The sequence below is a fragment of the Triticum dicoccoides genome, chromosome 6A, assembly GCF_002162155.2.
Source record: "Triticum dicoccoides isolate Atlit2015 ecotype Zavitan chromosome 6A, WEW_v2.0, whole genome shotgun sequence".
Taxonomy (NCBI): domain Eukaryota; kingdom Viridiplantae; phylum Streptophyta; class Magnoliopsida; order Poales; family Poaceae; genus Triticum; species Triticum dicoccoides.
Genome location: NC_041390.1, coordinates 382,908,440 through 382,980,528, shown reverse-complemented (window position 1 = coordinate 382,980,528; position 72,089 = coordinate 382,908,440).

The following is a 72,089-nucleotide window of genomic DNA, read 5'->3' as shown; positions in this document are numbered from 1 at the left end:
GACTCATCGGCTGACATCGAGGCTTCGAAATCTTGGCTGGACCGGGGGCTTCGCCATCTCTTGATCAACCTACTCTGGACACTTCGGCGTCACTAGCCGACCAGCTCCGTCACGTTAGCTGGGCCGAGGGCTTTGCCTCGGCGAGTCAACCTTTACCAGCATTGCCATGCCGTCATTTTATCGCCCATCAGGCAATGGGTGTGCGGAGCGGGTCCCAATTTTAGGAATCACCTTCCTTCGGATTGCTACAACAAATAAACCAGGTGCTATTAATCCCAGTATTTTTTGCTTGTTTGGGTTCATTTTTCCCAAGGAATTATTACTCTGGTTTGTCCATGATATGTACACAGGTCTATCAAATGGTGACCGCATTAATGACGGTCGCGTGGTGGTTCGATCAGTTTCCGTACATAGTCCGACGAACGCCGCATCCGAAGCTCGGACCGACCTGTGAATTCAGGCTTTGCCACGCCTTTACTACATCACGCCGACGCCCTGCATCGACATTGACTGTGGCGCCAGGCCATATTTCTTCTATTCCTCACTTTGCATAAATTATTTATTATGCAACACATTTTTTTTAATTATCATTATTACTATTATCTCCGGTTTGCACTATTTTTTGTGTACAGGAAAATGATCCGGGGACTTTGGCGTCACTCTGCCGGTCTGCATTGATCGTGCTATGTCACCACTTCGGCGTATCAAGCTCTTCGCTCCGCCAACTCGGGACCGGCTTGAGGGATGGAACCTTGCCCCGCATCAAGCTCGGACCGCGTCATCAATACCGAACACATTAACCAGCTAAGTCGCTTTCATGCTCAAAGCTTTAATTTCTAACTTGCGTTCGGTTCGACCAAGCATTATACTTTTTTGGAAAAAAGTTGCTTCTAAAAAATTTCCTTGTCCAAACTTTGTTTGTGACGCATAAATTCAAATACCCCGTTTACTTGGGGGCTTCCTTTATGAAGCTTTTCCTGTTGCATATGATTATACTTGTACGGCTTTGTTCCTTGTTCGTGTATTACGACACAATATGCACCACATTGACTTAAGCGATTTGCACGCTGGGTTGCCTCGCTCCTATGTTTACCCCTACGTTCCCGATTGTTCGGCTAGGGAGTAAAGGGAGCACCTCTGCGATTGTCACGATCGGGTCACCCGAGCCATACCTCAGACTGGGTGAAGCCGAAAGCTAGCGCTTTTATAGTTATTCAATGATGGTCGACACACAACGGAACTCATGAGTACAAAAAATCTATTGCACAAGTCTCATAATAACAATGAGCACCGAAGAAAGGTATCGGTGGAGGTACTATTTCTTCGAAGATGCTTCTTACTCTTCGCAGTAATATAGCATAAGTTCTCTGAGTGCTCTTTGTCTGTTACAGCCTTATGGCCTGATTGCCTGGTTATTGGAAACACCGTCGATATTCTCGACCGATGGAGTACATAACACTTTTCGGTCCTTAACCGAAGAGGGAGAAGCCGATGGTCGGTTAAGACGCGTTTAAAGTTCGGTTGAACATAGATATGATATAAGTACTTCGGTACATGCAATCATTCTTCTACCCAAGTCACTTGGGGGCTCTTAAGTTTATTTGAGCCATTTTATAATAAGTGTTCTTCTTCTCAGTCGTTGCAAAGTTCTATTATTATTATTTATCACTCCTTTTTTCGACGCGAGTGTGCGGTCACTAGCCGGGGAGCCTAATTTCTCTCTCAAAGCCGCTAGAGTTTAGTTTGCTAAACTGGCCTAATGAGAAGTACTCCGCCCTCGGGATAGGAGGTTGAAGCCGTAGGCTGACCCGCTCGAAGTCTTGAGATAGGATGTGTCATGTTAAAGGACGATAGAAGCACTTCTTTTTTCTAAGACCAATTTTCGGATTGGCACCGAACACTTGATCTTGTTCGGACGTCATGTTTTTACTGACGTTTCTTGGTTTTCCAAGCTTTTTGGCACTTTTAAACTATTTGTGCTTTTCCAGCATTAGTCTCGCGGTGCAACGCCAGACACCTTTAGGGATTCGGCAAAAACATTCTCAGATATTGCTATATATGCATCGGTTTCGAATTGTGTCTTCGGTCAATAGTTGGGTTGCCTGGCTCCTGCACTTGCTTCCTACGTTCCGTTTTGTTCGGCTAGGCGTGCAAAGGGAGAACCACTGCGATTGTGCTTCTAGCTCACATGGTTAAGCACCTTAGTGGAGAAAGCCGAAAACTGACTGTCACAATAAGCGTAAACTGGTCAGGGATCCGATGACTATGACGGGCCATTCATAACATTGGCCGAAGTGTTTACGGCTTGACCTCGACGGTCGCCGAACACTACCGGGGGCTATTAACTGGCCTCCCAAACTAAATCCTCGATATTTTGCTCTTACATTCGAGCTGAGGTTTCATGATCATGCTTAGCATGACAACCCAAAGAAAGGAACCGATAGTGGGACTATTTTCTTTGGAATACATTTCTTCTGTTAAACAGTAATATAACATATCTCTCTGCGTACCTTTGTTTATAAAACCGTGTGGCCAAATTGCCTTGTTTGTCATAAATCTTTGCCCTCATAAAGGCTTTATAAAGTAGGAGAAACACTCCTCGGCTACTGGCCAAGGAGGTGGAAGCCGATGGTCGGTCAACAAAGTTTTGTACAATGCGGATCTGAGCATTAATGACGTAAAGTACTTGGATACATAGAGTCATTACACATAATTTGTGATTTTACTATGGATATTGATCCTTAATTCGGCCACCCGTGCCCGCATTAAGGCTCGGGGGCTACTGGGCTTCGGGCTTATTATTTAAAAATATTAAAGGGGCACATCAATCCCCTGATCTGGTGTTGCCACCCGACCAGTGTCTCAGGGGCTACTGCATTGCTTGTCCAATGCAGAAAATTTTATGTGCAATATAGTTTACGAGGAGATTTTGATCCTCAGGTTGGTCGGCCGCACCCAACCTGAGTCTTGAGGACTGAGCACGCCGCTTTTGTGTCCCAAAGTATTTTGCCGAGCTAGGACTTGATCCTCAGGCCGATTTTGCAAATCAACCTGAGTCTCAGCGGCTACTGGGATCAGCGGTCTTATGTCATCCTTCATGTGCATCTCGGGTTTTAGACCGATACACACCTTGGGGGCTACTGGCTATATATGTCGGCAGAGAATAAATTGCACCAATAAAAAATATTAACAAAAAATCGGCCCATAGTCTGGGTGATGCACCACCTCGGAAGCAGTCCGGCATAAAGCTCGGGCGCTAGTGGCTGGCTCCATAGAGGGCATTTCCGGCATTAAGCTCGGCTAAACTCCTTCAACTTTTTTGAACCAAGGTGATATGAGACCTCGGATATAGTCTGGCATTGGAGCCTGGACACAGTCCGGTGTTGGAGCTCGGATATATTTCGGCGTTGGAGCTCGGATATACAGTCCGGCGTTGGAGCTTGGATACATAGTCCGGCGTTGGAGCTCGGATACATTCCGGCGCTAGAGGTGGGAAGCGGTCCGGCGTTGGTGCTCGGCTGCAAAAGATACCTCGAATGCAGTCCGGCGTTGGAGCTCGGACGCAAGAAGACCCTGCCTCCCGGGAACAACTTCAAACCCGAGGTGTGGCATAAAAATAAACAAGGCATTGATAAAGGCCGGAAACTTAAAGGGGCTCCTCGGATACCCGACGTGTAAACTCGTCGAATGCATTTCTGCAATCCTCAAGATCGAAGATAAAGAAGATTTGTTGAACCCGTTTTCAAGACCGGCAACCGAAGATGCAGAACAGTTCGGAAGAATCAAGGAGCGTCCCTAACTTGAAGACCAGTTCAGGGGGCTACTGACGGTGTCCTGAACTAGGGGGTACTCACCATGTCATCTCCCGATCTATTAGATTGGGCCGAGGACCCCCGTGGCCGTATACTCATGGGCCAGTTCGGACGGCTACCGCATACAAGGAAGATTCCACGATACTTGGTGATCAAGACAAGGACTTCTCCCCACCGACGTATTCGGCTAGGACTCTTGTTATCCTAGGCCTCCGGTGCATTATATAAACCGAGGCCAGGCTAGTCGATAGATATACAATATATATACAACAATCATACCATAGGCTAGCTTTTAGGGTTTAGCCTCCTTGATCTCGTGGTAGATCTACTCTTGTACTACCCATATCATCAATATTAATCAAGCAGGACGTAGGGTTTTACCTCCATCAAGAGGGCCCGAACCTGGGTAAAACATTGTGTCCCTTGTCTCCTGTTACCCATCGATCCTAGACGCACAGTTCGGGACCCCCTACCCGAGATCCTCCGGTTTTGACACCGACATGAGGAGAGAGAGAGAGGCAATTTACATTAACCCTTTCGTAGGTTCCCGTAGATGTAGAAAGATGTGTCCGATCCTGCAATATAGGTCGTCCGATCTATATCTAATGGATAGGAAGGAAACTATGACAATTTACCTGCACTCCTCTCCACATTTGCAGATAAGGCTTTCCCTCGTTCATCCTTTTCTCCCACAAGATCTTGATCTTTCGTGCAACGCACAGGCATCTTGCTAGTACTCCTACAATATGTATATTATTGTGAAAGTTCATATACACCGGCCGATATTAATGCAAACACGGCAGATTTTCATTACATTTCGAACTTTTATAGGACAAAAAATAAAATAAACCCGACCTAAACCTATTCTACAGCGGCAACCGACGTCCTCCATCTGTGATCTCCATGTACGGGGGCGGGGTTCAAGACCCGTGAAGTGAAGGTGCGGTCTCCGGCGAGGAAAAGTAGAACACGGGAGATGGACCGGCTTGTTGGCACACCATGCCCTGCCGCCTCCCATGCCCTACTCATCCTCGGAGGAGTCCCCAACCTCAGCGGTGCCGGACGTTGGATGGCGGCAAGTAGGACGCGTGGCTGATGATGCTCCCGTCATCGGCTGCCAATGTGGCCACCGCTTGTGCGGCGACTTGAGTGAGGGCGGCGACCTCGAGCTCCATCCCCGAAGATAAGCTCTCCCGCAGACCGTTCGCGCTTGTGGTCATGGCGGATGTGGTTTCAGGTAGGAGGATGATGCGATATGGTGTGGAGGTTAGCTGGGCGTTGCCGCTTTAAGTAGCGCATTCCGGTGAGGCCAAGCGTCCGAGTGCGTCATTAAGTCGCCTGAGTTGGTTCCGCGGGCACCAAGCCTCTTAATGACGACATACGAACGGATGACATGAATGTGGGCAGCTGGTGCTAGTTGGGAACGCACCGCGCGACGGCGCGACGGACGAGGGTATTGGTGTGCCAGGGTAGTCAGCTGCGGCCGTGGCAATGTTGGAGATGCCCTTTGCTCACATGCGATCCCCGCATGTCATTAAAAAGCAAGACGACCCGGCATGGTCTCAGGTCCAGAGGATGCAGTTGGCCGTGCTACACCACTCCGCGGACGCATCGCGGCGCCCCGTGCATCCTCGACGAGCCGGGTGTTGGGGTGTGTTTGGATTGTGTCCAAAGTGCACCTTGCCAAAATTTTGGTCATGACCAAAAGATTGGTCTTTTTTTGGATGGTTGCCATTTTTTTGGCATGCCAATGAACTCTAGCCAACTCTAGTTCATTTTTCTTGCCAATGTCGGCCAAATCATGGGCAACCAATACCTCAACCAAAATTTTGGTCATGACCCAAAGATTGGTCTTTGTTTGGATGGTTGCCCTTTCTTTGGCATGCCAATCAACTCTAGCCAACTCAAATTCATTTTCTTGCCAATGTCAGCCAAATCATGGGCAACCAATACCTCAACCAAAATTTTGGCTACCCAATGCTTTGATGGGGCAACCTTGGGCACAAACCAAACACACCGTTGGTCGTGCCACAGCACTAACGCCACCCTCGGCAAACTGAAACCGACCGTGTCTAGTGACGATATGACTGTGTCGCTCATCGCGATCGCCATGTCCAGAGGTGGTGCTGGAGCTGCGCCCATTGTTGGCCCCAACGACCCACATCAACGGTTGTCGGTGGCGAGGAGGTCGTGGGCCAGCTCCTCCATTGGACTAGTCTGTGCTACATCGTCCCGACGGGTGTGCCCCACATGTCTGTTTCCCTGTTTTCCCGGCCATATTCGAGCATCAGTGCTCCGCGTTGTGCATTAGGCCTTTCACTATGTAGGCCAAGCGAGACAACTTATTGTTTATTTGAGCCATTCAAGTATAATCATGTGGCATTTGCTTATTTCTCATTCCTCTCCAACCCTCTTCTCCATCGATCATGTCGCCCTCCAGTCGAGTCCATCCTCCGTATCATTCGCATGTACCCACCCTAGTCCTCTTTCAATAGATCTCCGGACCCCGAGATGAAATCGAGAGGGAACGGGTGGGGGCACGTGATACCTAAGGCAGATTCAAAATTTTGAACCGGTGATCATAGCATCCGCAAATCATATATAAAGGGTATTCAATGTTCATTTCGTTTTTGAACGTACAATATACTCCCTCCTATCCTTTCTAGTTTACATATAAGTTTTATGTGTAGTCAAAGTATATCTACTTTGATCAAAAAGGTATCAACATTCAACAACGCCCAATCAATATTGTTAGATTTGTATGTACTCCTAGATTTGTACTCGAGATGGTTTGCAATTTGACTATTGACAAGATTAATAGTACATGAAATGTATAATGTGAAAATTATATCATTGGAAACTCCTTTCACATACGAATTTGACCATATGCTTTGTGTAAGTTGCATGTCATATATTATTACTCTAACATTTGGTCAAAGTTAGCCTAAAAAACGCATTAGACCCTGTATGCTTTGTGTAAGTTGCATGTCATATATTATTACTCTAACATTTGTGTAAGTTGCATGTCATATATTATTACTGTAACATTTGGTAAAAGTAGTATAGTGGAAGTGGATCCTCTGATGTAGGTATCCCTGCCTTACCCTCCCTTTCGGTCACTTACTGGCAGACCCCATGCTTGCTAGGCCCCGCATGTTAGTTACTCAATGGGTTCGGCCACGTCATGGGATCCTCATCCATAGTATACTCCCTCTGTTTTTATTTACTCCGCATAAAACGAAGGGAGTGGTGGTATAATAAATGACGTGGGCGGGGGAGGGGCAGGGACGTCGGTTTGCTCTCAACTGCGGTCCCACAAGCGAGCGAAAACACAAGACGAAGCGTGTTCCATTCGGTGAGCAACATGGAGGGTCCAGCGTGCCGGGCTGCAACACGAACGCGACAAGAGCGATGTACAGTCAAAACTGATTGAACGGTCGCCACGGGAACCACTATTCACACCAGAACCTTCGCTGCTCGGCCTACGCCAGCCACTGCCCTAAAACCACACCAAATCTCCAGCCCATTCCCCCACCTTTCGACCCCCTAGCCCGCATCAAGCGTCCCCTAGTTCGACGGAAAGCCATGGTGCGCCGCAAGATCACTGACTACAAGATGCTGACGTCGGAGAGCCACGCAAAAATCGCGGCGGCGGTCGGCGCCACAGACCTCCGTTCCCAAGCTCGCTTTGCGGCGGGCCAATCCCCGAGTTCTCTAGAGCCAAGCTACAAGGAGGAGGAAGCCGATCCAATGTTCATGGCAGAGGTCGTGGCGTAGAAGGCCCCCGATGGGTATGAGACGATGGAAGTCGACTTCGTGCTGGCGTCCGAGTTCCCCATGGTGCAGGCGGAGCAGTGGTTCAACATGGCGATACTAAAGGAGGACGGGAGGCAGAGGCTCAACTCGACGCGGAGCACGCGCATGCCGCTGCCATCGAGGCTCTCCTGTACGCGGAACCAGATGTCATGGATGTGAACCGGGTGGCGAAGGCTCAACTTGAGGCGGAGCGCGCGAATGTCGCTGCCATCGAGGCCCTCCTGCAGGCGGAACCGGACATCCTAGACTTGAACCGGGCGACAGAGGCTCGACTCGACGCAGAGCGCGCGGATGCCACTCTCATTGATGCCCTCTTGAAGGCGGAACCGGACGTCCTGGACTTGAACCGGGCGGCAGAGGCTCGACTCGACGCGGAGCGGGCGGATGCCGCTGCCATCGAGGCCCTCCTGCAGGCAGAACCGAACGTCCTCGACTTGAACCGCGCTGTGCTCTCGTCCGTGCAGAGCACCCGCATGCTCCTCTTGAACGAGTAGCTGGAGGCCGAGGACAACCACGGTGCGGAGACACATGTCGGCAGCGACGACTGGTTCGCGCCGGCAGCCAAAGACGACGAGGTCGTCTCTTTCAGCGAGTAGTGATAGTTTTTCTTTATGTTGTTGTTTTTATGGATCTTTTGCTGTGTAAAAACATATATTTGTTATGCAAGTTGTCTGACTTGGGTCAGTCTACCATTTCAGGCGGTTGGATGAATATCCTACGTCTCCTAACCCTTCTTTCCTTCTTCCTCACCTCTTCTTCTTCCCCAACAGACCACCGCACGGGCCGTACGGATACTCCCCAACATGCGGTTGGATAAACATACTCTATGAACAAAAATTATGTGTCAGCGGTAGGATGGCTGAGTTTAGTGTGTTCACATGCGATAGCACGTGTCAGTGAGGGTGCGTTCCCTTGGTTGGGTTTGTGGCGTGTAGGAGCGACCGTGTGAGGGTGCGGTGCGACCGCGATAGCCATGCGCAAGTGTACCTCCTTCTCATTTTGAAAACTTTAGGCAAGCTTGGCAAAAATGTGTGGCGAAGTTTGGCAATGCAAGGCCTAGACCCAATCAAGATAAGTATGTACGTACTAGGAGTACTAGTGTTAAAAAAGAAAGGGTGGGTTTTCCTTCGCGGGATTTAATCGATACAAATCCTTGTTTCACGTGTCAATTAATGCATATTTTTTTCTCCAAAGACAAAAGAGCTAACCATCTCACTCCTCATCGCTTGATTAATGCAGCGCCATGCAAACCAACCTTCTGACTTCCGCATGCATGCAGGGGATATTAATGTCCTTGGTTGCTAACCCCATCAATTTTGCCTCGATTAGTCTTAGTGGCCCTTTGCAAATTGTAATTTTGATATACTAGTCTTGTGTACAAAAAAATGGAGGTAGTAACTATATTTGACTTCCTTCCCCATTGCGGTGACGTCGACGATATTTTTTGGGTGATTTGGCGAAGTGCATTCGACGGAGAACACCATTGAGGGAGACCACGGTAAGTCGTTCGCAAGTGCCGTCTGCAAGCCGAGACAACCGCCTTATTTGCATCCAGGAAGTCCTTTACTAGTACTACTATAACTAATGCGGTGAGATGGCTTCTCGAAGAAGACGATGGAGAAGCGGAGTCAGCGAAGAGTGAAATCATGGTTGCTTCTTCCATGCTTTTGTGATTTGACGCCTCACTGCTTTGTGATTTGTGATAGAAGGGACAGGGGAGTAGACTCTGTGCTCTATACTATACTACATGCATCCAAGCATGGGAGAAAGAGGAGAGACGTTGCATTTTTCTATTCCTTCAATCAATCAATCAGGGAGCTTCGGTTCCATCTTTTTGGCTTTGGCAACACCGTCCACAATGGTTCCCACGATGCCAAAAGCTATTTTCACATTTGGCTACACATCGTGGATGCCCTTAACCGTACCACTTGGTTTTGCTCCTGTGTGCTATCTATACAAATCTCAATTATATTGATCTAAAAAATTATAGAATCGAGATTAGTAAAAAGGAGGTGATTTTGCCGCGCGGATGGCGGGGGAGGTTTCTTATTTGAGCAATGCTACATCCACGTAATGGTTTACGTAAAGTTATGAACTGATGTGATGTGGGACTATTTGATTGGATTACAGGAGAGGATTAGGCCCACCCCACCTGAAAATCAGGGGGCATATATAGATTAGATGGAAAGTATACATAGCAGCTACATAGCCCTTTGTAAGTATAGGATTAGGCTTCTTATTTTTGGATGACGTTGTCCTGGCAGTTTGCTAACATGCGGTCCCACGTGTCAGTGCTTTACCAAGCCGATCTGCGTCCCACATGAGGCAGAACAACGGCAGAAGCAACACGTGGTTAAGTTGAAGAAGATGAGGGAGAAGCAGATTCAACAATGAGTGAAATGATGGTTGCTTCGTCCCTCCAACTTAACTGCGGGAAAGGTGCAGCTTTGTGATTTGATGCCTCATTGCTCATTACTACGCCGGCGCCATGACTGGGGTGCTTCACCCCGGCTGCTCTGCACTGTCTTCCGGTATGGCACGTGGACCCGGTAGCTTGATGTCCCACATGTCGGTGAAAGGGACTAGAAGATTTATGAAAGCGAGCGCTCCACTCTTACGACGGAGGAGTAGACGACACGACGACCCAGTGAGCTGTCACTTGTACTGTACAGTACTATAGTTTTGCTGTTTCACATGATCCATCGATACAAACCCGATTAAACAGGAAAGGGCGGGATTTTTCCCGTGCGGTAGATGATACTGGCCATACATTTCAAAGGCAATTTTAATGTATGCAAACTGAATAATTATAAGTAACAATATGATATCTAGTAAAACTAAAAACACATATGATTTATTGTGTTAGAGTGTAGTAGTAGTGCTGTATTGCATAGTTGTTAGATGTAACATGCTAGAATGTGTAGAGATGTAGTTTTGGAGGGCCTATAGAGAGAAAAGCGTAATACGGTCACCGAACTTTAGAATAAGATGATTATGGTCACTATATACGTTTTGCGGTGATTATACGGTCACTTGCTCACAGCTCAGCATCGGATTGCACTCTATTGACCGGCCAAATAGTCTGCATGGCGCCATGTTGACTAGTTAAATTGACCATGTTTGTTGTGGGTCCCACCTGTCAGTTTGCATAGGCAAAAGGTCAGATAAACACAAATTTACGCAGGCGCGACAAGGCTACAACCCGTGCGGGGGAATCACCTGGTTGTGTATGTGTCTGTCAGGGCCTGATGTGTGCGCATGCACGTGTAGGTTGAGCACTTGAGCGTGAGAGTGTGTGTTGGTCGTGTGGTGTACTGGTGTGTGCATGCATGTGTGAGTGTGTGCGTGTGAGTGTTGCGTACGTGCGTGTGAGTGTTGCATGCGTGCGTGGCTGCGTGTGTATGTGTGAGTGTTGCGTGCGTGTGTGGGTGCATGTGTTTGTGTGAGTGTTGCGTGGATGCAGTTCGTGTGCATGCATGCGTGTGTGTATAATCACCACACCAGCTCCTGTGTGTTAAAACAGACGGCTCAGCATACCAATACAAGTCCACCTTGTCCGTTGTGCCCGCGGTCATGACTTCAAACCACCGTCCAAATATTTTTTTTGTCGTTTGTTTTCATTCTTACTAGCAAGATGCCCATGCGTTGCATGTAACATCAAGATGCATTTGTATGACTTGTTTATATTGTGAGAGAAAAGGATGAACAAGGGAAGACCTTATTTGCAAATGTGGAGAGGTGTGTGGGTACCTTTTTGCAAAATTGTCATAGTTTCTTTCCTATCCGTCAGATATAAATCTGACGGCCTATATTGCAGGATGGCAGGCACACCATCATCACCAACTCTATTTTTTATAAGAGTGTATTTTATGTATTTTATAAGAGTGTAGATGTAGAGTAGATACAAGTCGACAGGTGGGCACGATAGTAGTGAGATAATGTGATGCAACACTAGAGGTGCCACGTGGAGCGTTCAACTGGTCAACTAGTCATGTCATGAGCAAATACAGAGTTGTACGGTGAGCCCGTGACTGCATAATAAACAGTAAACGTAAATGGTGACTATAATGAGTGGATTCTGAAGTCCAATGTACGTATCGTGCTTTCGCTTCAAATACAATGATCGTCATTGCATATATCATGAGAGAAAGATGAAACAAGCGTGAATTTTCTGGGGGCTTACTTTTAGAGGACCTGGAGATAGTTTTGTGTGCATACGTGAAAGGGGCGTACAGGGGGGGTATGCGATGGAGAGAGAGAGATGCTCTTCGTTTCTCTTTATATGACTAACTTTGTATATAGTATAAAAATATACAAATTCACAGTGCGGAATAAATATCATTGTGGGCACCATGCAATGCAAATTAGCGTTCGTACTCCTCCATATAACTTTGTAATGTTGTATATATGTAGAAACTCTAAAATAATTTTTTGGCCACACTTTATTCAAAAGGAATGTTGTATGTGAAATAAACGTGAAGAGAGGGCTTTTTAGATCAATGGGGTACGTGATGTAACATGTGTGAATGTGTAGTTGATGCATTTGGCGGGGGCTAGAGAGGTATGTGTGTGTATTACGTATTCGAGAGAGGCATGGATAGAGGGGCCGACGGGGGGCGTGGGAGAGATAGCACGAGAAATGAGAGTGGTCTAGAGAGAGGGAGACAAATATGACATGACGACAAGATATTCCATTCCCTTGAGTGTGTATATGCAAGGGGGGAGGGAATAGAGGCACCAGGAGAAATTTTCTGTGTGTGTGGTGTTTGTGTTGGTATGTGTGGGTGTGAGAAGATAATGAGACGTGGGGGCAGAGGGCGCGTGACCGCGTGAGGTCCGGTGGGTCGAGGTGAGGCCCTTCCTTCTGTTCCGTCCTGCGCCACATTGGTCGGCCCGTGATGCATTTAGGAAGACCCATGGATGACTAGTCGTACAAGACAAAGATAGCAGAATTGTGAAGGACTCTGTGTCCACTGACAAAGCCGTCTAGGATTTATAACCTTAGGTTCTCGGACTAAGGTAACCCCTTTATCTCTGATATTACTATTCATCCAACCTAACTTTAAGGGGCATCCTACAGAATGCTCTGCTAGAATCATACTCGTCGATTAGGAAGAGAGGTGTGAGACAATGCATGAGAGATGGGCGTAAAGATAATGTGCGTACATGAGACACGTAGGCAGGTCCATGTATATAGAAAGGGTCGATGAGGACTGTGCGTGTGTATGTTTGCAAGAGGAAGAGTGCTTGTGATAAAGGTTAGTGAAAACAGTTGTAAATGGTTACGAGAGGGAGGGAGGGTTATATCTAGAGCATGTGTGCGAGAAAGACACCTCGGGAGAGAGTGTGTGAGCATGTGTGAGAGACCACCGATAGAGAGTGAAACTACACGTAAAAGACTGCTCTACACATTGATTAAAGATATAAATTGTATCCAAATATTAGGATGGGATCATGATATTTGCAATTCTCTTAAGGAGCGGTCATTGATCCATCAGACATCTAGATTCTATCGAATTTGAGCATGTCTAGTTATTATTCGACACAATTGATCCACATAGTTAGTATTTTGAACTCTTGACAATGCATCGCTTTAGCAATCGAATATAAACGTGAGTATAGTTCATGTTGTGTGTGTAAAGCACATTATACATACGAAAGTTACACAATGGACATTATAAATAGCTACTACCTATGAACTAGCATACATTTGAATTCAACTTAAGGTGTTTTAAAAAAATCGAATTCAACATGAAGTCCATTCAATTATTTGAATTTGATATCATGGCATTTGTAAACCATACCTAAATTATGGGGGCACCAATCTTTGCTCTGATTTTGTACATAATAGCATATGTAGTCATGTACAAAATAGATTCAAATTTAGCTCCTCCATTCCAAAATAATCATAGTTATTGGATTTTCAAGTGTCAAAATTTCAAAAAGAAGCGGATAATTTAATGAGGTTTTCAAACATACAAGGTCAAATATAACGTTGTATATTTAGGTCAATCCTCATAGTTCAAGAGTACTCTAAACATGAATGGTTGTGTTTCAAAATTTCGAACGAAGCACCAAAAGAGCCCCTACTCGCCCGAAACCGCGTGAGACCAATGTTTGCTAGTACAAGGAAATTACTTTTCTAATAACTCCGACCCGTGAAACCTACCGGCCCGACGTCCAAAGGTCTAAACCGGGGTAGGTTTGTAGCTTCATCTAGATGCCACACAACCGCATTCGAAAAACATCATACACAATGGCCGCCTAAGCACACATGCACGCGGCCGACATCGCTCCCGCCCACTATTTGGGACACCTGGGATTACCATCCTACCCCCGACCCGCAGTAGGTCCGAAATTTAAGAGGGGGGCAAAGTTTGTACTTTCCCCAAATTTCAAACAAGCGCGTCCCATTTCTGTTCAAAAAAGCCAAAAACAAGCTCGTCCCAGACCGAAACATGGTTCCCCCCACCCGTCCGATTCCCCATTCGTACTCCGTGGGCGCCAAAACTACCTCTCCACCAACCGCGAAACCCCGGCGTCCTCCGTCCGCCACCCCATCCCACCCATCAACCTCCGCCCTCCTCCATCACGCCGGAGCCGATACCCCGACGTTGTCATCCACCGCAACCTCAACCGCAACACCCTCCATGGCTAGTAGTTGAAGCCGAGGCCGAGCCGTCCGTACCCGAGCCAGTTCAACCACGTCGTCCTGCACCTCATCGCTGCCGCTCCAACTTCGCCACCCCCCACCGCACCGGAGTTGTTCCTGCTACGCTGTCCTTTGCCGCCTCGGATCTGCTTCCCCTCCGCCGACATACGGCCATGGAAACACAGTCAACAATTTGGCCATGGGTTCGTCCAAGCCTGCACCCTCCAGAACATCGGTTTCCTCGGTAAAAAGAAGAAAATCGGCGCGACTTGTGGAGGTGACCACACCGGCAACCGAAAAAGGTACTCCTCTTCCCGTATTCATGCAAATCTTACGTCTCTGCTTGCATGGTATTCATCCCACAGAATACACTAGTTGGCCGCTTCTTCTTGATACTACATGTTCCTAGTAACTCGCGATGCACAAGGTTTCTCCTCATATACTATTTCACCTTAGCTAGAGGTCCGTCACCCCCCTGAATTTCAATTTCTGGCCACTTGATTCCCAATTAACGGAAGCATTCCCCGGCTTAACAGGTGCTAGTACGTCTATTACGCCGGGGAAGCAGCGCCTTGGTGTTTATCTTAGGGGCGTGTGCAGCCTAGAGCTACTGGCGCCCGATCTGGAGGTCGGCCGGGATTAAAGGGATGGCCTAGGGGCGCTGCCAAGCACGGCGGTGGTGTGAGGTCGATGGGAGGGCGGGGCGGCAGAGGCAGGGGTCTGGGCCGATGGTCGCTGGCGGTTCGAGAAAGATCGTCAACAGTGACTGGGGGGAGGTAGACGAAGGCCATCTGCCCGTTCCTTATAGATCGGACGGTTCATTAAAAAATCGACTGACCTATTTATTTTCAGTCGACTGTTATCTTAGATATGACCACATGTGGTGGTGTGATGGAGGAGTACCTGCATTTCCTGTGCTCATATATTACAAAATCATACAGAGTAGAATCTAATTTTGTTTGCCATGCAATGTTGTAGAGCTATCATATGTCTCCTGTCATTTATTTTTCAGCCACCTGCTATCTGCTACTTTTATAGTGCACTAGTTCTGCACACACTTTACCCTTACTCTCACTGTTGTATTTTTATGCAAGGGTATTTCAGACTCTGCTGCCATGAGAGAAGCCAAAAAGAAAAGAGAGAAGTCGCTCCAGTTTGGTGTGCGGCTAGGCAAGACACATTTCAACGCTTTAAAGGGTGTAGTGTCAGCAGATGGAGACGGGGAACGTAGCTCTGGAGTTGATGACCTCGCTCGCAATGAACCACCATCCCAGGTGCTTGCTTTAACTTCGTTGTGTCATATGTGGTTGCATGTTCCATATGGTGTCTAGCTCTTATTCGAAAGGCCAAAGTCGGTAAGATAAGGAAAGATATTTTTTTTACATGAACCACCATCCCGTGAGCACCAGAAGACAAATAGCTAGTCAGGGCACTGGCCAAGCCAGTGACAAGCCCAGCAAATATAGGCATCACTTGGAAGCCAACTAAAAAGCTGCGATGGTGGCGAAGCAGCCCGCCTCCCACCAGGCTCTCAGGTCCTAGATGATCATGCTCACCACTCCAGCCGGATGTCTAGCTTGTATTGCTTCCAATTTGGTTAAATTGCATCTGCTTAGCTTACACATTATACATTTGAATATGACATGCCTTTTCTGTTTTTGGTACATACTAGTACATCTGTGTATTAACCATGTTCTTACATCAAACTAATGTTCTTGTGTATCCCTCATCAATCACTTATGATGAGGCAGGCAGGCAAGGGGACTACTCCTCATTTAAAGAATGCAGCGTCAGCCTCCCAACATGATTCTCAAGAAATAGAAATGCTAGATGAAGATAGTGAACGTAGCTCTATAGTTGATTACAGCATTTCCCCTACACTAGCATCGCAGGTGCTTGCTCTAACTTGGCAGCGTGATATGTGGTTGCATGTTGCATATGGTGTCTAGATTGTAATTCTTCCAATCTGGTTAAACTGCATGTGCTAGTCTGCTTAGCTTATACATTATACCTGTTAATGTGACATGCCTTCCTGTATTTAGTACATAGTACATCTGTTTATTAGCATGTCCTTACATAAAACTATTGTTTTTTTGTATCTCGCATCAATCAACATGACGAGACACCTTTAGTATATGCAGTGCGATATTAGTTGCATCTTTCATATGATTTATAGCATGCGTTGCTTCTAATTTGTTGAAATTCCATTTATGATGGGACGCTTTTAACTTGCCAGAGTCATATTGGTTGCATCTTTCATGTGGTGTCTAGCTTGCATTGCTTCTTATTTGCTGGAATGGTTTCTGCTTAGTTTACACAAACAGTTGTGAACATGCCATGCCGTACTGTTTTTCATACATATTCCATCTTGGTATCATGTGTTTTCCTTACATCAAAGTAGTGATTGTCAGTATCATGCATGAATGAGTTCTGAAGAGAGAATTTTATTGCTTTTTCTTGTCAGTTTTACTTGACAATTCAAATTCAATAAAGCGGAAGGAAGTTAGCAAGGCAGCGGATAAAGGTGCTCCTTCTGAACGGAGGGCCTCTACAGTTTCTACTCCTCCACACCCCAAGATGTTTTCCAAGACAACACATGCATAGACACTCAAGAAAGTTGTGTTTATGATGAGCACGTCTCCCCTAGTGCAGCATCACCGGTGCTCCCTCTAACTTGGCGCTGTTATATGTGGTTGCATGTTATGTGTGATGTCTAGCTTGTATTGCTTCTAATTTTGTTGAATTCCATCTGCTTACTTTACACATTATACTTGAATAAGACATGTGTTCATGTTTCTAGAACATACAATATCTGTCTATCACACCATGTTCTTACATCAAATTACTACTGTTGTGTAACCTGCAACAATCACTTATCATAAGACACGTTTGACTTCGGAGTGTGATATAGGTTACATCTCACATTCTTTTCTAGCTTGTATTACTAATTTGTTGAAATGGCACTTATGACGAGACATTTTTAACTTGGTAGAGTGATATTCGTTGCATCTTTCATATGGTGTCTAGCTTTCATTGCTTCTTTTACACATCATAAGCTGTGAATATGCAATGCTGTGAATATGCAATGGCACTAATGACGAGAGACCTCTAACATGGTAGTGTGATGTTGTTTGCATCTTGCATATGATTTATTTCTTGTACTGCTTCACATTTGTTTAAACGCCATTTATGATGAGACACTGTTAACTTGGCAGAGCAATATTTGTAGCATCTTTCATATGGTGTCTACCTTCCATTGCATTGCTTCTAATTTGGTGAAATGTCTTCTTCTTAGTTTACAGATCATAGTAATGGTTATCTCTTCCGTCCTGTTTTTCATACATATTACATCCTCCTATCATGTGGTTGTCTAACATCAAAGTTCAGTTCGTCTGCATCACACATCAATTTGTTCTGAAGAACTAAATTGTTATTCGTTTTTCTTGTCGGCTTGACTTAACATGGCACGAAGAAAGAGGAAGAAACATAGAATGACAGGGAATGAGAAGTGGATGAATCCTGCAGATTCTGCTGGTACTGATGGTGCAATAGAAGGTCAAAGTCCAGCAGAAAATTCTACAAACACGGCATCCCATGCTACACGAGTTGCAAAAAAAGATAAACAGAAACAAATAGCTGCCACCAAACAAGCAGAGACAACCCTAGTTCTTGCAACACCTATCACGGTACTACCAGCTGCACGACGTACACGTGCATTAACTGAGCTAGCAGCACGTTCCCAAGCTCCCTTGCCACCTGACACTACTTCCCAAGCACTCTTGACACAAGACGAGTTGGCAATATCAGATGAACCTTGTGAGCTTCAACAACAAGAAGGTAGTTGCTGGAGTCAAGTTATAGTTGCATGCTTCTTTATATGTAGTCTCACAGTTTGATGTACACTAACACTTCCTATGTTTGTTGTTGTACTAGCACATAGGCGCAAGAGGAAATAAACATCAGGGATAATGCTCGATAGGTTAACTAAATCTAGAGGGGGAAGAATGGAGATCCGTTTTGAGCCAGGTTTAAAAAGTCCACGTGATGCTACAGAGTCAGCCAAGTTAGTATTAGAGGCAGCGGTTGCTGTTAGGTGTCATGTACGTATCCTCCCAACATGGATTCAGTACAGGAATGACAAAGACGAAACCCAATTCAACATCTTCCTCGACCATTTATCTGTAAGTATGGTTATGTATGGAAACTAGTAATATCGTCTTGCTCTGTCTAATACTTTCTAGGTTGCTGATAATGAGAGTCCCATAATTTTCAACAGATGAGGTTCAAGTTGGATAGCCAAGATGATGCAACTAGACAAGCTTGCACCCATGTTTTCAAGTCTTCTCTGTGACAGTATCAGTGTAACTTGAGGAAAACTCACTTTGAAGGCAAGGCTAACAGTGAACTTGCCCAAACATCTCCAGTGGAAAATATATCTGATGAAGACTAGAGAGGCCTCGTTAAACACTGGTCCGATCCGAAGTGTCAGGTACATTATATATATGTCATCAGATCACATGTTGAAGTCCAATTTACGCATGTGCCACACAAATCTATCTTTCTTGTAGGTGAACTGTTCAAAGAACAAGGCCAACCGTAAGAAAGTGAAATTCCAACAGACGACAGGATCTCGTAGCTATATTGCACACTGCGAGGCTCTTGTAATTAGCTGCTGTTTCACTCTTTTTGCTGTACCATATTATCAGATCTATATTGACTTGTTCCAAATGTAGAGGAAAGCCTGCAAGGACCAAAAAGTACCTGAACCAAATGCTGTGGAAATCTTCAAGGACTGTCACACCAGCAATAAGAAGGGCATGACTACACCAGTCAAAGCCGATGTTCTAAGTCCTTAATCCTCATGCCTTTTAACTACTACTTACTCTGACTTGTGCCTTGAACTGCATGGTTTGCAGCCAATGTCTATTACTCTTTTCAATTTTATACACAATTGTCTTAGCGTATCATTGCACCTTACAAGGTTTAAAAGAGAGGAGTGATGTTCCTTTGATCTTGACCCGTAATCTAGTTCCGTGCTAGACTTTCCCACACAACGTTACAATTGCCTGTTTGTCTGTTCTCAGTTGTTTTGTGATATGAATGACGTCATACTATGCTTACCGTATTATAAACTTCGTCTCTTTATCCTTAGCCCTCAATACAATGTGAAGAAATAGACAATACATTAGCGATGGTACATGGTCATATGTTTGGAACCTGGTTTTATTATGTACTTTGCAATAAAATATAACTAATATTTTACATGGGTTCACCAGAATAAGTTCTGTATATAGACCAAAGCTATTTTGTTTGGTTTTGCTGCCTCCTTAATATCTTCTGTTCTGGTAGTACTAATGTAAAACCTCAACATTTTAGCGAGCTATGGAAAAAATGGTGGAACCGCCACCTTCTGAAGGTGGCGAGGCAACTATAACCGCAATGTCAGCTCTTGCTGCAGTGGGTCAGTACCTGTCCACTAACAGTGCCAAAAGCACGTTCCTGCGTAATACTGGGTTGGTTGTTAAGGCAATATCGTCCAGACTGCCTCATGATCAAGATATGCAAGCTCAAAGCAATGGTGTATCTGCGCTCCAGACACAAGTCCATTCCCTAACAGAGACCCTTTGTGAAACAAGGAGAAACATTGCTCAATGTCGTCAAGATATGCATGGTTTTGAAACTAGACTATCAAACATCTGCTATGTTGTTCAGGAGCCTAGGGGAAATAAAGGCGAGGGTTATGGTTCTCCATCGGACAATACAACATGAAAACGTAACAGTCAGGTCAAATGAACTGAGCTTCTGATCTTCTGGTGGTGCATTTATCTGCTAGACTGTTATGTTTTATGCCAACCTTCCTTTTGTTATATAGTTGTAATTTTGTCGGGGAAACTGATCCACGAACACCTATGGGGCCGGTGGACCGGGCCCCTTTTGGTTCGGCCGGGGGTGGAGGTCGCACGAAGAGCAGATCGAGGCGAGGCACACGAGCAGTTTACCCAGCTTCGGAGCTCTCCGGAGAGATAACACTCCTACTGCTGCTTGTCTGGTTGTATTATCTGGTGTTCTTGCTCTCGAGCGAGAGAGTGTGATGTTTTCTAGGCTACGAATGAATCGAAGCAAACTGTCCGAACCTCCGAACCTCCGAACCCCCGAACCCCCTCTACGTTGCGCATGGGCCTCCTTTTATACGCTAAAGGGGTCACCGACAGGTGGCAACGCAAGGAGGGTAAAAACATAAAAAGCGAGGTAGTTGATACAGTTGCTTGTATAGTGCTCCCTACCTAACCCTGACGGCAGGGGACAAGGGCATTAAATGCCCGTTTGAGTCGCCCGAACAGTGCAGAAAAGGACCGTTAGGGGCGCCACCGTTCGCCACGATGGCGATCTTGTCAGCTTCACATGCCACTGCGCACCGCTGGCTGCATAGCCTCCCACCACGCGCGCCCGGAGAGGCCCCCAGAGCGACACGCTGGTGGATGCGCTGGAGCGTGGGTGCAGAGTGGCCGCCTGCCGTGGCAAGCGCCTTGTCGCTGTTGTTATCTCGCCGGGTCCAGAAGCTCGTCGCTCGCCGGGCCTCGGTGTACCTTGTTTAGTCTTCCCGGCAAGCTCCTCTTGCCGGGGCCTTGTTGGCATGCCGGAGCGTGTGGCGCGTCGTGGCAAGTTCCTTGGAGCGCCTTGGTTGGCCTTCCCGGCAAGCTCCTCTTGCCGGGGTCTTGTCTCCTTAGCTTAAATACTTTGTTCTTGGATGGCTCCAAGGGAACCTTGGGGGATCTTGGCGTTCGCCCGGCAAGCCTTTGCCGCGGGGTGCTGCAACTGCCCGTGCACAAGTTCGGGGTACTAGGGTATCCCTATTCTAGTACACCGACAGGAGCCCCCGGGCCTGGGCCAGACACGGTGCCGAGCGCTATTGGGCCAGGCCCAAGACAGGGCACGGGCACACGCGGGCTGGGCCACGCCAAATCTTGTTCCGTATCCACCGCGCTCTCCCATAACGGCACGCGTTGAATGCGGCATCGTGGGAGAGATCGTGGGTGGTTGTTTATTTGGAAGGCCGAAACGTCCTCCCCGTCCCTCTTTATAAGCAGAGGAAACAGAGGCAGTTCGTTCCCCCTCACTGGTTGCTGCTACTCCTTCTTCACAAACTCCGCCACTCCCCCCTTCTTCTCGAAGCCGAGAGAGCAGTGCTCCCCCCCCCATTGCCACCAGCATCACCACGCCGTCGACCTTCCCCACCACCTCCGCCATGGCCTCGAAAGCCGACAAGGGAAAGGGTGTGAAGTCGGCCGAGGCGCAGCGGCTCGCGGCGCTGAGGAAGGAGCGGGCGATCTTCACCCCCCAGCTCGGCGTGCAGGAGCTGAGGGAGTACTTCTACCTCTTTTGGGCGACGGAGACGCGTGCGCATCCGCGCACGAGGGTACTCCCGGCCGCTGCCTCGGAGTTGGCTTCAAATGGGTACCCGTTCTTCCCGCTATTCTTCTATTGTGGGCTCTGCCCGCCCTTCTCGGAGTTCTTCTGTGATATTATGAACACATATGGCTTCCGCCTCCTTGACTTCACCCCCAATGCTGTCCTGACCATGGCAGTTTTCGCACACTTGTGCGAAAACTTTGTCGGAGTCCACCCTAGTGTTGCCCTTTTTCGCCACTTCTTCATACCTCGGGTAGAGAGAGGAGAGCCGCTTGCCGGAGGGATTGCCTGGGTCTCGAGAGTCGGCAAGAAAGAGGCGTACTTGGAGGGTGAGCTCCGCAGCAAGTGGGAGGAGTGGAGAGCGGAGTGGTGCTGGATCGTTGAGGGGAATCCGCAGCCCTTCACCGCCGTGCGCCAAACTCCAATAGTGCACGGCAATGACTGGAGCAACGTGGCCCCGGAAGACGAGAGGCTGAAGATCGCCATCACTAGGATTCTTCCCCTCAGGCTTGCCGGGCTCACCGTAGGTGCTGTCGGGGCAGATTTCCTCCGCCGCCGCATTGCCCCCTGCAGGAGAGGGGGAGGCCCGCCTGGGAATTCAAGAATTCGGCGGACATCATGAGGCTGCGGCCGGGCCTCAACTACAACTTCACCGTCTTGGAGTTGTACGCAACACTCTTGGAGTTATTCAAACGCGACCCTCAGCACCCATTCACACTGCCGAGGGGCGTAGTTCCTTTGTGCAATAACTCTTCGCTTGACCGGATCCGCGCCATGATGCCGTTGTGCGATTCACACGGCATCGTCCCAACTTGGCAAGAGCCTGCGGATGACGTTGTGCGAGTGTTCTTCGACACCTTGGAGGAAGTGCCGGTCCGCGCTGACGAGCAGAAGAGCCTCACCCATGACAGCACCGACGAGGAGCTGCAGCTCATCGCTACTAGGGCGGAAGAGGCTGCGGCCGCAGCTGCTGCGGGTGTGTTTGGGTTTACTGTGGAGGAGGCGGAGGCTGCAGAGGCGACAAACCTTGCCGAACGCGCGGAGTTCATGGGCGAGGAGGAGCGTGCCGGTTCCGAAGCCGAGTCGAGCGAGGCCGGTGAGGTGGAGGCTGAGCCTTCCGAGAACTTGCCGCAGGTGGAGCCCCCGGCCCCGCCAAGGAGGCGCCTTCGTAGGGCCGGGGACGCAGCGGGGCGGCAACCGGCTCCACACCCACCGAGCTGCGCGACACGCTCTACCGCGGCAAGCAATGTTGCCGCGGGAGCGCCTCACGCAACAGCGGCAACTGGAGCGGGATCTTCCCGGGCCACCGCCACTGCCCCCGCCAAGCGGGCAAGGGATCCTACTCCTCCACCTCGCCGCACCGGAGGAGGGCCGGACTTCGATCTTTCCGCGCTCAGCTCCGACGAGGAGGAAGAAGAGTGAGTTTCTTTGGTGCTCTTATAATCCTTCAATCTTGCTGTTTATATCTTGTATCTGACTTGCTCCAATCTGGACTCCTTTCTTTTCAGGACGCTGGCCCAGAGAGCGGCGAAGAGGGCCAAGGCCGCGGTGATCGTCATCGAGGATGACCCCATCGTGTCAGCAGGAGGTGGGCCCGAGACCACCTTGACGGACCCGGCAGTCACCCCTCAGAGCAGCCCCCAGCGCAGCCCCCAGCGTAAGTTCATAGTTTAGCCTTCTGCTGTCGGGCGCGCTTGAGTGCTTTTTCCTTTGCTGATATCTTGCTTGTTGACTTGTGCAGGAGCAGAGCAGCCTCATCAGGAGCGCCCGGAGGCTGGTCCCGAAGTGCCACCAGCTTCGACTGCGCCGCCAAGTGAGGAGTCCCTGGCAAGGGAGCGCTCTCCGGCAAGGGGGGACTCTCCGGCAAGGGACGGCACTGCTGATCCTGCGGCGACCGAGGCCGCAACTGAAGATCTTGGCGCAGGTAATCCACTTGCCCAGAAACTTTCCCTTGGGTTCTGCTTCTTCCGTTTTTCCTTTCTTGGATTTTTGATTGATTTTCTTCCCTTCTTCGTTCTTCAGACCCATCTTCGGCTGAGCCAATGGAGACAGAGGGCGCCGGCGAGGAAGGTGCCGGTGCTGATGAGACCGCCGGCAGGAGGCCGCCGGGGCTGCTGCTGCGAAAGCCGGCGAGGGGTCGAGCGATCGCACTGACGACCCTGAGGCCGCAGGAGCGCCGGGCGCTGCGCCGACCGCCGAACCCTCTGCTGCTTTCGCGGAGCCAGGCTCCGAGGAGCCCCAGCCCGGCGCCTACTTGCAGGCCGGTGACAATATCTTCATCAAGCTACCCTGGGCGTCGAGCTCCAGGGCGCTGGTCGAGGGGGAGGCTTTTGACGGGGAGGTGCTCGCCTCTGCTAGACTGTCATTGGTTGACGTGCCCGGCAGCAGCAGCGGCGAGCATGAGGAGGAGCAGCTGCTGCGGAAGCTGCTGTCACTCTACCGCACTCGGCAAGCCAAGATGGCTTCCCAGGAAGCGCTTGTCGCGAAGGTGGGAGTTGACATGGAAAAGCGCGCGGAGGAGCTCCGGGGCCAAAATCAAGAAGCTCTCCGGTCCCTGGCGCAGGAGCGGGAGCGAGTCGACGAGGAGCGCACGGCCTTTCTTCTCGAGAAGGCCGAGGCTGAGGAGGAACAAAGGCTGGCTGCCGAGAAGCAGTCCGCGCGGGAAGGTGAACTAGTGCAGCGGAAGGCCCACCTCGACATCTACGAGGAAGAGCTCGCCGAGCGTGAGCGAGCACTTGGCGGGGCGCTCAAGGAGGCAAAGGACGCCACGACAACTGCAGAGGCCGCCAAGAAAGAGCTAGAGGAGAAGGTGGTGCAGCTGGAGGGCGATATTGGGAAGAGCGGCGAGGAGCTTGCCGTGCTCAAGCGTGAGCGCGAGAAGGATGCTGCCGCCCATGGTGAGCTGCAAGGCCTTCTCGCTGAGAGGGGCAAGGATCTCAGCGCCGCCAAGGATTCCAAAGCAGACCTGGAGCTGAAGCTGGCCACGCTGACGCAGACGCTGGAGGCCGCCAAGGAGCGGGAGAAGACCTTGTCGGAGAAGGTCAAGGCTGACACGGCGCTGCTGGAGAGCATTGCAGTTACCCAGAACTCGTTCAGAGACACAGTGGAGCACTGGACCGAGGGTCTGGTGAACACTGCCGCAGTCATCAACGAGGAGCTGGCGCAGCTGGGGATGGAGGACTTTGGGTATCCTTCCGACGAGAGTCTTCAACCCAGCGCCAAGCTCAGCCTGTTCTTCAAGGGCGTGGTGACGGCACTCCAGCGGCTCTGGGAGAAGATCCCGAAGCAGCTGGCCGACGAATTGCGCAAAATCTACGCTGGGGTTCTCCAGAAGGTGCTGATGAAGGTGGCCTTCCGCAACCCAGGCCTCAGCTTCACCAACGTCCTTAGGTCCTTGCCGCCTGACGCCGATCTGGACGCACTCAAGGCCCTTGTCGCACCCATTGTGGACAAGGTGAGCGAGATCAAGAGAGTCGAGGGCGGACGCGTAGATTAGGCCGCCCATTTCTTCTTTTCCCTTGTCGCTACTAATCATGTTATGAAAACAGTCTGTTAGAGTTGCGACAAGTTATCTTGTAATATAACTTTATTTCTGTTATCAAATTGCAATGTTATTTCCTCTACTAGATTCCTTCCTTTGTATGTTTTTACCCTACGCTTCTAGGGAACTTGTCGGCGCAGGCGCCCGAGCCGCGAGCGCTGATGCGGAACTTCAGCAGCCTACTGGCGGCGCTGCTTCCGACAATAAACCTTGTCGCGACTAGATGCAACACGCTTAAGCTGTTGAGCGGACTCGAAACAAAGTAAGGGCGCAACTAGCCACGAGTTGGTTCCTCCGCGCACAGGTTTTCTATACAAAGCAGGGTCGTTCGAGGAAGATAACTCAAAAATTTAAAAAAGTGATTGCTCAAACTTTGGCAACTTAGCTTTTCTGTCATTTGCTTCCCGGTAAGGCAAGTCTTTGCTTGAACGACGCCTGTCCCATACCACAATATTCTCCTTCCCCCCCGGCAAACTTGTGTGCGAGAGAACCTTCTTTTACTTTAAAAGAAAAAGAAAGAAGAGAAAATAATAATATGGAGCTCTTCGGCTCGTTACTACTTACCGAATGTAGGTGCTGCACAAAGTGTCAGATAATCGCATGCAAGAAAGGAACTAACGCATGAAATGGACAAGCTGTGCGGAGCACATGGGGTTTTACTTATGCACGGGATCTGCGCCTGGCTTTGTACAAAGGATTACATGCAACAGCGGCAAGACTTGTACAAAAGGTGGTTGTCGGAACGGGTTCCGGCAACCGCGCCTTATGGGAAAAACTTACAAAGATGTTCTATGTTCCAGGAGTTGCTCACCGGAATGCCATCTTCGGTCTCAAGGCGGACAGCGCCAGGCCTTGTGACTCATCTCACCCGATAAGGGCCTTCCCACTTCGGCGTCAACTTGTTGGAATTCTTGGCGGACTGAACGCGCCGAAGAACAAGGTCGCCTTCCTCGAAGCTTCTGGCTTTAACTTTGCGGCTATGATAGCGGCGCAAAGCTTGCTGGTATCGAGCAGCTCGTACAGCAGCCTGAAGACGATCTTCCTCAAGGAGCAGCGTGTCGTCTTGTCGCAGCTGTTCTTGCTCAAGCTCATCATAAGCGAGCACTCGAGGTGATCCGTATACGAGTTCCGTGGGGAGAACTGCCTCTGCTCCATAGACTAGAGCGAAAGGTGTCTAGCCAGTGGCTCGATTTGGCATCATTCTGATCGACCAAAGAACCACCGGCAGCTCCACGATCCAGTTCCTTCCGCACTTGTGCAGCCTGTCGAAAGTTCTGGTCTTGAGCCCGCGCAGCACTTTAGCATTTGCCCTCTCTGCTTGACCGTTGCTTCTTGGATGAGCAACAGAAGCGAAGCAGACCTTGGCGCCAAGGTCTTGGACGTACTGCATGAAGGTGCGGCTCGTGAATTGCGTGCCATTGTCGGTGATGATCCTGTTAGGGATCCCGAAACGGCAAACAATCGACCTGAAGAACTTGACTGCTGACTGTGTTGTCACCTTCCTCACTGGCTGCACTTCCAGCCACTTTGTGAACTTGTCAATTGCGACGTACAAGTACTCAAAGCCCCCGACAGCTCGGGGGAAAGGGCCGAGGATATCGAGCCCCCAGACTGAAAATGGCCAGGATAAAGGGATTGTCTAGAGAGCTTGAGCTGGCTGGTGTATCTGTTTGGAGTGGAACTGGCACGCTTCACACTTGGTTACTTGTGCAGTTGCATCCTGGAGGGCTGTCGGCCAAAAGAAACCTTGCCGGAAAGCTTTGCTGGCAAGTGCTCTTGCGCCAATGTGGTGGCCACATATGCCTCCATGTATCTTCGCCAACAGCTTTTGTCCATCTTCCCGGCGAATACACTTCAATTTCACACCGTTGAGTCTTCTTCTGTACAGTATGCTATCGACAAACTGGTACATACTTGACTGCCGGGCTACTCTTTCCGCTTCTTCTTGTTCTTCGGGAAGTTCTCCTGTCTGAAGGAAGTGGACAATCTGTTGTGCCCATGCTGGAGCTTGTGGCTCGACAACAAGGACTAAAGGCGCATCTGCTGCTGCGGGAACATCCGCTTCCATGGCAAGGACTTGAGGTCCTGCCGGAGCTTGTTGTTCCCCGGCAAGCTTACCAGAGCAAAACTTGTCGGGAGCGTCTGCTTCAACGGGACAAACCATAAGGCTTGCCGGAGCAGACTGCCCCTCAGCTTCCTTGGTGTTGATCCTGGGGACTTTCTTGGCGGCGGCTTCGGGGAGCTCTGCTGGAAAGTAGTCACCAGAAACCAACTTCCTCTTCTTGCTTTGTCCAGTTGATGGTGTTACGGATGGTTGAGTCAACTTAAGCACAAAGATCCCTGGTTCCACAGGTAACTTTAGTGCGGCGCACTTTGATAGGCCGTCAGCAATATCATTCTGAGCCCGTGGGATATGCTCCATTTGTACGCCGTCAAAGTGCTCTTCTAGCTTCCTCACTTCATCGACATACGCTTCCATCAACGGACTCTGGTAGTTCTTGTTCACTTGTCGGACGACAAGCTGTGAGTCACCCCTGACAATTTGCTTCTTAATCCCAAGGTCTGCTGCGATTCTGAGACCAGCAAGTAATCCTTCATACTCTGCAGTATTGTTGGTTGCTTGCTCTTTGGGAAAGTGCATCTGGACTACGTACTTGAGGTTCTCTCCGGTGGGTGCGACAAGCAGCACGCCTGCACCGGCGCCTTGCAGCGAGAAGGCACCATCAAAGTACATCAGCCACTCTTTGCTTGCCTCTTTGACGGGGATGCTCGTTTCTGGAATTTCTTCATCTGGGGTTGGCGTCCACTCTGCTATGAACTCTGCCAATGCTCTGCTTTGGATAGTTGAGGTGCTCTCAAACTTAAGGCCAAAGCTTGACAGTTCCAGCGCCCACTCGACAATCCTGCCCGTTGCTTCTGGATTTTGCAGTATCCTCTTCAGCGGAAAGCGAGTGACGACTGTGATCTCATGTGCTTGGAAGTAATGGCGCAGCTTTCTCGAGGCCATGAGGAGGCCGAAAAGCAACTTCTGCACACCAGAGTACCTTGATCTAGCCCCCTGCAGAAGAGAACTGACAAAGTAAACTGGGCGCTGCACCATTCTCCTTGGCATCTTATCATGTTCCTGCGCAAACCCATGTTTGTCGGGACCAGAGCTTGTCGACGAAGCCCCCTGCTTGTCGCTGGATGGATCTGCCGTGGTTGCTGGCTCATCATCCGCCTCCCTCTCTGCCACTAACGCAGCACTAACCACTTGATTGGTTGCCGCTATATACAACAGCAACTTCTCTTGCGGCTTAGGTGCGACAAGCGTTGGAGTGGAGGACAGGCATCTCTTCAAGTCCTGCAGCGCAGCCTCCGCTTCCGGAGTCCATTTCATTGGACCTGCCTTTTTCAAAATTTTGAAAAATGGCATGGCGCGCTCAGCAGATCTAGAGATAAACCTGCTGAGAGCAGCCACGCAATCGGCAAGCCTTCGTACATCCAGCGACAACTAGCATCTTAGTGACCTTGAGGTTGCAGATTGTTGGTGAAACCAACATCGGCAAGCACCCGACCGCAGTTATGCGATCCGGGTGGTCCTCAATATCAAAGATGATAGGCGTGCCGGACCATTTCAGAGGCTTGCGTGACTCGACGGGTGGTTCTGCTGCATTAACTTCCCGCACCCACTGCTTGAGCTGGCGGTGCGAGGCATGCAGAGAAGCACCACCGTCAACGCACAGGACCTCTGTGGCTTTCTGGAACTCCTGCTCATCAGTCTCCTCATCATCCATATCTTCATCGTCGCTATCATCTTCATCCTTGTCGCGGCCGCGAGGAGGTCTGTCTCCTTGCCGCTGCTTGGCCTTGCCGCGGCGTCCTCCTCGGCCGGGACGTTTCTTGCCGGATCCGCCAGCTCCTTCCTGGGCCTTCTCCTTGTCGCGCCGCTCGTATTCAGCTTTCTGTTGCTCAACAAGCTGTTCGACTTTCTTACAGTTCTGAAGACCATGGCCCTTGGTGCGGTGAATCTTACAATACTGCTTGTTGGTGTCGTCCTACTTGTCGGCGACTGCTGCCTCCGCAGCAACCTCCTTACCGGAGTCACCAGCTTTGGCTTCCTTGGCGCCACCACCGTTGCCGGACTGCTCAACAACTAGCACTTCTTTGCCTTTCCTCCTTCTGTTGTTCCGCCACCGGTTTTTTCTTGTTGGGGCAGCATCTTCACTGTCAGATCCCCCCGCTCCTATATTTTCTCCGGGGAGTCTCCTCCCTTCCTCAGCACGCGCGCACTTGTCGGCCAGTGCATATAACTCACTGACGTCCCTGATCTTGCACATCGCCATTTCCTCCCGCATCCTGCGGTTCCGCATGTTCTGATGGAACGCGCTGATCACCGCGGCAGGGTGGACGTCTGGGATGTTGTGCTGCACGCTACTGAATCTCTGAATGTACTTGCGCAGGGGCTCTCCTTCCTTCTGGGCGAGCAGATGAAGATCACTCTCCTGGCCATGAGGCTTGTGTCCGCCGGTAAAGGCACCGACAAACTGATGGCACAGATCAGCCCAAGAGGATATGGAGTTGTCCGGCAAGTGCATGAGCCAGGATCTGACGTTGGGCTTGAGCACCAGCTGGAAGTAGTTGGCAAGGATCTTGTCATCTCGTCCCCCGGCAGCTTGTACCGCAATGGTGTAGATGCTAAGGAACTCTGACGGATGCGTCTTGCCGTCGTACTTCTCTGGTACGTCTGGCTTGAAGTTCTTTGTGCTGGGCCACTGGACTTGCCGCAGCTCACGAGTGAACGCAGGACAACCTACCGCGTACGGCAGATCGCCTGGTTCCCCTGGCGCATGCATGTCAACAGAGGGCCCAGCACGCTTGTCGGATTGACGTCGTGCTTCTCTTCGGCGCTCGATGCGGGTTTGAGCGTCTTTTTGTTGTCGATCATGAAGAACTTGGCGCTGATCGCGACGAGCTCGTGGATCCGACGATGCAGTGGAGTCGCTGTCGAGGTGGATCTGGCGAGTCGGCGATCTTGGCCTTCGGGGCGGTGATTGCATGGTAGTTGCACCTCCACCCGTTTCGTCACCACCGGCTCGCTTCCGGCGGTCCTGCCGCGGCGGCGACGCGCTTGGCCGCCGTGGAGTGTCACCGTTGGCGTAGCCGACGAGACTCTGAATGGTGGCCCTCCATTTGTCGATCTTGTCCGACGTCGGAGGGTAATCTAGGAGAAGTTGAGCTCGTGCCAAAGCTTCTGCTGGAGTGGTGGGTAGTAGTGGCGGACAGCGCGAGGAGCGGGACGTGCTCGAACTTCTAACTATGTTAGAAGGAGCAGTATCCCGTCCAGGCGACCGTGCCCCGCTCGTGCCAGCACGCTGGCGTGCATGCTGGTCTTGAGCGCCCCGAGATCCACCAGCTTGGTCTTGGGCTATCATGCGTATGGCACTGCTAGTGCCATGACGTTGTTGATCTTGCGCCTCTTGAGAGTGGCGGGGAACATGTACAGTCGCCGAGGTTTGTGAAGCCTTGTTCTTGGACCTGGCGGCATCATGGGCTTCCTCGTCGACGTCCTTTCTTCCGCCGGCGTCCATCCCACCACTCGTTTGCTCCAACGGTGGCGGAAGTGACGTGGATGGAGCAGCTGCCGCCGAAGTCTTCTTCTTCGGTGGCATGTTGATGAAGGGAATAAAGATCTAGCTCGTGTGAACGCCGGATCTGGTTCACACAATCTCAACACCCCCTACCTGGCGTGCCAAAGATGTCAGGGAAACTGATCCACGAACACCTATGGGGCCGGCGGACCGGGCCCCTTTCGGTTCGGCGGGGGGCGGAGGTCGCACGAAGAGCAGATCGAGGCGAGGCACACGAGCAGTTTACCCAGCTTCGGAGCTCTCCGGAGAGATAGCACTCCTACTGCTGCTTGTCTGGTTGTATTATCTGGTGTTCTTGCTCTCGAGCGAGAGAGTGTGATGTTTTCTGGGCTATGAATGAATCGAAGCAAACTGTCCCAACCTCCGAACCTCCGAACCCCCGAACCCCCTCTACGTTGCGCATGGGCCTCCTTTTATACGCTAAAGGGGTCACCGACAGGTGGCAACGCAGAGGAGGGTAAAAACATAAAAAGCGAGGTAGTTGATACAGTTGCTTGTATAGTGCTCCCTACCTAACCCTGATGGCAGGGGACAAGGGCATTAAATGCCCGTCTGAGTCACCCGAACAGTGCAGAAAAGGACCGTTAGGGGCGCCACCGTTCGCCACGATGGCGATCTTGTCAGCTTCGCATGCCACTGCGCACCGCTGGCTGCAGAGCCTCCCGCCACGCGCGCCTGGAGAGGCCCCCAGAGCGACATGTTGGTGGATGCGCTGGAGTGTGGGCGCAGAGTGGCCGCCTGCCGCGGCAAGCGCCTTGCCGCTGTTGTTATCTCGCCGGGTCCAGAAGCTCGTCGCTCGCCGGGCCTCGGTGTACCTTGTTTAGTCTTCCCGGCAAGCTCCTCTTGCCGGGGCCTTGTTGGCTTGCCGGAGCGCGTGGCGCGTCGCGGCAAGTTCCTTGGAGCGCCTTGGTTGGCGTTCCCGGCAAGCTCCTCTTGCCGGGGTCTTGTCTCCTTAGCTTAAATACTTTGTTCTTGGATGGCTCCAAGGGAACCTTGGGGGATCTTGGCGTTCGCCCGGCAAGCCTTTGCCGCGGGGTGCTGCAACTGCCCGTGCACAAGTTCGGGGTACTAGGGTATCCCTATTCTAGTACACCGACAAATTTGTTTTGGTGCGATACAAAATTTATTCTTAACGTGCAGCCACTGCCTGAAGAAAATAGCAAGCCATTTTTGTATAGTGTAGGGTGTTCCCTATATTTGCACCGGTGGCGATCTTGGATGCCGAGTGGATGTAATCTGTGCAATCGTCTTAATAGCCTAGCGTTAGTTTCGGCCTTATTTATTTCCTAGTCTTCTTTTTACCTGGTTTGCTAGTGGCCGCAACTACCATGGGCCATATACGGGCTGTAGGATCCATGGGTCTCCTACGGGCCGTCGATAAATGGGCCTGTAATCGGTGGGCCTCGGGCCATCGGATAAATGGGTCTACATGGGCCATAATCGGGCGTAATTGGTATCGGCCCAGCACGGTAACATGCCGTTAACAGGCCGTAGGACAACAAAGGCTTAATTCTGTCACAAGCATAACGGGTCGTTAATGGGCCAGAATATAGGATGGGTTGGAAATGGCGCAATGGGTTAACAGGCCAAAAACGGGCCGACTCTTGCCATGGGCCGAATTTGGCCCATTAGGGTAACAGGCCAGTAACGGGCCGACTCTTGCCATGGGCCAAATTTGTCCCATTAGTGGAACAGGCCAGTAACGGGCCGACTCTTGCCATAGGCCGAATTTGGCCCATTAGGGGAACAGGCCAGTAACTGGCCGGAGGTAATCGAGGCCCAAAAAGGAGCCCAAGAACGTATGGGTCGTCAATAGGCCAAAAGCTAGCACGGGCTGGAAACGGCCCATGTAAATCACGGGCCGTTAACGGGTATAAAGAAAATTACTGTTCATTATGGGCTAGAGTCACCGTGGGCCTTTACCTGGGCCGGCCTATTATGGCACACGAAAATCTTGTTGGCCTTTACCTGGGCCGGCCCATTATGGCCCACGAAATCTTGTGGGCCTTTAGCTGGGCCAGCCCATTATGGTCCGCATCTCGTGGGCCTTTAGCTGGGCCAACCCATTATGGTCCGTAAAATCTTGTGGGCCTTTAGTTGGGCCGGCCCATTTAAACTTGTTGGGTCGTGCCACGTGTCGACGTATCATAGGCGCCTTTTGTCTAGTGAGTGGATGACATCTGTCCCGATGATGAGCCGACACGTGTTTCCTCTAGACAATGATGATTTTACACGTGGAAAATCCCCATTGGTCGGGGCTGTTAACGGGTTATCGGATCCAAAACCCGACCCGATAGCTTAACGGTGTTCCGTTACGGTGGATGCCACGTGTCGGTCACCCTTGACGAAAGCACTTCTGTGACCGATTTATCATCATGGAAATGGACACTTCCGTGATGATAATTTTGGTAATGTCATGGAACACTTTTACGACAGCACAAGTATGACTATCTTGATTCTATCATAAATTTGTCATGGATGTACATGCATGACAAAAAATCGACCTACTGTGACAAACACGTATGATCACGGAAGTGTATTTTTTGTAGTGTAAGGTGGCGTTGTAAGTCCCGGTGAAGCTTGGTATTCCAATGTTCAGGTACCTAGTGACTTCCTTCAAGTGTCATCCAAAAGGTGCTTCTTCATCCGGTTGTGCAAACTTGTTCCTTGCGTCCTCCATCCTAAAGAGTAGAAAATGGAGAGGAGTCAGAAATGAGAAGAGAAGAGTGATCTAGGGCTTTAGCTTAGTGGTCGTGTCCTACACTCAGCGTGTGCTCTGATACCATCTTGTAGCGACCTGACCTCAAACGGTCATGTCTCTGTGCTTCAGTGTCATCCCTGGATCGGTAATGCTGACACACATAGTACTCGAGGATTTATAACAGAGTAGCAATCACACACTTATTACATCGAATGTCTCAAAAGAGAACTTATTACATAAACATGGCTTAAGGCCATCTAATACGATAACAGCGAAAGGCTTGGAAGATAAAGTGAGTCCATCAACTCCAACGGCATAGCTGAGCTACACGGCAACGACCTAACGAACCTTACTCCTCGTCTGAAAACTCTGCAACATATTACGTTGCAGCCCGAAAATGGATCAGCACGTGTAATATGCTGGCAAAGTAACACAATAGACCAAGAACAGAATAATGCTATCACTACATGCATATTTGGCTGGTGGAAAGCTCTATGGTTATAGTTTTTGCAAAAAGCAAATTTTTCCGTACAACAAAGGAATAGATTTTATTTAACTATCATGGTAGTTGAAACATCATTGAGAAGGTTCCTCCAACTCAATCCCAATTAAAGTAGTTAACAACCCAACAATATTAGTTTAGAGTGATGAGATACTTATGATACTCCAAGTACTAGATACTCAGGATGTCCATAACCGGGGACACGGCTAACCATGATTAGTTTATACACTCTGCAGAGGTTTGTGCACTTTTCCCCACAAGACTCGATCTCCTCCGTTGGATTTCTTGCACTACAGGGTGTTTGAGAAATGGGTGACCAAGACACAGTATTTTAGAAGCATTAACCCCTTACTCCGGGCAGACCATACCAACCTACATCCCTCTACCTGCTGATCCACCTCTTCGAGAGCTTCACGCAACTTACTCAACTATGCTAGAGCCCATAATAGCTTGTGGCTGCAAACGGAAGTTTCTAGCATGAAAATATCTCGGTTCCCTTTGAGCCTGGGTGGCGGACCATAGGATTATCACACGGGTACTCCGGGATATCCTAGGACAATAATGGATTCCCCAGGTGCCCAACAAACAATCCACCCAGATGTGTATTCAAGTTGCCACCTTAAGTTGAACCATTAATTAACAATCTCACATCTGTCATGGATTTCAGTCACCCAACCACGTCTACGAGCATAGCATAGCAATAAAAGCAATACGTAGAAGTAACTCCCAAGGGTTTGAATATAATAGGGAAATAGGTTCTACCTCATCAACTACTTCCCAACCCACATGTTAATCACATCCTAACCATGCAATGTTTGAGGATTGGAACTAATGCATAAAAACTGGGTGATAAAAGGGTATGATCAAAGTGTTACTTGCCTTGCTGATGATCCGCAAAACCTAGGGACTCGTAGTAGCACGCTTCGCACTCTGGGTGTTCTATCGCAAACAAACAATAGCATACATAAGAAATCAAGCAAAGAAACATGGGCAAATCTCAAACAAGAAGATCTAACTAGAAAGCTCAACTTAAGAACTCCGGTTTGCGAAAAGACTCAAACCAAATGGAACAACGAAACTCAAACTGCGAAAGAAACAAGACCCGTTTACTAATCTGGACTAAGGTCAAATTTTACAGTAGCAAAAGCTTGTTAAAGTTGGTTAAACGGAAAGAGGGATTCGAGACGAAGATCTAGGCGCTTGAATCGCCTCATTCCGACAAACGAGCGAAAAGATAAACTAGAATGAAAATCAGATCAGAAATCGCGATTGAAAATAATCGCGGAAAATCCGAGAAAAAGAAAACTGACGAACAGGCTAACAAATGAACGTTCGTTGTCTGCGGCTAACGAGTGAACACCGTTCATTAAAACAAACGTACGGACGAACGTCCGCAAAGTAGCTAAACCGAGAAAAACCGGCGAACCGGTTAAAAAAAACAAACTAGGGTTTCTAAAAAAACGGATCGATTTTCTAAAGAAAACTGGCAGCAATGGCGTACACCTCTGGCTCCGGCGGCTTCCATGGCGGGGCGGCAAACTACGGCGGCGGCGTGCGGCAGCGAGGCGGCGGCGGCTTGCGGGCGGCGGGGCGGAGGGCGACGGCTTGGGGTCCAAAGGGGCCCCGGGCTTCGGCTTATAAGGGGAGGGGCGGCGACGACTTGGGGGAGAGGGCAAGGCGGCGCGGGGTGGAGTCCCGGCCGGACTCGGCTTGCGCCGGCCATGTCCTGGCCGGACTCGGTGCAGGAGGCGGCGGCTGGGCAGGCGGGCCGGTGGCCTGGCTTGGCTGGGCCTCGGCCCAGTCGGGCGCTGCGTTTTTTAAATAATTTCACCGAAACTAAACAAATCCTAGAAAATAAAATAAATATCTAAAAATTCCAAAGTAAAATTTCATCGTCTAAATAAAATATTTAGACCAAGATGAACATTTTCTTGGCCCTAAAATGCAACTTTGAAAAACATGCAATTTTTCTAATTCAAATAAAATAACAATAAACTCCGGATAAAATCAAATATTTAATTTTAATCTTTTTCCTCCAATATTTCATTTATTTTGGAGAACTCATATTATATCCTCTCATATATTTTTAATATGAAATATTTTCGGAGAGAAAAATAATTAAAACCAAAAAGCCTCATCTCAATATTTGATAAAACTCAAATATGAAAACAGGGAAATCCCCGATTCTCTCCGAGGGTCCTTAAGTTGCTTAGGATTTCGAGGATCGCGGAACGAAATGCAATAAATATGATATGCATGAATGATCTATGTTTAACATTCCAAATTGAAAATTTGGGATGTTACATCTTGGACGTGATGCCTCTGTAATGATCATTGCCTGGATATCGTCATAATTATTTGAGATTCTATCAATTGCCCAACAGTAATTTGTTTACCCACACTTTGCTATCTTTCTCGAGAGAAGCCACTAGTGAAACCTACGGCCCCCGGGTCTTCTTTCTCATATATTTGCTTGCGATCTACTTTTCCTTTGCATTTTTATTCATATCTATTAAACGAAAAATACAAAAAATACTTTGCCGCACTTTATTTTAGTGATTATCTATTATTTCAATCTACTACAATTTTCTGTCATCGTTACCCGAAAGGGATTGACAACCCCTTTAACACGTCAGGTTGCGAGGTGTTCTTATTTGTGTGCATGTATTGTTTACGTTGTGTTGCTTGGTTCTCCTACTGGTTCGATAACCTTGGTTTCATCACTGATGGAAATACCTACTTTCGCTGTGCTACATCATCCATTCCTCTTTGGGGAAATACCGACATAGTCCTGGCAGACATGAGCTTTCTGGCGCTATAGTCAGGGAGCAATCAAAAGGAATTTCTGGCACCGTTGCCGGGCAAGATCTTGAACATATACCAGGTTCCTAATCACAAATATCATCTCCTCACAATTTACATTATTTGCCATTTGCCTCTCATTTTCCTCTGCCCCACTTCACAAAAATTTGCCGTTTTATTCGCCCCTCTTTTTCCGTTTGACATTTTCTGGCCGTATCTATTTTTGCGTGCATCCTTGTTTGCCGTTATGGATAGTTCTTCCTCTATTGCTTGCACTCCCTAGGATGAGGTTCTCAACTTTAAACAAAGGGGAGGAGAAAACTTAAAAGATGCTTGGTATAGAATTTGTAATGCTCATAATAGATCTATCTGTAAGCAATCTACCGTTGTGCTTCTGCGTTGTTTTTATGTTGGAATCACCACTTGGTATAGATTCGTCCTTGATACGATTACCGGTGGAAATTTCTCAATGAGTCCTCCTTTTGATGCTCTTAATGCTCTTGGAAATTTAGTGGGCTCACCACCTGTTATGATTAATGAAACAATTTTGACTCTTGAGCATGTCATGGAAAGGCTAGATGCTATCGAAAAGAAAATGCTCACCGAAGATCATATGGAAATGATATATAAAAAGATGCATAATTTTGCTAGTAATCTTGGGTCAAAAGCGGGCGATATTTTGAAGTTGTTAAAAGAGAGGGGTACCTTAATCCATGAAAGAATAGAAGAAAGTTCGTCTCGGTTCGATAAATTGGAAGAAATCTTTAGTAATATAAGCACGACTTTCACTACCACTAAAATTATTTAGGAAACTCTTGTAAAGAGGCGGAGATCTTGGAATAAGGGTGCATCTTCTAGTAATAATGATAAGGGAGACCTTAAGATGATTAGAATCCATCCGGACTTTGTTGAAGTGATAAGAGATCCTTTTTGTAAGAATGAAATATTTAAATTTACTCCAAGGAGTATTTCTATTGAAGGTCTTTATACTAAATCTTTGAAGGATTCTAAGTGTTTGATTGAATAATTGGACAAATATGACAAAACTTAGATCCTTGCTTTATGCCTAGCTAAGGGAGTAAAACTATAGCGCTTATTGGGAGGCAACCCAATGAATAAATTTTATTTTTTACTTTTTGCTTCCTATTTTTATGTTAGCACAATTATTCTACTGTTATGATTGTGTTTTTATGTTTTAATTAGTGTTTGTGCCAAGTAAAGCCTTTAGGATCTTCTTGGGTGATAGTTGTTTGATTTTGCTGAAAAAACAGAAACTTTTACGCTCACGAAATTAATTTTCATTTTTTACCACAGAGCAATACCCATTCCACTTGCAGTAGATCAATATACAAATTGCTCATGTAGTCCTAATTTTTCAGATTTTTTGGAGTTACAAAAGTATTCTAAATAGTCAGATTACTATAGAGTGTTCTGTTTTGACAGATTCTGTTTTCTTTGTGTTGTGTGCTTATTCTTGATGGCTCTATTGTTTTCTTTGATGAGTTTTTTCCATAGAAAAGTTGGAATACAATAGATATAATACAAAAAGAAAATATGAATTGGTTTGATACAATACTTATAGTAGTGATTTATTATTCTTATACTAACGGATCTCACGAAGATTTTGTTGAGTTTTGTGTGATTGAAGTTTTCAAGTTTTGGGTTATCTTATGATGGATGAAGGAAGGATGGGAGAGCCTAAGCTTGGGGATGCCCCGACATCCCAAGCTATTATCCAAAAATGAGCAACCAACTAAGCTTGGGGATGCCCCCGAGTGGCATCCCCGCTTTCTTCCAATGACCATCGATATTTTACTCGAAACTATATTTTTATTCGTCACATGATATGTGTTTTGCTTGGAGCATCTTGTATGATATGAGTCTTTGCTTGGTTTATTTTGTGTTTTAAGTCATCAATCCTTGCTGGACACACCTATTTTAGAGAGCCAAAACTATGTCTTGACTTGTTAGAATTGCTCTCTATGCTTCACTTAATTTTTTATGAGCAATGGACTTGCTCTAGTGCTTCACTTATATCTTTTTGAGCACGGTGTGCTTAGTATTTTTGAAGAAATTCTCTCTTGCTTCACTTAGATTTATTTTAGAGTTAGTAAAATTTTGAAGAAATTCTCTCTTGCTTCACTTAAATTATTTTGAGAGAAAGAAAATTTGTTATGCTCATGAACTTCACTTATATTTGTTTGAGCTTATGAAAAGCAACATGTGAAAATTAGTCCCAAAGTAATAGATATCCAAGAAGGATAAAAAAATGTCATGAAGATCATTGGACAAAATAAACTTTATTCTTAGTAATAGTTTTGAGATATGATGATGTGATATGTGAGTTATGTCGATGAGTAATTGTGCTCTAGTAAAAATGTTGTTGTTAAGGTTTGTGATTCCCTATGCAAGTACGAAAGTCAATAGTCATGCAATGAAAATTATATCCTACTTATGGTGCATTATTCGGTGTTATTTATGCTTAATGCTTGCTTATGAGATTATTCCTCTCTTAGTCGGTCGCTTCCCAATCTTTTGCTAGCCTTCATTTTGCACTAAGTATGATCACTACTTGTGCATCCAAAAACCTTTAACCCAGTTTTGCCACATGAGTCCACTATATCTACCTATATGCTGTATTATTTTGCCATTCTAAGCAAATTTGCATGTGCCATCTCTAATTTTCAAAATAAACTTCTCTTTTATGTGTTTGTTTTGCTCATCGAACAGTAACGGGTGGCTAATATTTTTCGTGCTAGATGTGTTATTCTCAAGATGAGTGTTTATTCACTTGTCATTACACGAGAGTAAGGAAAAGGTCTTAGGGATGCCCAGTCCTAAAATGAAAAAAAATTGAATTTAGTTTATGTTGTCAAATAATAAATTCCTTGGAAAGTGTTGGTATGGAGGGCACCCGTGGATACGGTTAGCCATGGAAAGTGAAAGTTATGGTGGAAAAAGGAATAAACTTTATTTTCTATTTGGGAACCACCTATGGCATATCTAGCATGCAAAGTGTTGGGAACTCTAAGTCGTTTTCGTTAGTGGGATGGATACACCTCTCAAAATGTTTTTATCTCTATTTTTTTGCTTTGAGCTCTAGCACCTCTACAAATTCCTACTTCCCTCTGGGAAGGGCCTTTCTTTTACTTTATGCAATTTTTATTTTGAATTTGAATCTCCATCCTCTCTTAGAAAAAGCACCAACTAGGAGGCAATATGATTGTACTTAAGTATTGGGTGTAGCTAATATTCGAGTGTGTTTCATGAATGGATCAATGTTTGAGCATGATGGGCTAGGGATAACTTATTTTAGCATTGATATTTTGAAATACATGGTTGCTTATTGATATGCTTGAGTATCTAATTTATTATGTCAAAACTAGACTATTGCTTTGAATCACATAAAAAGTCCAAATGTCCATGCTATAAAGAAAACAATATGATATGACATGTTAAACAACACTCCACATCAAAAGTTCTGTTTTTATCACTTACCTACTCGAGGACGAGTAGGAGTTAAGCTTGGGGATGTTGATACATGTCCAACGTATCTATAATCTTTGATTGTTCCATATTGTTTTATTATCAACCATGGATGTTTTATAACCATTTTACAGTCATTTTATATCATTTTTTGGTACTAACCTATTGACATATTGCCAAGTGCCAGTTCATGTTTTTCCATGTTTTTTACATCGCAGAAAATCAATATCAGACGGAGTCCAAATGCCACGAAACTTTATAGAGATTTTTTATGGACTAGAAGGAACATGTTGGGCTCTGGTTGCACCTGGGGGAGTCCCGAGGAGGGGACAACCCACCAAGGCTCCCCAGGAGGCCCAGGCGCACCCTGGTGGGTTGTGCCCACCTCGGGTGCCCCCCACACCCCCTCTTTGCTCTATAAATACTGCAAAAATACCAGAACCCTAGAAGCATCAACGAAATATTCATCCAGGTGCCGCAGAGTCCAAAACCACCAGATCCAATGTAGACACTATCTTGGATGGGGTTCACCACCTCCATTGGTGCCTCTCCGATGATGTGTGAGTAGTTCTTTGTAGACCTTCGGGTCCGTAGTTAGTAGCTAGATGGCTTTCTCTCTCTCTCTCTCGCTGAATTCTCAATACAATGGAGTCTTGGAGATCCATATGATGTAACTCTTTTTGCGGTGTGTTTGTTGGGATCTAATGAACTTTGAGTTTATGGTCAGTCATATCTTTTTATATCCATGAAAGTTATTTGAGTTTCTTTGATCTCTTATATGCATGATCTCTTATAGAGCAAAGAGGCGGTGGGTTTTGTTTGGCCAACATGATCTATTTATCTTGCAATGGGAAGAGGTGCCCGGTAGTGGGTTCGATCTTACGGTGCTAGATCCCAGTGACACAAAGGGAAGAGACACATATGTATCATCTCTACTAAGGATAAAAAGATGGGGTCTATCTCTACATAGATAGATCTTGTCTACATCATGTCATCATTCTTATTGCATTACTCCATTTTTTCCATGAACTCAATACACTAGATGCAGGATGGATAGCGGTCGATGTGTGGAGTAATAGTAGTAGATGCAGGCAGGAGTCGGTCTATTAATCTTGGACGTGATGCATATGTGATGATCATTGCCTGTATATCGTCATAATTATTTGAGGTTCTATCAATTTCCCAACAATAATTTGTTTACCCACTGTTTGCTATCTTTCTCGAGAGAAGCCACTAGTGAAACCTACGACCCCTGGGTCTTCTTTCGCATATATTTGCTTGCGATCTACTTTTCCTTTGCATTTTTACTCAGATCTATTAAACCAAAAATATAAAAATACTTTGCTGCACTTTATTTTATTTATGATCTATTATTTCAATCTACTACAAATTTCTAGCATCGTTACCCGAAAGGGATTGACAACCCCTTTAACACATCGGGTTGCGAGGTGTTGTTATTTGTGTGTAGGTGATGTTTACGTTGTGTTGCTTGGTTCTCCTACTGGTTCGATAACCTTGGTGTCATCACTGAGGGAAATTCCTTCCTTCAATGTGCTACATCATCCCTTCCTCTTTGGGGAAATACCGACGTAGTCCTAGCAGACAGGAGCTTTCTGGCGCTATAGTCAGGGAGCAATCATGGTCACGCAAGATCTATCTAGGAGATGCATAGAAAGGAGAGGGGGAGTGAGGGATTCCTGGATTAGGGGGTCTCCGGACAGCCAGACTATATTCTTTGGCTGGACTGTTAGACTATGAAGATACAAGATTGAAGACTTCGTCTCGTGTCCAGATGGGACTCTACTTGGCGTGGAAGGAAAGCTAGGCAATACAGATATGTGTATCTCCTCCTTTGTAACCGACATTGTGTAACCCTAACCTCTCTGGTGTCTATATAAACCGGAGGATTTTAGTCCGTAGGACAACATACAATCATACCATAGGCTAGCTTCTAGGGTTTAGCCTCTCTGATCTCGTGGTAGATCTACTCTTGTACTACGCATATCATCAATATTAATCAAGCAGGACGTAGGGTTTTACCTCCATCAAGAGGGCCCGAACCTGGGTAAAACATTGTGTCCCCTGCCTCCTGTTACCATCTGCCTTAGACGCACAGTTCGGGACCCCCTACCCGAGATCCGCCGGTTTTGACACCGACATTGGTGCTTTCATTGAGAGTTCCTCTGTGTCGTTGCTGTCAGGCTTGATGGCTCCTACTATCATCTATAGCGATGCAGTCCAGGGTGAGACTTTTCTCCCCGAACAGATCTTCGTGTTTGGTGGCTTTGCACTGCAGGCCAATTCGCTTGGCCATCTGGAGCAGATTGAAAGTTACGCCCCTGGCCACCAGGTCAGGTTTGGAAGCTTAAACTACACGGCCGATATCCGTGCAGACTTGATCTTCGACGGATTCGAGCCTCTACCTTGTGCGTCACGCGGTCACGATGAGTACGATTTAGCTCTACCATCGGATAGTGTTCAAGAGATCACACAGGCAGCCGCTCCGACCCTCAATTCGGAGCCAGTTGCACCGTCCATGGACGGGTGGATGGACCCCGCCACGGAGGCCTTACCCTCAGCGGCAATCGAGCCAAACATCGACCTTACCTTGCACGAGAGCCGTGTTGTTAAATTGCTGGATCCTTCTCCGGCCACGGACTCTAAGCCGCCTGCGCCCATTCCTATCGAGTCCGATTGGGCGCCGATCATGGAGTTTACCTCCGTGGATATTTTTTAGCACTCGCCCTTTGGCGACATACTGAACTCATTAAGGTCTCTCTCCTTGTCAGGAGGATCCTCGCCAAACTATGACCGACAGGTTTGTGATGCGGATGGCGAAGAAATTAGCCACCCACCCACCACCCACTTATTAGCCAATGTCGATGACTTAACCGACATGCTCGACTCGACTCCAAAGACATCAATGGTATGGACGATGATGCAGGAGACGAACAGGAACCACTGCCCCGAGGGCACTGGACGCCCACTTCACCACATGACGTATACATGATGGACACACCAAAGGAAAACGACAACGAGGAACAGAAGGACGCAACGAAGGGTTGTTCCCTCGAGATGCAGTCAAAATGGCGGCGTAAGCGCTGCCCCAAATCCCGCCTCGGCAGAAACAACAATCATACAGACCCAGTGTTAGAGCAGGGGGAACCATTGCCGGACCACGGCAACACGGAGAATCAAGCCGAACAACCTGACTCTGTCAAAGATAATAGTCCGGACGACCTCACACCGAACAGACACCCGGAGCAACAGAATTCCCGTCAAAGGCTTGTTGCCATCGCGAGGAGTCTAAAAAAGCAGAAGCAAAGACTCAAGGCTGCATAAGACACACTCGGAATCAGATGGAGCAAAGTACTCAACGCAGCAGCGAAGTACGGCGGTAATCGCCCAACCAAGAGCTACCCGAAGCGGAAGTTGCTACCCGAATTTGATGAGGAGGCCTTGGACCCCCGCAACCAAAAATCAAAACGGCCACCTAGCCGGATGGACGTCCTCATGACCAACATAAAGCGGCAAACAACATGACACATAAGCCAATACGCGATCCATGCGAGGGCCTGCATCAAGGGGACGGCGCAACCAGATCCATCTATGGACCACGCAAACGTGCTCCAGCATACGATGCAACACAACAAACATCCGAACAACGCGATACACCCAGATACAGGGGTGCCGCACACCCCCTATATTTCACCGATGAGGTGCTGGACCATGAATTTCCAGAGGGATTCAAACCCATAAACATAGAGGCATACGACGAAACAACAGACCCTGGGGTCTGGATCGAGGACTATATCCTCCATATCCATATGGCTCGTGGAGATGATCTCCACGCCATCAAGTACTTACCCCTTAAGCTCAAAGGGCCAGCTCGGCACTGGCTTAAAAGCGTCCCCGAAAAATCCATTGGAAGCTGGGAAGAGCTCGAAGATGCTTTTCGGGCAAATTTTCAAGGGACTTATGTCCGACCTCCGGATGCGGATGATTTGAGTCATATAACTCAACAGCCCGGAGAATCAGCCCGAAAGCTTTGGAACAGGTTTCTTACAAAAAAGAACCAAATAGTTGACTGTCCGGACGCCGAAGCCTTGGCAACTTTTAAGCATAGCATCCGCGACGAATGGCTTGCCAGACACCTCGGCCAAGAAAAGCCGAGAACAATGGCAGCATTAACAAGCCTCATGACCCGCTTTTGCGCGGGAGAGGACAGCTGGCTAGCCAGATGCAGCACAAGCGACCCAAGTACATCCGAAGTTAGAGATGAAAACGAGAAATCACGACGCAGCAAAAATAATAAGCGTCGGAATAAAGAAGACATCATGAAGAGCACGGTAGTAAACGCCGGATTCAAAAGCTCTCGGCCAAGTCAGCAAAAGCCGCCCTCTAAAGGCACCAGAGACGAACTGTCCAGCCTAAATAAAATTCTGGACCAAGTATGTCAGATCCATAGCACCCCTGGTAAACCCGCTAATCATACCCATAGAGAATGTTGGGTCTTCAAGCAGTCCGGCAAGCTCAATGTCGTACACAAGTGGGAGGATACACCAAGCGAAGACGAGGATGAGCCTCCCAAGCAAGACACTGGGGAACAAAAGAAGTTTCCACCAGAAGTCAAAACAGTCAACGTGTTACACGTGATCAAGGGGAGAAACAAAACGGCACTCCCAGAAAAATATGCCCAAGGGCCTATCACCGCGAGTCCTGCCACTGGCCGTGTCAACCGATCACTTTCGACCATCGTGATTACTCAGCAAGTATCCGGTGTGCAGGATGGGCTCCCCTGGTATTAGACCCAATAATTGACGGATACCACTTTACACGAGTCCTGATGGACGGTGGCAGCAGTTTAAACCTGATACACAAGGATACAATCCGCAAAATGGGGATAGACCCAGCAAAAATTTTCCACAGCAACACTACCCTTAAAGGAGTAATGTCAGGCCCAGGGGCTCATTGCACGGGCTCCCTGCTACTAGAGGTTATATTCAGCTTCCCCGATAACTTCCGTAGCGAAAATTTAACATTCCACATTGCTCCGTTCCAAAGTGGCTTTCAAGCACTACTTGGACGTGAAGCTTTCTCTCGCTTTAATGCAGTACCGCATTAGGCTTCCCATACGCTTAGGATTCCTGGTCCACGTGGCATCATTACAGTGAATGGAAATATTAAGCGATCCCTGCGCGCCGAAGAGAATGCGACTGCCTTGGCAGCCGCACACTAAAAAGGGCCTCACCAGCTAAAGCATTTGATAGGTCGTCAAGACCACAGACACGGTTAGACGAGTCCGGCGCAGCTATATGTAACTCACACAGGTTTGATAAGCCACACCCCTATTACAAATACAAGGGGCTCAACGCGCGCAGACAAGTGGCAATTTTTACTCATCTTGAATTATACATGGTTTCTTCAAACCTACCTTTTTGCACGACAACTTTTCACCTAAGTTTCTCTCTTTTACAGATGACCATCGTGCTACACCCATCCAGGATACGGCACAACGGAGACACAGGCGCAGACGTGCAGCAGGGACCCGTCCCAAGGATTCTTTTTAGATTAAGACCCTGCGTCAACCTTTTTTACTGTCTCTTGTTGATACACATCCCTCGGATTCTCAATACAATTGAGAAGGATGCTGGCGTCTTGGCATGTGGCCACGTCAGAATAATGCACGTACCTGGACACCAGGGGCTTCTTACAAAGGGCACTATTTAGGCCCAGTTTATACCATAAAGACCGAATACCTTAGGGAGTGTTCTGTGTCGCGAGTTTGGCCTTATATGCATCAGCTCCGAATCATGTCCTTGGTCAAATGTTGGGTTTGCCCGGCTCCTATGTTTTGGTACCTTACGTTCCGCTCTATCAGCTAAGGTAGCACTAGGAGAACTACTGCGATTGTGCCCTGGGTCATCCGGACGAGCACCTTAGTAGAGAAAGTCGAAAACTGACTGTCATGATATAGCGTGAGACTGGTCAACCACTCGATGACCTATCGGAATGTTAGAATTCCTCCACCTTAACGAAGGGCCGTTTCCCGGTCTTATATGCATCAGCTCTGAATCATGTCTTTGGTCAAATGTTGGGTTTGCCCGGCTCCTATGTTTTGGTACCTTACGTTCCGCTCTATCGGCTAAGGTAGCACTAGGAGAACTACTGCGATTGTGCCCCGGGTCATCCGGACAAGCACCTTAGTAGAGAAAGTCGAAAACTGACTGTCATGATATAGCGTGAGACTAGTCAACCACTCGATGACCTATCAGAATGTTAGAATTCCTCCGCCTTAACGAAGGTCAGTTTCCCGGCCAGGCATGTACGCACCCCGAATTCGGGAGAATGCGGAGCCAACAGGGGCTATAGTAGCCCCACCGTCAAACTCCTATGGCTAAGTGAAAGTGTTAAAGCATTATAGTCCGGTTGCCTCGTTCGCTGTGCTATCACCTCCTTAATAGGACCAAGACGTTGGGTTAAGTGTGAACACGCGTCTTCTGCAAACACCTCTGCATTATATGTGTGGGGGCTGAAGCCGGCAACTGCAATCTTTCAGGTTATACACATGTATACATAAACGGCCGCACAGGAGGCATCATATTACTTTCAGGCAAAAGTATAAACACAGCCTTAATAAATTTCATAAAAACATTGTGTTTACAATGGGAATACATGTCACTCAAACATAATATTCTTTGAGCACTGGGCCTCTATCAAACGAGAACCCTCGAGATCCTCTTCGAAATAGTGGTCGGCAGCCACTCGGCCTATGGCCGAACCCTGTGCCGCAACAGTGGTAGCATCCATCTCCGCCCAGTATGCTTTAACACGGGCAAGAGCCATCCACAAGCCTTCTATGCACGCCGACCTCTTCATCGCATTGATGCGCGGCACCGCACCAAGGAACTGTTGCACTAAGCTGAAATAGCTGTTCGGCTTCGGCTTTTCCGGCCACAGCTGATCCACGACAGACCTCATGGCGAGTCCAGACAACCTATTTAGTTCGGCCCATTCGGCTAGCTGATCAGTCAATGGAAGCAGACGCTCTGGAACATTGAATTGCGACCAGAACAGTTTGTCCACTTCACGATCTGTTTGACCTTGGAAGTATTTGGCCGCATCGGCAGCGCTCGCCGCCAAGTCCATATATGCGTCTGCCGAACTCCACAGCCGATCTAGAGGGGCATACCGTGGATCTCCGAACTTTCTTCGTAGCATGAATGGCTTCCTAGCCGCAATATCCCCGGCTTCGTGCAGCTCCTCCTTCTTCGCTCTCATAGCAGAGCGGGTGTCTTTGTTCGCCATCGTGGCCTTTTCAAGGTCCGTTGCCTTCGCTCGGTTTTCTTTTTCAAGGAACTGGCAATGGTCGGAAGTGTCTTTTAACTTTACGACCATCTTGGCCATCTTCTCTTTGCTCTCGCAATGCGCGGCTTTCTCGTCTTTCAACTCTTCGGCCGCCTTCAAAACAGCCGCATTACTAATCCTTGCTTGTTCTTTGGCTCAGGCAAGTTCCACCCGCAGGGTTTCCATGGTGGCAGCTCCATCTGCAGTCACAACATATTAAAGATACTAGCATCATGCTGCTCTTACTATGTGGCATTCACTAGAAAATAACACTTACCCTGTGCCTCGTCAAGCCTCTTGTTAACAAGCTCGATGTCGGCATCCGCCGCATACAGTTGCCGCTTCAGTTCGGCAAACTCATGAGTCCGGCTAGCCACCGGAGCTCCCACTACCTGCACATTAAAGAGGTATGGGTATTGCCTGGGACTACGATCCTCTGTTTGCCGCCGTTCTCGGCGAAAACCAGAGTCTAAGGGGCTACTATCTACACAGGGCACACCTAAAAATGTGCGGTACCATCACAAATGTACTTCATTTTATGTACCTCAAAGCCCATAAGTAGACTCATAAAGGCATCATGCAACCCGCTTTCGGCGGATGAGATCCTTTCCATCACCGTACCCATCAATGTACAGTGTTCTTCTGAGATGGCCGCTCGCTCCAACAACTCTCTCAGTATGTCTGACCGCATACCAGTCGGTGCCAGACTCTTCTGTTTGCTCTCTTCGAGAGCCGGACGCTGGGGACTTCGGGCCTCACCGGATCCGGAGAGGCCCTCCGTGAAGACACTTCAAGGTCGCCTGCTTCTTGAGCGGAGGAGTCCGGGGCAGGCGTTTCGCTCTCCATCATCTCCGGAAGAAGATCCCCCGAAGACGAGCTCTGTTGAGAAGGGCAAAGATCCGAACTGCAATATAAATACTTCGGTTATTTTCCTCAGAGGTAAGGTAATATATCTTCACTATTAAAGTACTTTTTAATTACTTACAGCTCGTTAGATGGCTGATCCCCGCGTGGACTTAGTGCGGCAAGAGCACCCTCCAAAGCAGGACCCTCTGGTGGAGATTTCTTCTACCGCTTGGAAACCTTGGTTTCCGGATCTTCAGAGGTAGTCCTCTTCCTCCCCCGGGGTGAGAGAATATCCGATTCCTCCCCTCGGTTATCCTCCCTCACGGAGGCACTCGTTCCCTCGGTCAGAATAGGTAGCAATGGAGGCCCGCTTTCGCCCTCATTATTCCCCCCTTTGTCTTCCTTTGAGGGATCCGGGCAAGGTGCTAGCTCGAGCATCTTTTCCAGTACCAGATTTTCCAAACCCTCAAGAAGGGGGGCCGAACACCGAATCATCTTTGCCTTTGTTATCCAGTCCTGGTCAAAGAGCGATTTCTCAGAATAACGTCATGATAAATGAAAGACGATGTGTTCGGCTAGAGGATAACTTACTTGGTCGGCGGTGCGGTTGCTGCTCAGGCCAACATCCTCGGTAGTATCCAGACACTCTATCTGGGGTCCGAAGAATGATCTATACATCTCCTTGTGCGTCAGGCCGAGGAAATCCTGAATAGCGCGCGGTCCTTCTAGGTTGAACTCCCACATGCGAAGAGGCTGGCGTTTGCATGGCTGGATTCATTGAACCAGCATGACTTGCATTACCATAATCAAACTAAAATCTCCTTCGAAGAGATTTTGAATGTGGCTTTGCAATACAGGCACGTCCTTGGCGGGACCCCAGCTCAGCCCTCTGCTAATCCATGACATCAGTTGTGGTGGAGGGCCTGAGTGGAAAGCAGGGGAAGCCACCCACTTGGCACTTCTAGGAGCTGTGATGTAAAACCACTCCCGTTGCCATAATCCGGACACCTCTGGAATAGAACCCTTTGTCCATGGAGCTTCGGCAATCCTGCTTATTGATGCGCCTCCGCACGCTACATGCTGCCCCTCGACCATCTTCGGCTTCACGTCAAAGGTCTTTAGCCATAGGCCGAAGTGAGGGGTAATGCGGAGGAAGTCCTCACATACGACAATAAATGATGAGATGTGGAGAAAGGAGTCCGGGCCAGATCGTGGAAATCTAGCCCGTAATAAAACATCAGCCCCCTAACAAAGGGATCTAGAGTGAGGCCTAGACCTCGGAGGAAGTGGGAGATGAACACAATGTCTTTGTTGGGTTCAGGAGTAGGGACGACCTGCCCTCGAGCAGGCAACCGTTGCAAAACCACGGCGGTCAGGTATCTGGCCTCCCTCAACTTCTTGATGTCTTCTTCCACAACGGAGGAGGGCCTCCACCGGCCTTGAAGGCTAGATCCGGACATGATTGAAGATCTGGAGCACCTGACCTAGGCTTCGGGTGTTAGAACTCGAGGCGGGGGAAGGATTTGATTGAGCACGGGAGGGAAAAAAGTAAAAGCCTTGTCCCTTTATAAAGAGGGTGAATATCAGGCGTCCTCTCCGTAGCCGTTTGGGACTTGCCTATAATCTAGGAGTCCTAGATACGGTTGGGTTACCCATGACCGTATTGATGAGAATCCCGTAATTAGGGGAGCACGATCTCTGCTTTGACAAGACGTGTCAAGAAACCGCCTCGCGTTATGTGTGAGGCTGGTTGAAGAAAAACGGTTCGAATAATTACCGGGCCGTGGCATAATGTCGTGTTGCCGAAACGTGTCAGCAGATTAGATTTGTGGAAATATTATTCTCTCTATGGTGGTATGTGGAACTTGTTTTGCAGGGTCGGACACTATCCTTGTATTCAAATCCTTCTGTGATGTATTCGGAGGAGGAACCCGCCTTGCAATGCCGAAGACAATACTGTGTGCCAGACTCATCGTCATTGAAGCCTGGTTCAGGGGCTACTGAGGGAGTCCTGGATTAGGGGGTCTCCAGACAGCCGGACTATATTCTTTGGCCGGACTGTTAGACTATGAAGATACAAGATTGAAGACTTCGTCTCGTGTCCGGATGGGACTCTACTTGGCATGGAAGGCAAGCTAGGCAATACGGATATGTGTATCTCCTCCTTTGTAACTAACCTTGTGTAACCCTAACCTCTCCGGTGTCTATATAAACCGGAGGATTTTAGTCCGTAGGACAACATACAATCATACCATAGGCTAGCTTCTAGGGTTTAGCCTCTCTGATCTCGTGGTAGATCTACTCTTGTACTACCCATATCATCAATATTAATCAAGCAGGAAGTAGGGTTTTACCTCCATCAAGAGGGCCCGAACCTGGGTAAAACATTGTGTCCCCTGCCTCCCGTTACTATCCGCCTTAGACGCACAATTCGGGGCCCCCTACCCGAGATCCGCCGGTTTTGACACTGACAGGGAGAGTGTGTCTACGTACCCTTGTAGACCGAAAGAGGAAGCTTTTGACAACGCGGTTGATGTAGTCGAACTTCTTCTAGCTCCGACCAGTCAAGCACTGAACGTACGACACCTCCGAGTTCTGCACACGTTCAATGCGATGACGTCCCTGCCTTCTTGATCCAGCAAGTTGTAGAGGAAGTAGATGAGTTCCGTCAACACAACGGCGTGGTGACGGTGATGGTTAAGTGATCCGTGCAGGGCTTCACCTAAGCACCGTGAGAATAAGACCGGGGGTGTAAACCGTGGAGGAGGGTGCCGCACGCGGCTAACATTTGATGTTGTGCTCTTGTGAGGCGCCCCCTCCCCACATATATGTAGGTGGGAGGGGAGGAGTGGCAGCCAGGGGCGCCCTTAGGTTCGCCGCTGCCCCCTAGGGGCCCTGCCTTGCCCCGCGCCCCCTTTCCATGTATGCATGAAGGGGAAGGAAAGAGGGGGGGTGAGGTTAGGAAGTGGGAATCCTAATCCACATTTTCCTTTCCCTTCCCCCTTTCCTTCTCCTCCTCCTATAGCCTTATAGGGAGCATTGGCCCCTTGTGGGCTGGTGTGTTCCTTTCACAAGGCCCATATGGCCCATAGGATTGCCGGGGGTACCGGGAGCACCTTCCGGTGACCCGATAAGTACCCGATACCCTCCGGAACACTTCCGGTGTCCGAATACCATTGTCCTATATATCAATCTTTACCTCTCGACCATTTGAAGACTCCTCGTCATGTCTGTGATCTCATCCAGGACTCTGAACAACATTCGATTACCAAATCACATAACTCATATAATACTATATCGTCATCGAACGTTAAGCGTACAGACCCTACGGGTTCGAGAACTATGTAGACATGATTGAGACACCTCTCCAGTCAATAAACAATAGCGGAACTTGGATGCTCATATTGGATCCTACATATTCTACGAAGATCTTTATCGGTCGAACCATTATGACAACACGTTATTCCCTTTGTCATCGGTATGTTACTCGCCCGAGATTCGATCGTCGGTACCCACATGCCTATTTCAATTTCATTACTGGCAAGTCTCGTTACTCGTTCCGTAATACGTCATCTTGTAACTAACTCATTAGTCACTTTGCTTGCAAGGATTATTATGATGTGCATTACCGAGAGGGCGTAGAAATACCTCTTCGATACTCGGAGTGACAAATCCTAATCTTGATCTATGCCAACCGAACAAACAACATCGGAGATACCTATAGATCATCTTTATAATCACCTAGTTACGTTGTGAAGTTTGATAGCACACAAGGCATTCCTCCGGTATCTGGGATTTGCATAATCTCATAGTCGAAGGAATATGTATTTGACATGAAGAAAGCAATAGCAATAAAACTGAATGATCAATATGCTATGCTAACGGATGGGTCTTGTCCATCACATCATTCTCCTAATGATGTGATCCTGTTTATCAAATGACAACACATGTCTATGGTAAGGAAACTTAACCATCTTTGATTAGTGAGCTAGTCTAGTAGGGGCTTACTAGGGACACGGTGTTTTGTCCATGTATCCACACATGTATCAAGTTTCTGGTTAATACAATTCTAGCGTGAATAATAAACATTTATCATGATATAACGAAATGTAAAATAACAACTTTATTATTTCCTCTAGGGCATATTTCCTTCAGTCTCCCACTTGCACTAGTGTCAATAATCTAGTTCACATCGCCATGTGATTTAACACCAATAGTTCATATCTTTATGTGATTAACACCCATAGGTCACATCGCCATGTGACCAAAACTCAAAGGGTTTACTAGAGCCAATAATCTATTTCACATCTCTATGTGATTAACACCCAAAGAGTATTAAGGTGTGATCATGTTTTGCTTGTGAGAGAAGTTTTAGTCAATGGGTCTGCCACATTCAGATCCGTATGTATTTTGCAAACTTCTATGTATACAATGCTCTGCATGGATCTACACTAGCCTATTGCTCCCACTTTCAATATGTATCCAGATCGGGACTCAGAGTCATCCAAATCGGTGTCAAAGCTTGCATCGATGTAACTCTTTACGACGAACTCTTTATCACCTCCATAACTGAGAATTATTTCCTTAGTCCTCTAGGGATAATTTTGACCGCTATCCACTGATCTACTCCTGGATCACTATTGTACCCCCTTTCCAAACTCATGGCAAGGTACACAATAGGTCTAGTACATAGCATGGCATACTTTATAGAACCTATGGCTAAGGCATAGGGAATGCCTTTCATTCTCTTCTCTATGTTATGCCATGGTCGGGCTTTGAGTCTTACTCAACTTTACACCTTGTAATACAGGCAAGAACTCCTTTGACTGATCCATTTTTGAACACCTTCAAAATCTTGTCAAGGTATGTACTCATTGAAAAATCTTATCAAGCGTCTTGATCTATCTGTATAGATCTTGATACCTAATATATAAGCAGCTTCACCGAGGTCTTTCATTGATTTTTTAATTCAATTATCCTTTTATGCAATCCAGAAATTCTAAATTATTTCCAATCAACAATATGTCATCCACATATAATATCAGAAATGCTACAATGCTCCCACTCACTTTCTTGTAAATGCAGGATTCTCCAAAAGTATGTATAAAACCATATGCTTTGATCACCTCATCAAAGCGTATATTGCAACTCCGAGATGCTTGCACCAGTCCATAGATGGACCGCTGGAGCTTGCACACCTTTTAGCACCTTTAGGATCGACAAAACCTTCTGGTTGCTTCATATAAACTCTTCTTTAACAAATCCATTAAGGAATGCAGTTTTGATGTCCATTTGCTGGATTTCATAATCATAAAATTCGGAAATTGCTAACATGATTTGGATAGACTTAAGCATCGCTACATGTGAGAAAGTCTCATCGTAGTCAACTCCTTGAACTTTTCAAAAACCTTTTGCGACAAGTCAAGCTTTGTAGAGAGTAACATTACCATCAGCGTCAGCCTTCTTCTTGAAGATCCATTTATTTTCTATGGATCGCCGATCATTAGGCAAGTCAACCAAAGTCCATACTTTGTTCTCATAAATGGATCCTATCTAAGATTTCATGGCCTCAAGTCATTTATCAAAATCTGGGCTCATCATCGCTTCTTCATAGTTCGTAGGTTCCTCATGGTCTAGTAACATGACTTCCAGAACATGATTACCTTACCACTTCTGGTGCGGAACGTGCACTGGTTGACCTATGAGGTTCATAGTAACTTGATCTGAAGTTTCATGATCATTATCATTAGCTTCCTCTCTAGTTGGTGTAGGCATCACGGGAATGGTTTTTTTTATGAGATACTTTCCAATTCGAGAGAAGGTACAATTACCTCATCAAGTTCTACTTTCCTCCCACTCACTTCTTTCGAGAGAAACTCCTTCTCTACAAATGTTCCATTCTTGGCAACAAAGATCTTGCCTTCGAATCTGTGGTAGGTGTACCCAATTGTTTCCTTAGGGTATCCTATGAAGACGCACTTCTCCGATTTGGGTTCGAGCTTATCAGGATGAAGCCTTTTGACATAAGTGTCGCAACCCCGAACTTTTAGAAACGACAACTTAGGTTTCTTGCCAAACCACAGTTCATACGATGTTGTCTCAACGGATTGAGATGGTGCCCTATTTAACGTGAATGCAGCTGACTCTAATGCATAACCCCAAAACGATAGTGGTAAATTGGTAAGAGACATCATAGATCGCACCATATCTAATAAAGTACGGTTACGACGTTCGGACACACCATTACGCTGTGGTGTTCCAAGTGGCAAGAGTTGTGAAACTATTCCACATTGTTTTAAATGGAGGCCAACCTCGTAACTCAAATATTCACCTCCGCGATCAGATCATAGAATCTTTTTTCTTGTTATGATGATTCGCCACTTCACTCTAAAATTCTTTGAAATTTTCAAATGTTTCAGACTTGTGTTTCATCAAGTAGATATACCTATATCTGCTCAAATCATCTGTGAAGGTCAGAAAATGACGATACCCGCCACGTGCTTCAACACTCATCGGACCGCATACATCGGTATGTATTATTTCCAATAAGTCATTGGCTCGCTGCATTGTTCTGGAGAACAAAGTTTTAGTCATCTTGCCCATGAGGCATGGTTCGCAAGTACCAAACGATTCATAATCAAGTGATTCCAAAAGCCCATCTACATGGAGTTTCTTCATGCGCTCTACACCAATATGACCTAAACGGCAGTGCCACAAGTATGTTGCACTATCATTATCAACTTTGCATCTTTTAGCATCAATATTACGAATATGTGTATCACTACAATCAAGATTCAATAAACCATTTGTATTGAGTGTATGACCATAGAAGGTTTTATTTGTAAATAGAACAACAATTATTCTTTGACTTAAATGAATAACTGTATTGCAATAAATATGATCCAATCATATTCATGCTCAATGCAAACACCAAAGAACATTTATTTTAGGCTCAACACTAATGCCGAAGGTAAAGGGAGTGTGTGATGGTGATCTTATCAACCTTGGAATTACTTCCAACACACATCGTCACCTCACCCTTAACTAGTATCTCGTTCATTTTGGAACTCCTGTTTCGAGTTACAAATCTTAGCAACTGAACCGGTATTAAATACCCAAGGGCTACTATGAACACTAGTAAAGTACACATCAATAACATGTGCTCCCTACGTCCAAAAATACTTGTCATCAGAATGGACAAAAAGAGATGTTTCTAGAACTAAAATACATCTAGATACACCCCCTTTTATTCATTTTGATGAGAAGTATTTCCGGATAGAGGGATTATATGAAACATACATTTGTTCACTTTGCCATCCTTCTTATCCGCCAAGTTTTTGGGGCAGTTCCGCTTCTAGTGACCAATTCCTTTGCAAGGGAAGCACTCAGTTTTAGGTTTGGGTCTAGCTTTGGGCTTTTTCACGGGAGTGGCAACTTGCTTGCCATTCTTCTTGAAGTTCCCTTTCTTTCCCTTGCCCTTTTTCTTGAAACTAGTGGTCTTGTTAACCATCAACACTTGATGCTATTTCTTGATTTCTACCTTTGCTGATTTTAGCATCACGAAGAGCTTGGGAATCGTTTTCGTCATCCATCACATATTATAGTTCCTCTAGTATCCGGGAGTTGCATAATCTCATAGTCGAAGGAATATGTATTTGACATGAAGAAAGCAATAGCAATAAAACTGAACGATCAATATGCTATGCTAACGGATGGGTCTTGTCCATCACATCATTATCCTAATGATGTGATCCCGTTTATCAAATGACAACACGTGTCTATGGTTAGGAAACTTCACCATCTTTGATTAATGAGCTAGTCTAGTAGAGGCTTACTAGGGACATGGTGTTTTGTCTATGTACCCACACATGTATCAAGTTTCCGGTTAATACAATTCTAGCATGAAGAATAAACATTTATCATGATATAAGGAAATATAAAATAACAACTTTATTATTGCCTCTAGGGCTTATTTCATTTAGATAGTGCCACGTCGACACTCGCCGGAGCTCGGCCGGCGATGACCAAATCCGCGGCGGAAGCTCGCCGGACTTGAGCTACCATCGACAGTTGAACGCGTGGAGATCATCTACGTGGAGCTGGCAGAGCGGCGCATCTAGTGGTGGTGGCGGCTGGAGCTGGGGTGGCCGGAAAGTGGCCGGCGATGAGGTTTGGCGGCGGCCAGAGATCAGCGTTGATGGAAAAGATGCTACGGTGCACACCAGGGGCTGCGGTTGGTCGCGTTCTTCTCCTAGGAGCGTGCTGAGGTTAGTGGTGTGCTCGGAAGCAAGCTACGCTTGCTCTAGCCACGACGTCGGCATGGCCAGTGGCAAATATCTCTCGGGGTCGATGGTAGCAATGGTTACGACACATAATCGAGGGGGAGAAGAGAGGGGAAACGATGAGGTGCTCACGGCGGACTCGCAGAGCAGGCCAGTGGGCTCGGGGAGGAGCTGAAGATGGCGAATCGGAGTCGACGGTCGGCGGCGCCTGACGTTGAAGACGATGGCGTGGAGGTGATGCAGAGCTTCCCGGCTCGCGTGGCTCGATAGGAAGGACGGGGGCATCACGACGGTTCTTTCGGACACGTCGAGCGCTCGAGGGGGAGGCATTGGCTATGCGAATGGTAGCGGCGTGCTCATGGTGGCTTGGCCAGGCGAAGAACAAGCGAGGGGGAGAGCAGGGGATGAGTGAGCGGGCTGGACGGATTGGGACGACATCGAGGAGGAGATTCACGGTGTCGTGCTGTCCTTAGACGTAGGCAGGCAGCCTGGTGGCGTGGCGCCCACGTGCGCCCGTGCGTTGTCCCTGCCTCTGCCTACTGGCAAAGGTGGGGAACGACTGGCAATGGCAAGGTTGGCTGGGCCAGCCAGGTGAGTGGCCCAGGCAGGCTTTCTCTCTCTCTCTCTCTCTCTCTCTCTCTCTCTTGAATTATTTTCTGTTTTTCTTTTTCTCCTGTAGTTTTGGATTTAGTAAAAATACTAAATCATTTCATAAAATCCTAGAAATATTTGTCGGCACTGTTAGAATTATTTCCAACGGCCCTAAACTGCTTTAATATTATTTGGTCATTTAGAATATTTTATAGAATTTAAATGTCCAAATTCAAATACTTGTAATTTAATTCAAAAATCCAAAGTGTCCTAGATAAGTGTGCACCATTTCTGGCAGAGGTTCTAGACCAATTCAAAAATGATGAACATTTATGAAGGGTATTTTGGGTTCATTGAAAAGATTTAATTTTGACCCTAGTTGAATTTCATTTGCTGCTAGTGTTTAACAGTCCCCATTTCAAATTCATTTAAATTTTAAACATGATGACATGATGATCAAGCAAAGACAACAGGGGCTGAGCTAGGGATGTGACATTCTTGCAGCCCTGCCTCCTCGCCGCCAACCCTTCTTCTTGCCACGCCGCCTCCTCACCGCCAACCCTTCTTCTTGTTGCGCGGCCTCGTCGATATGGTCAGGTAATCCACACCCCACCCACACCATCCTCCTCCTTCCTCGTTCCACATTCCCTGATCAACGGCGCGACACCTTCCACCAAAATCACTATCCCCGTCCTCCAATTAAGTGCTGCCCACATCCATTTTGCATGCAGTATAATGTGGAGCTCAGTCGCATCTGGTAGCGGAGAATCAAATCATGGCCGCACGCGCGCACGAGGTTGCTATGTCTTCCATGCATGCTAATCGCTAGATCTTGGAGGAGCACCTTGTCATCAAGGCCACCGTCGACACCGCCATGTGGTTGTATACTTTAAAATACAGTTCGTGTTGTTTTCTCGAGGCCACCGCCAGTGCCTTCTAGTGATTTGTCCTCTGTAATGTTAATATGAAATCTGATGTTCAGTTAACAGTTTGGTCCTCTGAAATAGTTTGGTCCTCTAAAATTTAATGTTTAGTTAATAGTTTGGTCCAACAATTGCTATATTTTGTTGTACTGTTCTCAAGCATTCTTTGTTTTGTTAACTGTCTTATGTTCTAGTACATGTTTCTATTCTGCAATGTTGTGCTTAGTTAATTGTTTTGGTTCATTTGGTCTGCTATTCATTTAACTGTTTGGCTCAAGTCTGCAATTTGATTTTCATTTGTTGTGGGTACAATTTTTTATTGTTATGCATGTAAGAAATAAATCGAATTTGGCTATACTCAATACATATTATACTGATAGTATGGCAAATCTCAATTAACTTGATAAAGATCTTCCTTATGTGTGTTGCAGGGAAACAATGGGAGACACTGCGGTTTACCATCGAGGTTTGCTCATGCATGGTCAGTTCACTAATAGCACATTATTGTGCAGTTGCAAGAATCATTCTAATATTTAGGTTTCTTACAATTTGGTCTTGCACATGTAGGCTGTCAGAGGCTTAGACCCACTGTTTGACCCATTTTGCATATGGGGAAATGAGATGTCCATGAATATCAGTCAAGTCAAGAAACTCAGGAAGATTGTTAGGATGAAGAAACTTGCGACAAACAACTGCAAGATCTTTGTTTGCACAATGAAGAAGACATCAGTCAACTATAGGATGGTACTCACTCTTTTACCTTGTTTTACCCCTTGCGCCATTTCAAAATCTTTAATAGCGGTTTATGCATATCTTTGTTTTCAGTACTTTTCAAAGCAGTTCACCGATGATTATCTGTCAAACCACCTGCATGGTCAAGATGCGAGGAAGATATTCATTCAACACCCACGGTACAATTATTGAAGTCTTCCTGAAGAGGACGAAGGTTGGGCGGGCAATTATCCATAGCCACTGGCCTAAAGTTGCAAGGACATTCAACATCACTGAAGGCTCAATATTTGCCTTCCGGTTCTGCAGTTTCCCAGATGAGATTCATCTGTCTATTTACCATGTATGATTCTACTTTCCAAAGGTTTTCGATGTTGCATGTGAAACTTGGTGCTATTGTGTAATGGCGTAGCTGAGTGCCGAAGCTATCTGATGTAATTCGATTATGAAATCCTGGTTGCCGTTATATGGATACGAAATATCTGGTGTGTTTTACAAGAAATATCAATTTGATTACTACATGGTTTATCAATAATAGGCTAATTACCCTACTTATTGGGGTTTTCTATTGCAGATGGTTACTTAGACAACATCGTGGGCGATGAACTCAAACAACCCACACAGTTTCTAGAAAGTAGGCATGTTCGATCAACTAACAATCTGATGAACCACAAGTATAGGGGATCTATCGTAGTCCTTTCGATAAGTAAGAGTGTCGAACCCAACGAGGAGCAGAAGGAAATGATAAGCAGTTTCCAGCAAGGTATTCTCTACAAGTACTGAAATAAGTGGTAACAGATAGTTTTGTGATAGGATAATTTGTAACGAGCAACAAGTAACAAAAGTAAATAAAGTGCAGCAAGGTGGCCCAATCCTTTTTGTAGCAAAGGACAAGCCTGGACAAACTCTTATATAGAGAAAAGCGCTCCCGAGGACACATGGGAATAACGTCAAGCTAGTTTTCATCACGTTCATATGATTCGCGTTCGGTACTTCGATAATTTGGTATGTGGGTGGACCGGTGCTTGGCTACTGTCCTTACTTGGACAAGCATCCCACTTATGATTAACCTCTATTGCAAGCATCCGCAACTACAACAATAGTATTAAGGTAAACCTAACCATAGCATGAAACATATGGATCCAAATTAGCCCTTATGAAGCAACGCATAAACTAGGGTTTAAGCTTCTGTCACTCTAGCAACCCATCATCTACTTATTACTTCCCAATGCCTTCCTCTAGGCCCAAATAATGGTGAAGTGTTATGTAGTCGATGTTCACATAACACCACTAGAGGAGAGACAACATACATCTCATCAAAATATCGAATGAATACCAAATTCACATGACTACTAATAGCAAGACTTCTCCCATGTCCCCAGGAACAAACGTAAGTACTCACAAAGCATATTCATGTTGATAATTATAGGGGTATTAATATGCATATAGGATCTGAAGATATGATCTTCCACCAAATAAACCAACTAGCATCAACTACAAGGAGTAATTAACACTACTAGCAACCTACTAGCACCAATCCCGTACTTGAAGACAAGAATTGGATACAAGGGATGAACTAGGGTTTTGAGAGGAGATGGTGTTGATGAAGATGTTGATGCAGATTGCCCTCTCCCAATGAGAGGAGCGTAGGTGATGACGATGGCGATGATTTCCCCCTCCCGGAGGGAAGTTTCCCTGGCAGAACAGCTCTCCCGGAGCCCTAGATTGGTTCCGCGTCGTGGCAGCGGAGTTTCGTCCGAGGAGATGGCTTATGATTTTTTTTTCTCATCGAAAGACTTCATATAGCAGAAGATGGACATCGGAGGGCCACCAGGGGGCCCACGAGGTAGGGGGCACGCCCAGGGGGTAGGGCACGCCCCCACCCTAGTGGGTAGGGTGTGGCCCCCCTGGTGAACTTCTTGGCTCAGTATTTTTTATATATTCTGAAAACATCTTCCGTGAAGTTTCAGGACTTTTGGAGCTGTGCAAAATGGGTCTCTAATATTTGCTCCTTTTCCATCCCAGAATCCCAGCTGTCGGCATTCTCCCTCTTTATGTAAACCTTGCAAAATAAGAGGGAATATGCTTAAGTAATTGTAAACTTCAATCACAATTTCTTATGCTATAGTAATAATTCAATCACAATTTCAAGTATGAATCGTAAACTTCATTGAAAACTGACAAACTATAATCTCAGTCATTTGAGCAATTGCTATTTATCATAACATAGGAAAGAGTCAATGTTTAAGAGCTTTTCAGCAAGTCCACATACTCAACTATCATATAGTCTTTCACAATTGCTGACACTCAGGCAATACTTACGGGTATGGAGTTTTAATCGGACACAGAGAAAGATAGGGGCTTATAGTTTTGCCTCCCAACGTTTTACCTCAAGGGTAATGTCAACAATAATAGTTCATGAAAACTCACATCCAATTAGCCATATATACCAGGATCTTTCCAACATACTGTGCTTGCCAAAGTATAAAATGTAAAAAGGGAGGGTGAAGATCACCATGACTCTTATGCAAGGTAGGAGATAAAAGTAAAAGATAGGCCCTTCACAGAGGGAAGCAGAGGTTGTCATGCGCTTTTATGGTTGGATGCACAAAATCTTAATGCGAAAGAACGTCACTTTATATTGCCACTTGTGATATGGACCTTTATTATGCAATCTAACGCTTTTATTTCTTCAATATCACACGATCGTATAAAGCTTATTTTATCCCACGCTAATAAGTCAAACATATTTGGAGAGCAATTTTTATTGCTTGCACCGATGACAACTTACCTGGAGGATCTTACTCAATCCATAGGTAGGTATGGTGGACTCTCATGATAAAACTGGTTTAAGGGTATTTGGAAGCACAAGTAGTATCTCTACTTGGTGCAAAGAATTTGGCTAGCATGAGGGGGAAAGGCAAGCTCAACCATGTTGGATGATCCATGACAATATAATTTATCTCAGCTGTAAGAAAACATAACCCATTATGTTGTCTTCCTTGTCCAACGTCAACTCTTTAGCATGTCACATTTTAATGAGTGCTCACAATCATAAAAGATGTCCAAGATAGTATATTTATATGTGAAGACCTCTCTTTCTTTATTACTTCCTATTAATTGCAACAATGACCAAAACTATGTTTGTCAACTCTCAACAACTTTTATTAATCATACTTTTTCTATGTGAGCTCATTACTCTCCATAAGATCCATATGATCTCTTTGTTTCCCTTTTTATTCTTTTTCTTTTCTTTTATTCACTTAGGATCATGGCAAAATAATCAAGCCCTTGACTCAACACTAATCTTTATTATATATATAGCTCACGGACTCGATTACATAGAGGAATTATAAAGCAAAACTCACAACTAGATCATACTAAAAAAATTATTCTACTAGATCAAGATATTACCAAAAGGATCGAACTAAGAAAAACGTAAAAGATAAAAGTGATGGTGATACGATACCGGGGCACTCCCCCAAGCTTGGTAGTTGCCAAGGGGAGTGCCCATACCCATGTGATTATGTCTCTCTTTTCGGGGGTGGTGATGTGATTTTCTTGGCGAGATGCCCCTCAGGATACGATTATCCTCCTCTAGCTTATTGACTTGCTGCTTGAGGTCCATTATTTCCTTTCGGAGTTTTCCTGTAACAGCCAAAGCTACCTGCACCCAAGGGTGCTGCATAGCTGCGGGAGAACCAGTGACACTCTTTTTCATATTCTCATAAGAAAGAAATCTAACATTGTAAGGGATAATCGAGTTTGGAATAGCCGAGCTCTACAGTTCTCCCATTGTGAATCTAGCTCGGAAGTAGGAAGTGACTTCTTGATCCTCTTCCATGGCATCTATCCTCTTCAAGTCAGCCTCCATCTCTTCCTCCGTAGCTGGCCCAAAGAGGTCAACATTGTTGTCTGTCATTGATCTTGGTGCCGGATGAGACACCCGGCTCTCCCCGACTGACTCTTGCAAAGACATCTTGCTCTAATCTGCAGCAGCAACATCTCGAAACACAAACAGAGGATAATTCCGTGATACGGGAGTCAAAATCCCCGGGAGATTATATAATGAATTTTTACCGACCAAAATACGTGTTGTGTAAGAAAACAGAGTCCGGAGAGCGCACGAGGTGGCCACGAGATAGGGGGGCGCGCCCTCCACCCTCGTGGAGGCCTCGTGTCCTTCCCGGACTGCTTCTTATTTTTCTATTTTTCTAAATGTTCCAAAACGGAGAAATATTGCCTTAAGAACTGTTTTGGAGTCAGTTTACTTACCGTACCACATAACTATTCCTTTTCGGAGTCTGAAATGTTCCGGAGAGTGTCCCTTATGTATTCCTCCGGGTTTACGGTTTCAATAACATTGGTTTCAACATTTATGGGATTACCTGAGATATAATGTTTGATCCTTTGACCGTTCACCACCTTCGGATTTGTGCCTTCGAAGTTGTTGATTTTTATGGAACCGGAACGATAGACCTCCTCGATAACGTAAGGACCTTCCCATTTAGAGAGAAGTTTTCCTGCAAAAAATCTTAAACGAGAGTTGTATAGCAATACATAATCACCTACATTAAACTCACGCTTTTGCATCCTTTTGTCATGCCATCTTTTAACTTTTTCTTTAAATAATTTGGTATTCTCATAGGCTTGGGTTCTCCATTCATCAGGTGAGCTAATATCAAATAACCTCTTCTCTCCGGCAAGTTTGAAATCATAATTGTGCTCTTTAATAGCCCAATAAGCCTTGTGTTCTAGTTCGAGAGGTTAGTGACATGCTTTTCCATAAACCATTTTATACGGAGACATACCCACAGGATTTTTATATGCAGTTCTATAGGCCCATAATGCATCATCAAGTTTCTTGGACCAATTCTTTCTAGATCTATTAACAATCTTTTGCAAAATTAATTTGAGCTCTCTATTACTCAATTCTACTTGACCACTAGACTGAGGATGATAAGGGGATGCAATTCTATGATTAACATCATATTTAGCAAGCATTTTATGGAAAGCACAATGAATAAAATGTGAACCACCATCAGTCATTAAATATCCAGGGACTCCAAATCTTGGAAAAATAACTTCTTTAAGCATTTTAATAGAAGTGTTATGATCAACACTACTATTTGGAATAGCTTCTACCCACTTAGTAACGTAATAAACAACAACTAAAATATGTGTATATCCATTAGAGGAAGGAAAAGGTCCCATATAGTCAAAGCCGCAAACGTCAAATGGTTCAATAACGAGTGAATAGTTCAAACGCATTTCTTGAAGTCTACTAATATTACCAATTCTTTGACATTCATCACAAGATAAGACAAACTTACGAGCATCTTTGAAGAGGGTAGGCCAATAAAAATCGCATTGCAATACCTTGTGTGCAGTTCTATCTCCAGCATTGTGTCCTCCATAAGCTTCAGAGTGACACTTGCGTAGGATCTATTCCTGTTCATGCTCAGGTACACAACGTCTAATAACACCATCTACTCCTTCTTTATAAAGATGTGGGTCATCTCAAAAGTAATGCCTAAAATCATTGAAGAACTTTTTCTTTTGTTGGTATGTGAAACTAGGTGGTATAAACTTAGCAACAATGTAATTAGCATAATCAGCATACCATGGAGCAGTATGAGAAGCATTTATATCATTTAATTGCTCATCAGGAAAGCTATCATCAATAGGTAGTGGGTCATCAAGCACATTTTCTAACCTAGACAAGTTGTCTACAACGGGGTTCTCAGCTCCCTTTCTATCAACAATATGTAAGACAAATTCTTGTAGCAAGAGAACCCATCTAATAAGTATTGGTTTAGCATCTTTCTTTTCCATAAGATATTTAATAGTAGCTTGATCACTGTGAATGGTTACTTTAGAATCAACAATATAAGGTCTGAACTTATCACAAGCAAATACAACTGCTAAGAATTCTTTTTCAGTAGTAGCATAATTTCTTTGAGCATTGTCTAGGGTTTTACTAGCATATTGAATAACATTCAATTTCTTATCAACTCTTTGCCCTAGAACAGCACCTACAGCATAATCACTAGCATCACACATAATTTTAAAGGGTAAATTCCAATCAGGTGGCTGAACAATAGGTGCAGAGATTAATGCTTTCTTAAGTATTTCAAATACTTCTACACAATCATCATCAAAAACAAATGGTATATCTTTTTGTAATAAATTAGTCAGAGGCCGAGAAATTTTTGAGAAGTCCTTAATGAACCCCCTATAAAATCCGGCGTGACCAAGGAAACTTCTTATATCTTTGATGTCCCTGGGCATGGCATCTTTTCAATAGCATTGTGATGCCCCAAGACCGGAGCTTCAGATGCCTTCCAGGGTTTCCGGGTTTCGTCCTGTGATTTGTTTGGTTCTTTGCATTCATCATTGCATCATGTTGCATTTCATCATCTCATCATGTGCATTGTGTGTTTTTCGTACATATTAAGTTGTTGCATGTTCCATGCATGAATCTTGCTTCATCACCTTCTCCTTCCCTCTACTTCCTTCTTTTGACAAGTGTCACATTACCTTCTCTTTTAATGCTCATCTTTGCCTCAATATTCTAACAACATGCACCCACCCTCTCTGTCAGATTTCATCCCTTTCGAAGTTGTTTTGGTCAGGTTAAAAAATTATTGAAGTTTGAGAATAATTCAAACTCTAATTATTTTTCTACCTCCTAAAAATGCCAGAGCAGTTTATTCAAACCCTACATAAATCCAGGGTGCCAGATATATATTTACATATCTCTTATACCTAACCAAAAAACCCTGGATTTTTCCCCTTTGTTGATTGTTTATTTATATAAACAAAAAAATTAACAAAGGATAAGATTTAGGGAGAGAGAGGGAGAGCCCTACTAGCCCGTTTGGGGTCTCCAGCAAGAAGCAGCAACTGGGCTGGCCTCTAAGGCCCAGTCGCCCCAGGCCCATCCTTCCCTCTAACCCTAGCGCCAGGGGAGGCCTCATGTCGATCTCTCCCTCCCTCTTTCCTCCAGCGCCACAACTTCTCTCCCTCGATCCCATCTTCCTCTCACTCTCTCCTCTCGATCCCTCCAGGCCCGGACCTCCCTTTCCTCTCAATCTCGCGCGGAACCCCATCTCTCCCTCGTAGCCTCGCTCTCTCCCTCGATGCCATTCAGCGCCGCTACTTCCCGATCCCCATCTCTCCTCCTCCCCGTCCGTCTTCCTCACCGGGAGCCTGAGCTCCGCCGGGAGCCGCACGCCCGCCGCCCTCGACCCACCGCGACGCCGCCCCGCCTCCATCTTGCTGCGTCGCCAGACCTTCCCGCTGCCAGCAGCACTGAGCCCCTCCGCGTTGTGGCGTCCTCATCGTCCGCAAACAGCAGCAGCTCCAGCCTCCACTCGGTCCTCCTCGAGCTCCTCGGCTCCGTCCATCGGAGCCGGCCAACTCCAGCTACCTCCTTTGCCTCGCACCCAGGGACGAGCGCGTGTGGTCGTTGACCATGCTCGGGTCCGCCCCTACCCGTCCAGCGCGCGTGGCCGAGCTGCCCTGCCTCGACATACGACTACACGATGACGCACCAAGTTCCATTTCAAAATGTTCAATTACATCCGATGAGGATTTCGACAAGTACCACGACGACAAGTATGACCCTTCGGATGCACCAAGTTTGTCTACACAAAAACGCCAAGTACCACTCATGTCGGCAAAACCCGCAAGTCGGACCCCGAACTATCAATGTCTCATGGACCGTGTACAACTACCGTCGCCCTGAAGACGTTGGAGTCATCAAGTACCTCTCCGAACGAACGTGAACGACTACCATCGCAAGAACGGGACCGGAAAGTCCGAAGACCCCAAGTACCACGACTCCGATGACATGAACAGCTACAAAAACTCGGGCAACGATAAACATGTACCACTACCGTAGCCGAGATCGCGAGAACCTCTACCGTCGACCCTAGAGCATGCGAGAACGACTACTTCCCCTACTGCCGTCGCGAGAACTGTCCCGTTCGCACGCTTCAAAGGTATAACTGTCGGACCAACAACCATGGACAAATGCATGTTGTACGTGATGCCCGTGTTTGCACCGTGTCCAAGTTGTCATTACACGTCTCCCCTTGTTTCCATGCCACTAATCCGTGGGAACCCGGTCACCGGGAGCACCCCACCGTTCATCGCACGACATGCTCCCGTCACTTTCTTTTGCAAAGACGTCTCAATGAGTTGTCGGAACCGGAACGTTGTCGTGGCACCGTTTCGTTATCATCACCGTAGCACCCCTTTCATTTCTGCCACGATGACAAATGCTTCATAATGCTCTTGTCAACTTTTAATAAATAATTGCATAAACTTGATCATGTCATCCGCATCATGATAACAACTTCAAGAATGTTTAATTGGTTGTTGCACCAAATTGCTAATGCACATGAGGATTTACCGGAATTGTTGTTTGATGTTTCCGGCCTCTTTTAAACTTGCCTAAATGTTTAGTTTTGTTATGCTTCACCTCTTGCCATGTTAACCAACATTTAATATTGTTGAGTACCTAACCGAGAGTGAACTAAATAATTGATGTGGTGTTCCGTCAATATGCAACGGAGTTGTTTATTGAGCTCCACTTAATTTGTAGGATTGCTTGTGCACTTTGCCATGCCATGCCTATTTAAACCAGACATGCATCATACTTGGTTGTGCATTATGCCATGTTTATGTGATGGTTCTTTACTATGTTGTTTGCTTCTTTCCGGTGTTGCTTCTTCGGGTTAGTTCCGATAACGTCGCGTTTGTGAGGATCCGTTCGACTACGTCTGTTTGTCTTCTTCATGGACTCGGTCTTCTTCCTTGTGGGACCTCAGGCAAGATGACCATACCCTCGAAATCACTTCTATCTTTGCTTGCTAGTTGCTCGCTCTATTGCTTTGCCTATGCTGCGATACCTACCACTTGCTTTATCATGCCTCCCATATTGCCATGTCAAACCTCTAACCCACCTTGTCCTAGCAAACCGTTGTTTGGCTATGTTACCGCTTTGCTCAGCCCCTCTTATAGCGTTGTTAGTTAGAGGTGAAGATTGGACTTTGTTCCATGTTGGAACATGGATTTGTTTGGGATATCACAATATATCTTATTTACATAGTGCATCTATATACTTGGTAAAGGGTGGAAGGCTCGGCCTTATGCCTGGTGTTTTGTGCCACTCTTGCCGCCCTAGTTTCCGTCATACCGGTGTTATGTTCCTTGATTTTGCGTTCCTTACACGGTTGGGTTATAATGGGAACCCCTTGACAGTTCGCCTTGAATAAAACTCCTCCAGCAAGGCCCAACCTTGGTTTTACCATTTGCACTAACAACCTACCACCTTCCCTTGGGTTCTGCAGACTCAAGGGTCATCTTTATTTAACCCCCCGGGCCAATGCTTCTCTAAGTGTTGGTCCGAACTGAGTAGACTGCGGGACCACCTCGGGGAAACTTGAGGGTTGGTTTTACTCGTAGGATGTCTCATCCGGTGTTGCCCTGAGAACGAGATATGTGTAGCTCCTATCGGGATTGTCGACGCATCGGGCGGCTTTGCTGGTTTAGTTTTACCATTGTCGAGATGTCTTGTAACCGGGATTCCGAGTCTGATCGGGTTGTCTTGGGAGAAGGAATATCCTTCGTTCACCGTGAGAGCTTGTGATGGGCTAAGTTGGGACACCCCTGCAGGGCTTTGAACTTTCGAAAGTCGTGCCCGCGGTTATGGGTAGATGGGAATTTGTTAATGTCCGATTGTAGAAAACCTGAAACTTATCTTAATTAAAATGCATCAACCGCATGTGTAACCGTGATGGTCTCTTTCCGGCGGAGTCCGGGAAGTGAACATGGTGTTGGAGTTATGCTTGACGTAGGTTGTTCTAGGATCACTTCTTGATCATAGATTCTCGACCGTGCCTTGCCTTCTCTTCTCGCTCTCATTTGCGTAAGTTAGCCACCATACATGCTAGTGCTTGCTGCAGCTCCACCTCATACCTTTTACCCTTCCTATAAGCTTAAATAGTCTTGATCGCGAGGGTGTGAGATTGCTGAGTCCCCGTGACTCACATATTCCTTCAAAACCAGCTTGCAGGCGCCGATGATATCGTGCAAGTGATGCAACCAAGCTCAAGGAGGAGCTCGATGAAGTTTGTGTTAGTTATGTTGTTTCGTTTCCAATTGATCAGTAGTGGAGCCCAGTCGGGGCGATCGGGGATCTGTAGCTTTAGGGGTGCTCTTCTTCTATTTTGGTTCCGTAGTCGGACCTTGATTGTATCTAGATGTTGTAATGCTTTATTCATGTATTGTGTGAAGTGGCAATTGTACGCCAACTATGTATCTCTTTTCCTTATTCATTACATGGGTTGTGTGAAGATTACCCCACTTGCGACATTGCTTACAATGCGGTTATGCCTCTAAGTCGTGCTTCGACACATGGGAGATATAGCCGCATCGTGGGCGTTACAAGCATCAACCTTGGCTTTATCAACTTCAATACCTATTTCAGAAACTTTATGCCCCAAGACAATACCTTCATTAACCATAAAGTGGCACTTTTCCCAATTCATGACAAGATTAGTTTCTTCACATCTCTGCAAAACTCTATCAAGATTGCTCAAGCAATCATCAAAAGAAGATCCATAGACGGAGAAATCGTCCATCAAAACATCACAAATCTTTTCACAAAAGTCAGAGAATATAGCCATCATGCATCTTTGAAAGGTAGCAGGTGCATTACATAAACCAAAAGGCATACGTCTATAAGCAAAAGTACCAAAAAGGCAAGTAAAAGTAGTCTTTGATTGATCTTTGGCTGACACAGGTATTTGAGAGAAACCAGAATAACCATCTAGAAAGCAAAAATGTGTATGTTTGGATAATCTTTCTAGCATTTGATCGATAAAAGGTAAGGGGTAATGATCCTTTTTAGTGGCCTTATTTAATTTGCGGAAATCAATTACCATCCTATAACCTGTAATAATTCTTTGAGGAATCTGTTCATCTTTATCATTAGGAACGACAGTAATACCTCCCTTCTTAGGGACACAATGGACAGGACTTACCCACTGACTATCAGCAATGGGATAAATTATACCTGCCTCAAGGAGCTTTAGTATTTCCTTTCTTACCACTTCCTTCATTTTAGGATTCAGCCGTCGTTGATGATCACGAACTGGTTTAGCATCTTCTTCCAAATGTATTTTATGTTGACATAGAGTGGGACTAATGCCCTTAAGATCATCAAGAGTATACACAATAGCAGCATGGTGCTTCTTCAGAGTTTTCAATAATCTCTTTTCCTCATGCTATGAAAGGTTAGCACTAATAATAACAGGATATATCTTTTTCTCATCAAGATAAGCATATTTAAGAGTATCAGGAAACGGTTTAAGCTCAAACACAGGATCACCCTTGGGTGTAGGAGGATCCCCTAGGATTTCAACAAGCAAATTGTGTTTCAGAATGGGTTCCTGTTTAAACAATACTTCATCTATTTCCCTTCTTTCATTCATAAACATATCATTTTCATGGTAGCAAATATTGTTCTAAAGGATCACTAGGAGGTACGGCAATAGAAGCAAGACCAATAATTTCATCATTACTAGGTAATTCTTCTTTACGGCGTTGTCTACTAAATTTAGAGAAATTAAATTCATGAGACATATCATCCAAACCGATGGTAACAACATCCTTTTTGCAATCTATCTTAGCATTAACAGTGTTTAAGAAGGGTCTACCAAATATAATGGGACAAAAGCTATCTTGTGGGGAACCAAGAACAAGAAAATCAGTAGGATATTTAGTTTTCCCACACAAGACTTCAACATCTCTAACAATTCCCATTGGTGAAATAGTATCTCTATTGGTAATGTTTAATTGTGACGTCAATATCTTCTAACTCAACAGGTGCAATATCGTGCATAAGTTCTCTATATAGGCCAATAGGTATTGCACTAGAACTAGCACCCATATCACATAAACCATGATAACAATGATCTCCTATTTTAAAAGAAATAACAGGCATGCCTACCATAGGTCTAGGTTTATCTTTAGCACAAGGTTTAGCAATTCTAGCAGTTTCATCACAGAAATAAATAACATGCCCATCAATATTATCAGCCAAGACATCTTTAACAATAGCAATATCGTGTTCAACTTTAATTTGCTCAGAAGGTGTATAAGTTTTAATATTGCTTTTACGAACCATAGTTGAAGCTTTAGCATGATCCTTTATCCTAACAGGAAAAGGTGGTTTCTCAACATAAGTAGTAGGAACAATAGGATCATTATAAGTGACAGTCTTTTCTTCAACTTTAATAGGTGCAGCTACTTTTACTTCTATGGGAGGATGATATTTAAAACACTTCTCCTTGGGGAGATCAACATGACTAGCAAAGATTCACTGAAAGAAGCTACTATCTCAGAGTCAAGTCCATATTTAGTGCTAAATTTACGAAAAACATCGGTATCCATAAAAGAATTAACACAGTCAAACTTAGGTGTCATACTTGAGTCCTTACCTTTGTCGAGGTCCCAATATTCAGAGTTTCATTTAATTCTTTCCAATAAATCCCATTTGAATTCAATAGTCTTCATCATAAAAGAGCCAACACAAGAAGTATCAAGCATGGTGCGATTGCTATCAGAAAGCCGAGCATAAAAATTTTGAATAATCATTTCTCTTGAGAGCTCATGATTGGGGCATGAATATAACATTGATTTAAGCCTCCCCCAAGCTTGAGTGATGCTTTCTCCTTCACGAGGCCAAAAAGTATATATATCATTGCGATCACGATGAACAAGATGCATAGGATAAAACTTCTAATGAAATTCCAATTACAATCGTTTGTAATTCCATGACCCCATATCATCACATAGCCTATACCATGTCGATGCATCTCCCTTCAAAGATAAAGGGAAGACCTTCTTCTTGACAACATCTCCGGGTACACCTGCGAGCTTAAATAATCCACATACTTCATCCACATATATTAGGTGCTCATCAGGATGCTTTGTTCCATCTCCTG